This window comes from Ambystoma mexicanum, chromosome 1p (genome assembly GCF_040938575.1).
Source record: "Ambystoma mexicanum isolate Mex_15411 chromosome 1p, UKY_AmexF1_1, whole genome shotgun sequence".
NCBI lineage: Eukaryota > Metazoa > Chordata > Amphibia > Caudata > Ambystomatidae > Ambystoma > Ambystoma mexicanum.
In genome coordinates this window covers 1,429,060,394-1,429,132,482 of record NC_090921.1, presented here as the reverse complement: position 1 = coordinate 1,429,132,482, position 72,089 = coordinate 1,429,060,394, and positions in this window count along the sequence as shown.

Here is a 72,089-nt window from a genome sequence, read left to right as displayed (position 1 = left end):
ACTCCCCTGCATGCATGGGTGACCGAAAGACACATGTGACACCTGACAGTGGTTGCACAGAATGTCTATGCCTGCAATCAATAGCCCAACTTGTTCCTGCATCCCTGGGCTGACTGACACCTGTTTCCAGACTTCATGTGGTGCTGTGCTTGACATCTGCTTCACTGGCAGTGACTGCTCTGTCAATGAGTTTAGATGTTGTAGGAATGATTGTTGCTTATGCTGTGTTGTTTGTACTACGGGACATTGACACTAGGTGGTCTAAGGCCGTTGCCTTGTTCCATATGGGAGTTGTCAAGGCTGTCCAGTTCCTTTGCTTTAAGGCAATGCATGTCTTTGCAAGCTTAGAATGTTGTTTCAGGTGGAAGGCTGTGGATGTGAGACAGGTGTGTAGCTTGCGACAGTAAGTTTGAGGCACTCAGGGGGGCATAAATTGTGGTGTTGTTGGTGTCAGGGTGTCTGGCACTGTCTGCAGTGATTTATAATTGCTTTGGACTGAGGTGAGCAGGTCTGGCTTCATCAGTGTGCAGACACATGGTGATTGCTTGCAGTTTTTACATGTATCTCGCCTGCCACGCAGCATCCCATTCACTCAGATTTTCATGGCATGTCTGCCCACACTGGCGGTCCACTCCTGGCACTTTAGCCCCTTCTGGGGGTGCTGTCCCAGGAGAAGTCCCCAGACAGCACACCATTGCAGGACATTTGTGGGAGGCCATGTTCACCCTAGACACCAGGCACAGGTCATTGGCCTGGCATTGTTGTTTGCCATGGGGACATGTGCCATGCACAGTGCACCAGCAGATATTTTGCTACCTGTTGATGGATGCTCAGTGCATCTCAATGCTCCCTTCAGTTCCGGGCTAATTGGTCACCCTTTCAGTCTAGTCCCTCTGAACTTTGCCTTCCCTTCCTCTTGCCTGTTCCCTGCTCCCTTTTGTGTGCCAGTCTTCTTGACCTCTGTTTCTCATTCCATTTCTCTTGTCTGCTTGTCTCTTTTTTGCCAGTTACCTCTGTGCCCTGACTTCCTCTTTGACTGCTGCCTCTTTGCCCAGCTGTCTTCTGCCGGATCCTGTCTTCACTGCAATTGATGAGGAGTTTGCATTCCATCGTCTTGGACATTCCATCATCGACTCCCCTGCCAGGGTTTACTGCAGTGTCCTGATGCCACGTTAATTAGGGGTTGCAATTTCGTGGCATTGGGAGTGCTTCCAAGGGGATCCTGAGTTTCAACCTCTCAGTGACCTCTATTTGGGAATGCTCTCAGTGTCATTCTGACTCCAGCCAGATCTGAGTGTTCACAATGGCCCCTCACCAGAACAAGGGATAAGTGGTACCTGGTCCTTCACTGCATGGCACTCTGGGGGGAGGAGGATGTAGGTGTTGTGGGTGGGAAAGGTGTCACTGTGTCAGGTGTTTTAATTGATTTTATGAGGTGAGGTGGTCCGGCTGCATGGGTGCAGGGACACTTGGTGATGTGTGGCTGGAGGATTATTGCTTACATTTGTTGTATGGCACTCAGGGGGGCACATTTTGCAGTGTCATTGTGTGCATGGATGTGTTACCTGCTCTGACCTTGAGTTGTTTCTATATACTGAGGCATTCTGTGAGGAAATAGGGTTGATGATATTTTGGAGAACAGTGCTGTGGGATGCCTGCATGCAACACATCAGCAGAGTAGGCTGGTTTGTAAGCCTACAGAGTGGAGAAAGAATGCATTCCATGGTAAGGATGCAGCAGGCTCACAAGGGGAAATGTGTGGGGTAAGATGTGCCTCTTTCTTATAGTTAACCAGTAATTTTCTCATTCTGTATGTCTATTTTTATGTAGATGTGTTTTGTGGGCATAATTGTTGTGAGGGAATGGCAGTATATTGTTGTGAGTCACGCATGGGGTGGCCAGGGTGGTCCACAAAGGTGTTGGTTGTGGTTTTCATTTAGTGCTGTGCCTTCCCACTTGTTTTCCCCTCCCAGACCCACATTCTCGGGGTTGTTGTGGGCATGTAGGATTGGCTTAGAGGCATCATTGACTGGCACAAAGGATGTGGCTTTACTGTGTGTGCTCCACAGGGGCAGGTTTTTATGTGAAGTATGTTTGCATAAGTTGCATGCAGCCTCACTGTGTGCCCTTTTCCAACCAAGGGCAAGGGTGGTGCCTGTGGCTGAGGGTGATGAACCTTCTGCATATCAACTGGTATGCTACGACATGTGACAATATTGTGCAGTACACATGTGCCACAATAATTTTAGATACTACTGGTTGGGCATATAGCAATACCGCGCCACACTAGTCAAGGTAGCGGAAATGTGACATGCGCACCCCAAATGTGAGCTCTGCTATGCCCCCCGTGATTATATGTGCTGCATTGTACCTTACATCAGCTAGTGTGGCAGGATTCCTGAATGGTCTGAGCAGAAATCTTGATAGCGGGTAGGCACTGTCCCATGCAGATGTGTAGATGGTTCTTATTGCCATTTATTGTTATGGTCAGTTGATCACATGACTGCATGCATTTGTATGACAGCTGAAACTCACTTAGGATCCAACATGCTGGCTCCAATGATGGGGATCCCTTTGGAGTCGGCAAGGTTTATGCATTAGCTTAAAGCTGGCGGACCCCATAGCGATCCATTGTACACACTGCCTGTCATGCTTGCATGGCAGACAGGGCATACAATTAAACGCTTCCTACCATGCTCGCATGGCAGGCAGCCTGTACAAATTAAGACTGCATACCATGCTTGCATGGCAGGTAGCATTTGCAATTGAACTGTGCCTATCATGCTCACATGGTAGGCAGTGGTTCATTTTAATTATAAATGCTGCCTGCCTTGCTCACATGGTAGGCAGCGTTTACTCATTTACATGGTGAAGTGCAAATGGGCAGGGCAAAAGGCATCGTACACATGTGTATGCCACTTTTTGCCCTGTAGATTGGCACTCTGTCATGGAAATGACTGAAATTTGGCAGCAGGGAACCGTTACATATGGATGTACACGTAATCGGCTCCCTGCTGCCAAATTACGAATTGGAGCAAATTAAGCTCAAATGTCTTCTTTGGGGCCATTATTTGGCAAATCCAAATCAAATGTCAACATGAGCATGTACCTATAGTAAGCAGTACTGGGATTATTGAGGAAAGTCATAATGAGGGTTTACGTACAATAGTTGCTCTGTACTTATTGGCCAAATCCATCAGAAGGGTGCTCGCCTTATTTTGGTTTTGCAAATTTAGCAATTATGAGGGCCTACTTACAGTAGCAATACGCAAAGCCTGTGGTGCAGTTACAGTGACTGTACTTGCCTTATTGGACAAATCCATTCTGAATACATACTTTCAGTATAAGTTCTGCCTTTTTAGGACAAAGCCATAATGGGTACTTACATTCAGTAGCAAGACTGGTAGCATTGATCAAAACCATCATGGGTGTATACTTATAGCAGCAGTCCTATCTTTTTGGGCACAACAATCATGAGTTTGTACTTACAGAGCCAAAGCCGGCATATGTTGTTTGCACAGACATCATATAAATGCAGTGGAGAATGCTCCTCTATTGGGGTATATGTTCTTTTGTAGTAGTAATTTTCTTCAACAAAATTACTTCGATTTAAGGGGCAGTCCCCCATACCCTTCCGTCCCTGCCACTAATAACCTCATAACCAAACCCATCATCTCACCTATACCCTTGTCCTTAATATACATATATATTCACCCCCCCATGGAAGTAATTTTGTCGAAATAAATTACCACTTGTAATTTAATTTGGCAAAAGTCCAGGACACCATCTATTGGATTCTTTACGTGCGCTACCTACAGAACCATTTGAAAAATTAATACTTTAACTCCAATCTGTTTATGAAAATGTACTGTAACATGCACCATATTTACCATTTATTACAAAAAGTGTTCTTGGGGCACATCCCCTTGAAACCTCCTACACTTGTTTATGCTACGTCACTGACATCATTCCCCCATCAACACCGCAATCAACTCTTTGCGATCCATCCAAAGTGAAAATATAACATGATTTAAAGGAATGAAGCAGCAAAACCTATTCCAAGCAAAATGCGTATATAGTTATTTATTTTTATTTTTAATTAAATGTTTATGGTCACACATGACCTTTACACTAAACACAACAAATAAAACATTTCATCATAAAAAAAATTACCTAAAAGATAAAAGAAGTTAATCTGAGCCAATAACATTTCATTTTAGGCAAAGGAAAACATCACCATAATTAATAGCAACAGTAATTCATAGCATTTTTAAAACAGTCGATTTACCCAAACTAAAGGGCCAATAATGTTTTTAATATAAACGTTTATAAAATGGGCAGTCTTTTTCCCACATTTCGCCAAATGTGGAATGCAACGGCAGTCATGACCAGTGATTTTGACCCATAGATTGTACTCCAAAACGGGTCTGTTGTATAATCCGCACTCATGTGATACGCCTTCTCATAAATGGCATGAAGCACACCACAATGGGTAAGCAGATGCCTCACTGATTCAACAGCCGCATTACATATGCGGCATCAGCGCTCTTTTCTTTTGAGGTCAGACTGGGCCTCTGTATTTACGTAAACCGGTAATGTTTCAAGGTGCAAGGAAAGGATAAAATGGACTGATTGGGGGTGGGGGGGAGACCTTGAGTTACAAGAGGTACCTATATTCATTCCCAGAGTGGAGTAGAGATGGTAGTTCAGCTTATTTGCAAGATAATCAATTGATTGAATGTGATTGTAATCCTTTGATTTCCTATCTAAGTCTATCGCATATACCTCCCTGAAAGAATCCAGCAGTCCCTTCATGCCTATGTTCAATCAATGGTCAAGAACAGGTTCTGCATGTCAGTGAACCATACACTGTGCCCGCAGCATTGTCCATGGCGCTTAGTTAGGTCCAAGAGTCTTCCTCCCCCTCATTCCTGAAGAATATACTACCCCACAATTTACAAACAGCTAATAGCCAAAGTATGTGTAAGGAGGACAGCCCCAGTTCTAGTCACATAGCTTCAACTAGGACAGAGTTCGTGAGACTGAGCAAAGATCTTAAAAGCTTGCCCTCAAACTCTTGATCCTAGAGGCAGTGTTTCCAGAGCATACAGAATTTGCCTCCATTGATCTTCCTCCTTGTCTGTCGATCACGTTTTTCAATGTGAACCATTTTTTCCACACCAAGGAGGAGATCGCTTTCACATTGCACATAATGTCTAGTTTATGGGAAATGTGCATACCCAGATATTTATAGGTTTCAACTTGTCCTAGGCTAGAACCACGTAATCGCCAGGTAAACCGCTTCCCCTGATAGGCCCCCTTGCCTATAGTCATGATCTTAGTCTTTCCTACGATTATATGCAGACCATTTAGATAAGCATATTTCACCAAGGCGTCAAGTGAAAGCTGGAGGACCATTGGTTTCAATCAATTATGACAGTATCGTCCACGTAGGTGATACAATTTACCTTCTTACCCCCAAAGCTTGGTCGATGGTTATATGCAGCTTCCAGGGCGGAGGCAAAATCTGCCACATACAGATTGTATGGCAGTGGTGCAAGGACGCAGCCCTGCTTGAGACCAACATTGGTATGGAAAGGTCTCATGAGTATGCCATCCTTTGCTAGCTTCACCCTTACCATAGTATCGTCATGCAATAGCCTAATAAAATACAACATGGAAGAGTCCAATCCCCAGCCACTCAGTTTGTCCCACAATCTACGCCTGTCTACAGTGTCGAACGCAGAGCTGATGTTCACAAACCAAAAGTAAAGATTTGAACCCAGGGCACGTAAAGTGTCTGATATGAGTGTAAGTAGCACCCAGATGGCATGACTCTTGCTCTGCCTCTTCCTGAATCCCATCTGTGTACTATTTAGTATGGACTTTGAGCTTGACCGTGAGGAGAGCATCTCCAGCAACAGCTGCGAGAAAATCTTCGAGCTGCTGCCCAGCATTGCCAGTAATCAGTAGTTATTGGGGTCTGATCGTAGCCCTTTCTTATAAACTGATATCAAGATGGATTCCAGCCATGTGGATGGATAGCAGACACGATGGAACAATGTTTGCAATAATTTGGCCCGATGCAACAGGTAATTTTTAAGGAACAGATTGCAAAAACCATCAGGGCCCATGGCGCTAGATGATTTAGATTTCACAATTATCGATAATATATCTGCCTCCTTCACATAATGCCAAAACAATGAACCTACCTTAGAGATATTTGGCATGCGAGATGTGGGTTTAATATTTGACCAGCAAGTTTTCAAAATGTGGGTCGCTCAGGTATTTTCAGAGTTGCCACACACCGACCGTATGTAGTTATGCAAATGAGACACAGCAGCTTTCTGGACGATGCATGATAGGTGCTGTCAGAGAAGTTAAACCACAAATAAGACGACATGGTAGCAATTATGATGTGGAAACATTGAACATGCACTTTAAGGGGCAATCAACAATTATAAACATTGACAGAAACAATAGTTCTGACTTTGCAAAAGCAGAGAAAATGCCTCTTTTGTCATGTGAGGTCTTTATATAAAAAGTATGATTTGGCTTTGTCAATGCTTGTTTAAATGATCAATATGCCATTATGCCAGCATAGTTTTCCAAAATGTCCATTTAACTGTATAAGAAAAATTCGAAAAACTTAATGAAAATGCATAAAACAATCGCAAAAATAATTCACTTCATATTTAGATTTACAGCAGATAAATGCATATTCTGTTTTTGTTTCATTGGTTGAAAGAAAAATGTAACCTTTAACAATTTACATAGACAACAAGTTAAAATAGAACAAAAGAAGAAACACAACTTAGATAAGAACAAAATGAAAAAGAATACTTCAACATGAACTCATAATAATTATTCTGATAAAAAAATTCAAATAAGGAGAACAAGAAAAAAACCACCACACATTAAAATTGCTATCCATATTCAGAGCTCTAAAAAATGTCACAACTGCTGTAACCACAGATGTAGTAAATCCAAATTTACAGTAATGCCACATCAGCTCTGAGCTACTGCTATCAAACATATATTCAAGATTTCTATAAGCATTCTCTCTAAGTCCCTGGGCAGTGCTATAATGAACGAACACATATTTTATTGTTTCTCGCTGTTCCCTATCTTGACAGTACCTACAAAAGAGCCACTCCTCATTTGCCAGCCCATATCGAACCAAAATCTCCTTTGTGTGAAGTAAATTCCACCTGAACCTTATAAAGACGGTTCCATGTAATAATATCCCAGCAAAAATGTCTCCTGACAAAAAAGTCAGTTTTTTGCAGAGACATTATTACATTGAACATGCGGGGGACACCTCTGGAGCCCCATGATTATTTTACAATGGGAGCAGGGGACATCCTTGCAACCCGTCCCAATAATGCCACTGTATATAATGCAGCCAATGGCTTTTCCAGGCGACATTATGTATGGGGAGCTTATGTATCGGGGCATTATTACCTGATACCATAAAGAAATGGCGGGTACCCTTGTCAGGATAAATTGACAAGAAAGGCACCAGTATGCCTCATTTTTTTAATCCCCACTGAGGTGGCCCATCGAGGAGTATTGGTGGAATTCCTCTACAGTATGCACCCAGTCTAAATCATAAAGAGCACAATTTACCTTGCCCCGATTTCCCACTAATTCCACAAGGTCACAGCCATATTATGTCAACTAAACAGAGCACAGTTCCTCCAGTGTTCCTGAGCCCTTTTCCCAGCAATTTAAACTGAGGTCCTCAAATAACGTTTTTTCACTATGAGCCATTATTTTCCCATATAATGAGATATCGCCACTGGGCGCTGGCTTTCAGCAAAATTAGGCCCATGACATAGCGAATTACAGAATGTGGTAATGAGCGAAGAAGAAGTAGCAATTTCCTCCAGATCAATGCCTCCAAGCACAGTAAGTAGTCGATTGTTGACTGATCATAAACTTCAATCCCATATATTTTCCCTTCGTAAAAGCGGATGGCTGGTAAAAGGGAAAATGTACCGTATCTAGAGTCAACTCGGCACAACTGATTCGATAATTTGATTGCGCATGCAGGAAGTAAGACTGAAGTACTTTTTTACAATTTTTTTAAACAATCAAAAAACCCAGTTACATAATGGAATCCACAGTCTCCACTCGCTCTGCCTGGATCCTCCAGCTAAAGGACATAATTTTTTGGGAAATGGATAGTAGCTTCCCCTCAGTCTTAATTGGATTAATGGATAAAGAATGGATCTCCACAAAGCTAAGGAATCCATTGCGTAGACGCTGCAGACCTATCTATGGCCATGTTATCAAAAATTTAAAAGTCAGCGTAGCTGAACCACAATGGTCTTAAATTATGGAGATTTGGTGTTGATAGGGCCTTTGGATGAAAGTATTCTCCCATGTCTGCCATGTACAAGTTAAACAGACAGAGGGCCGAAACGCACCCCTACCTCGCCCCGCTAGATGAAGAAACTGAGTGGGACAACTATCCCTCTTGATTTAGGCAGACTTGATGGAATGCCCCATGCATGCAATTTGTACCACAGAAGATCTCAATCGCCAACGTTGAAAGCTGCTGTGAGGTTCACAGAGGCTAAATAGATGGGTTTACCTCCCTTTGACCAGGCCCCATGTTTCAGACATTTAATCAAAAGACCATTCAGCGAAGTGCCCATGTTCTTTCGAAAGCCTATTTGCCACTTCCAGATTCTCCCAGATTCGGCCGCCCATGACTCTAGATGCTGCAGCAATATGCAAGAAAAACCCTGCTTTTGGCATCCAGAATGGCTATGGGCCTATAATTACACGGGTTCCATCTTGCGCCTCTCTGATCACATATTTGTTGTTCCTGAAGAGACCTGTTATTGTACTAAAAAGGTAATATATACATTACCTGGATAAACTACAAGACTTAGAAGGCCCACACAAAGGCTATACTTCATTGAAAAAAACATAAAATAAACCCTAGCTGTAGAGGTGTCTTATACCAAGAGCAGAAATAATGTGAGCATTCCAATTTGATGGTGATATATGAATATTGTTCTATGTGTTTACTTCGACCACGGTTTGGTTGAATGTCATGGGTTTCCGAAAAGTTCACCTCCAGTTCAGAGCTACATAAGCAAGGCAGTGTATCCATGCTCATGTACAGATAGCTTATAATTGAATTGTTTTTTTTAAATTACACTTAATGCCATAGTCGAGCCTCTAAGCGCATGACCAGGTATCAAACCCATGCAGTTCAGCGTTGTTCTGAAGACAATCACGTTGCCCCTGAGCTACCCTCCCAGCCCCAAATCAAGCCAAGCCAAGACAGACATTTCTCCAGGCTGGATACAACGTTCACCCTTATTAAGGAACATCAGTGCATTATACTCTGACAGCCCTATAGTTGGCGCATAAGGGCACAGTTAGCAAACACCACCAGTCATGAAAAAAACATTTGACCTGAAATGTGAAAGTAGATTCATCAATTTGAGCCAAGTCACACATGCCACCGCGACACCCAAGTTCACCTCCATTTCACGACCCCAGCAATAAGGCATTGTATGTATGCAAATTAGCCCAAATGCCAACCCTTTGCTCCAGAAAACTCTTTTGTATTACAGAGAAGTGCTAGTTTATACATAGCTTAATCAGCTCAAGTGTGATCGGGTCAGGACCATGACAAAGGGGGGCGAGGGTCCTCTCTCAATCTGGGTCAGAAAGCTCATTAAAATAAAAGTTCAAATTAGCCCATCCCCAGATATGTGAAGTGGGAATTGGGGGTTCACTATTCCCTGGAAAATCCCCCACATGTGCTGAAAATGTCAACCCTGATACCACACTTTGTATCGCAGTGCCTCCCAAAACGGTTGCTGACCACGGTTCTCTCTTTCGTATTTCAGAGCTGCAACTTCCTGAATCCCACTCTAAAGCAGTTGAGAAGACCTGAACCGGAATCCACCAAAGGAACAACAGAACGACTGCCCAGATGAACCACAATAATTCCCCGCCTCCCAACAGGAGTGGGTAGTAGTAGTTAGTGTGAGAGGTAGGGAGTTTTAAGAGAAGGTGAAGCTTGTAAAGAAGGGTGTAGAAGTGGGGAGTAAGGCGAGTGGTTTACGAGAGAAGTGCAGAGGGGGTGAGAGTAGGGAGTTAGAGCAATAGCTGTCTGAGCAGTAGCAGTGTGAGCAGGGAGAGTAGCAGTGCACAGAAGGTAGAGGGGGTAGGAAGTAGGAAGTAGGGTAGTGGTAGTAGTGAGAGGACAGTAGTGGCAGTAGCAGGAGGAGAGTAGTGGCAGTATTGGTAGGAGTAGTTGTCATGTGGGAGGAGAAGGAGGAGTTGTGTGAGAGAAGAAGGAGACATGTTAACCTCGAAGGGCGGAGGCAGAGACAGAGAAGACAGACCTGGGAAGGAGAGAAGGTGGTTGGAGTTGTTAGGACCGAGGACAGTAGGTGGAGAAGGAGAGTAGTAAATAGTTAAAGGGGTGTGAGAACAAAGGTCACGTGTATATACAGCCTATTACAACTAACCATCAATATTATAGTGCCAGGTAGGAAGATTAGAGAGAGATTAGACAGTCAGCTTTCAGGGAGCACCCATTAGAAGAGGCAGTGGTAAACAGTAGGAGTTATCGAGCAGTAGCAATAACCAGGCATTACTGACAACTAGGATAGTGCACGAATTCCAGGAGAGGTGAATGAGAGGTATGGCCTTTTTCGTCAGTACCTCCGACGAATTAAATTGCCTGTCTGTCGTCTTTGTTCCAAGGAGCAGTCCCTACTTTTCGATCTATGTGGAATGAAACCTACACAACATGTTTAGGGGGGTCTACATATTATTAAGGCCATCTGTGACACAAGAGAGAGAAGAGAGACAAGAGAGCCATTTCTCAAGGCTGCAGACATCTGCATTCCAGTTTCATTCTTGTTCAGGAACCTCAGTGCAGTGTAGACTAACAAGCCTGTGGCTGGAGCATTGGGCATGTTTAGCAAACACCAGACATGTTATGAAAAAATCCCTTTCACCGGAAATGTGAAAGCATAATAAGCCATTTGAGCTAAGGCTCACAGTTTCACAAAGAAAGTACAGTGTGAAGTCAATAAACCACATTTGTGCCATTCAGTGATTTCGATATACCCCATGTGGTGAATACACATGGGATAAATAACCACCTGCAGCACTGTCTATGTCCCCCAAGTGGTAAATATCCTATGCGATCACAGCTCATATTTAAGTGGTCATTAAAAAACAAGTGTTAAGATACCATCGTTTTACCATGACCAGCATTCACACATAAGGCTCTTAATAATTGCTATGAGAATTAACTTTGTCCGGTAAGGGGTCAGTCTATTTTGGGTTTTAATCAGAATGGGAGCACATGCCTTTTGCCAGTCTCTCCAGCTCCCTGTTACACAAGGGACTTGTAGAACACATCCACTTCAACTGGCCTGCTAATTATAATTTGCATTTCTGTTTTATTAATGCACCAAGACCATGAGATTCTGATTGCCATTTTTCACTGAAATTTATATCTGAAGAATCTCTGAGATATAATTACCATTTAACTGAAATTAGCAGGTCATGTTTCAACTGCCTGAGTAAATGTAATAGGTTTGTATGTGAACTTGAATTGGTAATGTCTCCCGAAATAAGACATTGGCTTCGCGCACTACTGTGTATAAGAATTATATTTTTTTCTTTTTAGAAAAAATGCTGTCAAGACATGTTGGTTCCTGAGAGTGTTGCCAAGTGGAGAGTGCTAGATATAAAATAAACAAGATACTGTGGTGGCAATCTGTTTACAAACAAAGACCCTTTCAGCTGTTAATACGTCTTAGAAATAACCATGTTATGTCATACAGTGTCATGTTCTCTCATGGAATGCTGTGTAATTTCATAAAGTGCACCCACATTGCGTGCATGGACTTCTTGAGCTGGAAAATTGAAAAGGAATGGGATTTTGTGGCTGTATAGAGGCCACAAGTGGCATGCAAACGAATCAGAATGACGTAGCATACTAGGACATATATAGCCTTGGTGTGTGTTACATAGGGATGATGGCGTGGGACCAGCCTTCACTTTTATATTTCCTTTGCTTTATTTCAGTAATTGCCATACAAGATTGCAGGCATAACAAATAATGTACTATTACATCCTATCGAGCAATTATTAAAAGTTAAAATACCAATACAAATGACAAAAAAACATAAATACTATCTGGACAAAGATGTAACATTACACACAAAGGGTCTCACAATTACAAAGGTTTACAAATACAACTTAATGTGCAAATGCATTGCCTTAACTGCAAAGAGTACTTAAGTAAACAACACCAACAACGGAATCCCATGTACATATTCACTAACACGTTAGCATTTACTTTGTTTCAAAATGATCCCTTAAAAACAAACATAAATCAAACCCATGGAATAAAATCTCTATACCCTATTAAAAGATTTTTTCAAACATACAACATTGATAACCAACAGTCGTGATTTCTTAAATGATCCATAACAAAGTGCATATGTCATGTTACTGGTGCAACATCTGCATCGGGCAGATAAATAAAAGAATTATAATAAGACAGCTCACATGACACAATTATAGGCCCTATTTTATGTAATACAGCGGACTATTCCAGAAACACTCCTATTTTTTTTTTGATAGCCTGCCATTTCTTTTACTCTCTGAAAGCAGAGGCGTAACCCAACTAGTGTGTGTTACTGCAAGTACAACAGTAAGATGTTCAGTTCATCTGCAAACCCTCTCTGCTACAGCCAGGCTTCGCCCTACAGTTGCTAACAAAATGATCTTGACATTTTGGTTGCATATACTTCTATAAATAGGGCAAAAAAACAGAAAGTGTTACATTGTCTCTCGCAGGAGGGACCATTTGTAGATTGCCTAGGGTTCCACCTATTTTCAACTAACTCTGTTATAGAATGCGAGCATTTTAGAAAAACTGATCTTGTGCAAGATGGATAGATATTGTCTGAACATTTCTCACATTCCCCTGTAGATTTTACTACCAAAACAGTCAACTCTTCGAACTAGTAATCGATTTCCTGGGGAACTCAGACCAACTCATATTCTTAAGGGCAACTTGAATGTGTTGCTTGGCTTCTTTTGGGATGCTATCAGTGGAGGACAGAATCCAGTTTAAGGCTCTGACCTTGGCACAAAGGTGCCTACACGGAAAGCACCAGCTTACCTTAAAGAGAAGATTGTCCGCTACATGCCAGGTCGCCCTCTTATATCAGAAGCAAAGGGTCTAATTTAGACCGCCCCGTACAAGAAAACTAACAGACTTGGCAAAGCATTCCATATTAAGGTTGCCACTAAATGGAATGACCTTCCTACACCAATAAGGATTGAACCCATATACGCTGTCTTTTGCAAAAAACGTAAAACTCACCTTTTTAGGGGATGACTTCATTGAACTACAGTTACAACCCCCTTGACAGAATAATTGTTAGATATTTTGTCTTGTTCCAGTAAGTCGACTTGTCCTGTATGTTTGCGCCAAGATGCGTGCAGGTTTACGGCGTGATAGAAGCAAATCATTAAATAAATAAATAAATTCAGGGGTGGACGAAAAAGCAGGCAGTCACAGCTTCACCAAACAAGGTGTGTCGAGTGAAGCAATCACTAGACCTGTAGACACCTGGCATGTAGTAAAAACGACTGCATGTTAATACATGTGCTTCATTATTAAACAGTCAGTTCAATAGAAGAAATATGAAGTTCTCATAGTCCATAAGGTTGCAATCTTCTCTTTAATTTTCATAATCTGTGTGCAGAGACCCTTGCCGATACATTTCAGACATAACATCCTTCTTCAGGGCGGGTTCTGTAAATTCATGACATCATACACATTCATGAGTGTTGACCCCTTGTAACATTATTTCTGCTAATGAACTCAAGTGTCAAAAGTTTTAGAACTCAATGGTATGGTGTACTAAGTCCTACCTGTATCATGGACGAGAAGTGAGGGGTAGTCTAAGGGATGCCATCTATAAAGATAAGGCCTTTTGGTGGAAAGTGCTCTGGATATTGACCTAAGGTAATGTCACACAAAAAAAACAGAAACATAATACAGTGTGACTCAGGATTGTATTCATAGAGGTAGCTAATCATGATAAAATATATTTTATTTTAAGACTGTCGTATAGCACAGCATGCTCTTACCTATAAATCTGTTCTATAGAATTAAAAGTTGTCTGAAAGAGAAGAAAACACATGAAGAAAAAGAAATCCTAGGGACTGGGATGCGACCGATATGGGGTAACAGAGCAATATGGTCAGTAGAAAATATTCCTGAAATGTAAACACCCTACGCATCCACCAGCTGGCCAGTTGATCAATCCATTATTACATATTTTTTTGTGTGGTCTGGGCACAGCACACTACCACAATCCCCCTTTTTGCGCTTCCAGGGTAAACACATATTTCAGTTAAACATAACATAGCAAACATAAGAAAATAATTTTTTCTCGTCATTCAATTCTTGTCACAATAGCAAAGAACTCGAGGAGCTGAGCAAAATGACCTTTACTATCCCAAAGAAATGCCATCTCATTTTTACAAATGTATTCAACTTGTATTGCCATCAATTGCGGCAGTTCTTGTTAAGCAGGCAGGAATGTTCATACACATTGCAAAGTACAAGGATGCGAACAGGTCATCCTTTGAATTATAATTAGGGGATCTGGAGGGCGTGGCGTCTACTGCTATTTTCCCTTATTAGCAACAACTTCTACAACAGCACACAATGATACCTGCCAGGAGAACAAATAACAACTTTACACATACAGCTGTGGTGAGATAAGGCTGCTCAAAGACTTTGTTATTCCAGCGGAGTAAACAGTGGAGATCATTTGAGAGTCTCCACGTAATTCGGAGATAGGGACCTGTACGCATGCACTTTGTGGTGCACACGTCCCCACGATCGACGGTTTGGCAGAGTCCAAAGGTGCGAGGCAGAAGGCGACGTGATTTTAATCAACTGGTCAAATAATGCAGGTGTAGGTACCCTGGCCAACTCACCCTTTAGCTCCCCATTAAGGCCCCTCTGAAATATATAGAGTAAGACAAGCTTCTTCGAGCCAGGATGTTTCAAGAGCCAGTTGTTTGAATTTTGTTGTGTATTTAAACATGTCTAAAGTTTCTTGCTGGAAGTCCAGAAGATTGTTGTGAGCACTGTATGTCAATTCTGTCTTATCGAAGACCTACTTGAATGCCACCAAAATCCTGTTGTAATTATTTAATAGAAGGTCATCAGAAATGACTAGGTTGGTCGTCCAGGCATGATGTTACTGGTCAGGTGGGTAACCAAATACCCCACCTTGGACCTCTCAGTCGGAAATAAGGCTTGACAAAAAGAAAATGCCACTGTACAGGCATCTAAAAACTCCTCTAATCATTAGGGTCCCTCTGTTATTTGTCCACGGACAGACTGACCACAGGGAATACAATGAGTAAGGCCTTCTTAGTGAATGGTGTGTTCTGTTTTCAGGGACTGAACCTCTGCTGTCAGGGCCTGAACTGGGCTGACTAGTTCTTGTAACTGATCCATCTTTTCTTTATTCATGTGGCATCGCAATCTCTTAGCGACTTCCCTTACCTGAGATCATTCCTGGCATTTTTCTGGGAAGAGATAGGGTTGGTCCCCCCAGAAATCTGGGACAGTCTAAGTTGATGTGTTGGATCTACGTGATTTGTCCGCGGGTAAATTACCTGCAATGGAAATGTTCGCATGGGAAATGTAACAAAACAAAATGTTTGTACATTTCCCATGCAAGCATTTCCATTACAAAACCATACAAACATACACCCCCACCCACACCCACAACACACCCACAACACACCCTCACCCTCACCCCCCAACATATCCTCACCACCCTACTTACCTTTCCTTCGCACTGTGTTCCAGCGGCGCCGGTTCCCTTTCACTTCTGTGATCGGGAACCGGCGCCGCAGGGTCCTTTACTTTTTTGGGTAGGGGGTCAGTTGCAGAGGTTTGCCCCACAACCCCCAATCACTATAGTTTGTAGTGCCCACGCAGCCTTTTTTAATTTTTTTTATTTCAGACCGACCTCACCAAAAGACCTAAACGCATACCATGAAAAGTTTGAACTTTTGGTAGTTAGAACTTTTCTTGGTTTGTGTTTTAGGTCTTTTGGCGAGGTTGGTCATTTCGGGTTAGGTAATTTCATCCTAACCCGATGTGAAACTTAGGATGTGCAGCACAACAGGACTTAGACTGACTTCTCGCAGGGTGAGAACTGGTGACAGTACAAGGCGAGCCAGAACGGGTTTAGGAGAGGCAGTGTAAGGCAGGATGAACCAGAGGCAACCAGGTGAAAAGGGACACACACACACACACACACACATGCCCCAAAAAAGATCTTGCAGGTAAGTAAGCAGGGAATGCGGGAAATAACTTGCAACAAGAACACTAGATGTGATGCGCTCACTTACCGTGGGCGCATCTCATTATCCTCCTCCTGGTTTTCCTCTGCAGTTCCAGTGGTCATCTTGACAGAGTAACGTGGGTGACTTACATTGTGGCTGATCCACCATCCTTGTATGGGCTGAAATGGGACACAAGATCACCATCTTGGTGTGGGACCCATCATCCAATTCCATCAATGCCATTGGCAGGTGTGACACCAAGAGATAAATCCTGTCATTCTGCCTAAATGGCCCAAAGGACACTCCAAAGATTGGCCCTGACCCCAAGCCACAAATTGGCAAGGCAAGAGTTCAACATAATATACTGAAAGCCTGCTCTGTCTTTCTCACTTATTGTGTCATACTACACCAACTGTGGATATACCTGTGTGCTAGTGTGAAACTCTGCAACCTTAAAGGCCCGAGAATCCATAAGCTGTATTAAGGTTCATTTTCTATTCTCTTCATGAGAATTATACTGTCATATAGCATGAGTCACATTGACCATAGTGTCGCCACAGTGTTGTTGTTCCTGTAAATCATTGTTGTCCTTTGCTAGAACTTCACTTTGGTCTTCTGTGCTCCACTTGTCTGGGCCAACCAATCGATGAAAGTCTGCTGGAATGTCTACTATAGCATTGCTATCACTCTCATTTGAGCTCTATAGCCTTCCTCTCGCCACAGCCATTGAAACTGAATCATATCAACGCCATATTACAGTCTTCAATATCTGTTTGTTCCCTTTTTAGAGAGCAAAACAGGATAACAATATTATATTAGATTAGATCAGAGGGGACAGATTTCAGTCAGTCAACAGTATCATTATAAGTTAAAGCATCACCCTTTGGAACTTTTAGACAGGGCTTGGGGTCCCTGGACCTTTGGTCTTCTACTAGGGCATGAAAGTAGTCCTCATCGAACAACCAGTATGGGAGAGTTTAACAAAGATAAGGAATCTGGCCTGGTGCATGTGTAGCTTGTTGCAGAAGAAATCGCAATAACAAATCCACAACGCTCTGCCTACTGCCTAAAAACCCACTGTGGCCCCCTGACATCTAACAATATACCATTTCCGATACCAGGACTGACTCTGAGTTTCTGAGGTAGCTGTCACCTGTGAGAGATTAAATCCTTTCCCTGGTCCAAATTTAATGGGATAAACATACTGTAAACCATTTTGAGGGAAATAATTTGATAAATTGACAAACACGCAGGAGAACAAGAGAAACCGCAAACTCAGTACAAGATCCTTTTCAATGTATGCAGGAGCTACAGTCTTCTTGCATTGGGTGGTATGCACTCAGGTAGACCACTCCTTCACCTTCACTGCAGAGGTGGTCGTCAAGATAATCTGAAAGGATCACTGCCAATATCGAGCATGCTCTGGCTTTCACTGATAGGTCTTCATTATAACAAAGTCCCCCAGATGTAAGCTGTTGTAAGGTTCAGTCAGCTCTTTAGGCAGGGTAGCCTTAACCTGGCTAGAAATAGAGCTGACAGAAATAACTAGGCACCTCACATTATCAAGAAGTCTTTCATCATTGAGGAGCAGGTTAGCACCTGCAGACCTAATAGGTGGGGATGAAAGGAGCCCCATGGGATGCTTGTATAAACATTTGTACGGAATAAGCCCTGGCTTCCTCCTTGAGGTGCTTAAAATACTAGGCTAGCCCAGAGGAAGGGCATCCAGCCAGCTTAGTCCCCTTTCCAGACAGAGTTTTGTCATTTTATTTTGATACCCCATTTATCCTCTCTACACCTCCTACTGATTGTGGGTGGTGGAGACAGTGTAGATTGTTTTGTACATTTAGGCAGTTAAAAGTTCTATACCGCATTACTGATAAATGGGAACCTGTTCGCTTTTAATGCTAACAGGTATCACAGACCTTGTATAAAATCCCAAACTAGCCATTTGACAACAGCAATTGCATCAGCTCTTCAGCAAGTTAAGCATCCATCCAGCCAAAGAGCATACCTATTAATACAAGAAGATATTGCAATTACTGCAATAAAGAAGCTGCAGGAAATCAATTTGGAGATCACAAATGGACCATAAGGAGGTGGATGTGCCCTCTAGGCAGTGGGGACTTCCCATTCCACATTGTTTTGAATATTGGATGTAGCTTTGAAAGTAAATATGTATAGGGTTATCTGGGACAGCCTCAGGAACATCTGTGGCAATGAGTGTTCAGATACCGATGCCCTCTTAGAATTTGAGGTTCTTAAGGATAAACCATTTGTTATCTCAACCAGTGATACTACTAGGAAGAGAGCTTTAGTTAAATGTGGCTGGTATGACGCTTATTGCCGGAAGGTGAAAAAGAAGATTATTGATAGTGTAAAATGTGGCCCTAGCATGAACAGAGGACAATTAAAACTCCTAAAACAGTACTATAAAAAAAGATAATAGCCCAGAAAAAGAGAGGATTTGCTGGAAGTCAATGGAGCAAGCTACATAAAGCTAGTGCGACAAAGGATACAACTTTATTCTGGAAACAAGTCACAGGGAAGGACCTGCGGGGTGATCAAGATCTGGCAGTCACTCTTTGCAAGTTTATACAGCGAACAGGTATTAGGGAGTGGAACAGACGACCCATACGTTGAGAGGCAAGGTGGCCTGCCCAGACTATGTCCCGGTTTACTTGTATTTAGATGAAATTAGTATCTGGGCTCCTGTCCTGTGTAGGATCGTTAATGCTGTCATCAAACGGGAAAGGTTCCACCATCTTGGCAAGATGCCATGTTAGTTCCTATATATAAAAAGGGAGGAAGAGACTCGCCCCAGCACATCTGATCACATTTTTGCAACAACTTTACTCAGACAATCATCTGTGTATCATTTTGGTCTTGGTGGTGAATCAACTTCGGCATTTAATGTAGAGAAGGGCGCAAGGCAAGGCTCTGTGGTCTCTATTGTTCTCGTCTACATCCAAGAGGTAATAGACGCACTATTATAGGGGTGTCTGGACTGACTCAAGATGGTTAAAGTAAAATATCCAATCCTCTTTTATGCTGATAATAAGAGTGATCCTTGCAACCTCCCCCCAAGGCCTGAGAACCGTATTTCTAAGAAAGAGTAATGAATTATGGTTAGCTGTAAATATGGAAAAGATCAAGGTAACAGTTTTTCACACTAAACATAGGAGACCCCACTCTCTAACAATAGAGATAGATGGAACAAAAGTTGAGCAGGTAGTATTTTTTGATCACCTTGGGATACGTTTCCAGGCAAATGGTGAATAGTCAGCTCAGATAAAACAATCCAACATGAATCTTCATAAAAAATATTGCGGGGCTACACAATCCATTTATAATGAACTTAGGCGTGGTGCTTTATCCCCAGCATTGATTCTGTATAACAAGATGTGTTTTCCAGCCTCTAGTTATGGGGCTGAAATATAGTGGGGGCGTTGGGGATACAAGGTCCATTGATCGCACGGAACAGAACATGTGAAATCATCTTTTATTACTCCCTCACAGTGCTCCCTAAGCACCATTATATCTAGAATTAGATGTTACCTAAATAGGGGATTACATTGCTTTGAAACCCATACTTTACTGGGTGAGATTGAGGTGCATAAAAGGTCTTGGCGAAACATAGGAAAGGCCCAGACCATTTTATGTCATTGGAGAGTGGCAAAAGAATTGCTTGGATAAAACACATTGGGCCTCATTACGACCCAGGCGTTAAGGGTTAACGCCGTCGTTAACCCTTAACGCCTATTCTGATTTTAACGGCTGCTGTTAGCAGCCGTTAAAATCCATGGCGCTAACCTGCCATGATGCTAATTACGCCACCGTAATTTACGGTGGCGTAATTAGCGCCTTCCCCACTCCCATTATGCCCTATGGGGCAAAAATGGGAATGGGGAAGGGAAAATGGGAAATGGGGATTTACCGCCCCACTCACCTTGGAATGGGGCGGTAAATCCACCATCCACCATGGTGTAAACTATGTTTACACCATGGTGGTAAAGTTGGCGCAATTAGCGCCTGGGTCGTAATGACCCCCATTGAAATTAACTTATTGGAGCTGGTCGAAAGAGCTGTTTGGGAGAATCCCTAGTCAATGAACGGTCAAACCCACCGCAGGATAATTCAAACTGTGAATATACTATCAAATACACATATAGTACAGGCAGCAGCAGATTGAAACTGGGTCAGGAGTATTTACAATATAAAACAGTAATGGGCTTTGAATTTTATTTGAACATAATCATACCCCCGTACGAAAGAGCATTATATGTACGATTGATGCTGGGAGTGCTGCCCCTTTCCTCATTGTCCAATATACAGCGCACTAATGATATTGAAGACTGTCAGAAACGTATTTCTTTTTGATTTGTGTGAAACTCCTTACTCTGAGGAGTTATTATCTTTGACCAATTTTCAAAACAGAAGGGATACGATCAACAAGGGAAGCATTAGGCTACTGCAAAATTTCTGTTTTGCCCATGCAGTTTTTGCTATCACTCGTTATATACAGGTCCAGGAAATTGAGAGCAAAATGTATTAGGCATGATGACTGAAGAGTATTTTGTTCCTAGCATCTAATCGTTCAGGTTTTAGAGGATTGTTGTTGTACCTTTGTTTTAACTGATAGTCAATTTTGCACAGTTTTTACAGTTTTATGATATCTGAGGAGGAACTTTACGCAAAACGTGCATGTTTAATTAAATGTGCCCATTCGCTGAACTGTCGTATATATTTTGTACATTCTTCTTAAATTGGGATGTTAACTTTTATGACTTTTTAGTCAAAATAAAGTATTGATTGATTGATTGATTGATAGATTGAATTGTTTTGTAGGCACACAATTCATCTCTGACAATGTTCTTGTGCCATTTTTGCAAACTATACTGCAAACCTATGTTTTATTCATAGTCATCATCACTCCACTCTTTTGCAGGTGTGCTTGGCATGGAATATTTATCACAGGCGTGAAAAGCTGTTATAGTATTAAAAGGGACATTGACTCTGCCAAATTAATTTTGTCGAAAATGGATGTTCATTTTATTGGAAACACATTTTGCATATTAAAATCATTTGTTTTCTTGACTTTGTATTTACTTATTGTTGAAATTGAAATCAACTCAAACAAATGCACTTGTAGCATCCATTGGAATTTGTATTTGCATGGTAAATTGTGTAAAGAAATACATTACTTTCTATGAATATAATTATGCTTTTTATGCAGTATATTATTATTATTAACATTTATTTTGTTGGTAGTGTTTTAACTTTTTGGAGAAAGGGTATGCTTCAGATTGAGCGCAAAAGGTTTACATCAGAGTTCTGTCAACATGAATGTTAAGTGTAAGCATTTTAAATACTACTGCACTTCTTCCAAAAAAGTACAGGGCAATATCTGTCATTTCTGTATTTTTTTAAACATATCCTATTTGTGATTATGATCTGGCATTTATAACGCACCTGTACACAAGTGTTTCTAGGTGACAAGACAAGGAGGGGGAAACAAGGAAGGACAAAATAACGATCTTACTAGGCCTTGTGTCATTCAGATTGCACAAGTGCGGGGAAGAGGTAATGGGAGAAGTGGAAGGGGGAAGTGCAATTAACGCACAAGTAAAGCCAGCGGGTGGCTCACAAGTGCAGAGAGAAGGGACTGTAGGGTTGCAGATACAGATCCTTAAGTGCTGGGATCCCAGAGGCAGTGCCAGGGAAACTGGACATGCATGAGCTTGGCGCCCGAGTTCAGAGAGTGACCAGGTGACCAGTGCGCGCAGCCGTCAGGAGCATCAGCAGGGAAGACAAAGAGAGAAAGCGAAAAGGAAGGGCTTGAGTTGCTTCCGGAACCAGAGGTGGTTCTGCTCAAGTTTGAGAGAGGCAGGGCGGCTGTTGCAGAAGTCCCCAGACGAGGAGATAGATCTGCCCCAAACTCTCTGGTTGAAGAAGCGTCTGACCCTCAGAGAGCTGAGGTGAATGAGCGGAGCGCATGAGGAGGAAGAAGTTTTGGAAGAGAAAGTTGGAGGTAGAGCGGTCCCAGTCACCAGAAAGCCTTGTGGACAATGCATAGGGTCTTGAAGTTGATTCTTGCAGCCACAGGGAGCCAGTGAAGGGATTTCAGAGTTGGAGAGATACAATACCTGGGCTTGAGGCCAAGGACAAGTCTTGCAGTCCTGTACTGGATAAGTTGTAAAGGTTGAACAGTAGAGGCAAGAAGATTTAAAAAGTGGCTGTTGTATGTTCCAATATGGCTAGGCAAACCTTTCTTTGAAAACTTTACTCCATGGCGACCACTTTCATATGCAACGGTGAAGCCAATAGGCTGAAATGGGACAAACTAGTGGAACCCTATGAAATGGGGGACTTTTCCGCACCCGACTTCGAGCTGTATTATCAAGTGGCGCAGGCACAATACGCTAAATATTGGCAGGATGCCACAGATAGAACACTACATGTCCCCATCGAGCGACACTCGGTCCGCCCAACAGACCTGAGATCCATAATATTCACAAAATCTCACAAATATGATTGTAAATTTGACCCAGCATCCTGTACAATCGCAGCATGGGCTGCAATCGGTAAGCGGCTCCATATAGACACAACCTATGACTCACAGGCTCCGCTATGGAACTTCCCAGGCATCATGCCAACATACAACATCAGTATACAGAAGTCTTGGATCCCGGAATATGAAGTTAATATGAAAGCCATGTTTCCAAATGTTAGATTTGTAACGCTAGAGGATTTTGCGGATACAGTACTGAGAAACCAACTTGTCACTTTGCAATACCACCGTATGAAAGCAGCATTCAAGAAACAATGGCCAACATATCCAGTAGAACCGCCCAAACTTGCATGTTATCAATCATTGTATTCCCAAACAGGCACAGGGGTGTCCAAACTATACAACATAGTCCAAAACCACACAAAATCATTGAACAACATTAAGGCTTCATGGGAAAAGGGCATGGGCACAACAGTAAAAGAAGGGAAATTGTCCAGATACTGCCTCTTCACTAAGAAAGTCGTGCTGAATGCGGGTCTAAGACTTATACAGTTCAAAATACTGAACAAGCTACATCATACTCCAGTCAAAATGGCAAAATTTAACAATTCCCTATCTGCAAATTGTCGAAAATGCAACAGCCCTCGTGCTGACGCATTTCACATGTACTGGGCCTGCCCCCTGATAATCGGGTTCTGGCGTGAAGTGGCAAACATCTTGTAAGATATAACACAAATCCCAGCACAGCTCAATCCCCAAAAATACCTTTTCGGCGACATAGGAAAAATCCCAGAAAAAACTAGGAGACTGTTTAATGTTGCTTGCGCAGTAGCTAAGAAGTGCATTCTGCAAAATTGGAAGAGTAGCCATGCCCCACGCGCAGAACAATTCCTTACAGCCTTAACATATGTTAATGAATGCGAGGAAACCTATATAGGAATGGTGCCCCCTCCTTGCAGACCGAAAGACATTTGGACCTTGTTCAGAACATACCTGGGTGCCACCCCACCGGACACATACAACTCAGAGAGTGACTAAACCCACCACAAAGTCTGTCACGGAGACGTACACGGAGAACGGACATGGAGAACTCAGACAGTGACTGAACCCACCACAAAGTCTGTCAACCCGAAACCCTAATGTAACTAAAACAACGTATATGTGCAAACATGTATGATCATCGTATGGACTGGGAGAGGGAAAGGGAGAATCACTGTTAAAGTATATGTACCATAGCGTTGGAGGGAAGTTGAAGCGAATGTGATGTGATATGGAAACCAAAAATAAAGTTTTCAAAAAAGAAAGAGGCCGTTGCAATAGTCCAGCCTAGAGAGAACCAGAGCTCTGGAGACAGTGCACTTCTGGGGGAAAGTGAGAAAAGGAAGAATACCTCTGAGGAGGTGCAGCTGATAGTTTGACTACTTAGAGACATCAGAGATGTGAAGAGAGAAGAAGAGGGTGGAGTTGAAGATGACACCAAGGTTCTTAGCCTCACAGGAAGGAGAAGGAAGAGGGCCCAGAGTGGGCAGCCAAAGAGAGAGAGAGAGAGGAAAGGAGGGAGCAGGTGTCCCAATGAGGAGGATCTCAGTCTTACTGGCATTAAGGCAGAGGTCATTGGCGGCACACCATTCTTGAATTGCAGCCAGACTGTGTGGTATGAGAGAAGAAGTAGAGGTGGCTGAGGGATGCCTGAAAGAGAGCTGAGCTGCATAACATTGAAAATTGGAGCAGAAAGTAGTGATGCAGTGGGCAAGAGGTTCCAGGTTGTGGTTGACGAGCCATGGAGAGAGGTTAGAGCCCTGGGGAACACCACAAGTAGAGCTAGAGATAGAAGAGAGGAAAGACCCCAGTAGGACCTGAGAGAGTCAGTCGGCGAGAAAGGAAGAAAGGAGGTCAACCGGCCCAGGGCCTGATCAGTAATAGCAAGGTTGTCCCAGAGACGATTTAGCAGGATGGCATGGTTTACCATGACAAAAGCAGAGGATAGATCCAGGAGAATGAGGACAGAATGGAGATTAGAGTCAATATTGGAGTCTTTACGGGAATTCAGGAGAGCAGTTTCTGTCCTTCTAGTAGCCCTGAAGCCAGACTGGTCATTATGGAGGCAACCAACAGATTCAGTATATATTTTAAGCTGGGAGATGGCCAGCTTTTCAAAGCGTTTGCCCAGGAAGGGAGTGATGGAGATTGTGCGATAGTTAGCCACAGAGGAAGGATCAGCCGAGGGCTTCTTTAGAAGGGGGTGCACAAGAGAGTGCTTAAGGGGCAGGGGAAAGTTCCAATGGCAAAGGAGTGATTGCAGAAATCAGCCAAGGCTGGAGCAAGGGTGACTATGTGGTCCTTGATTGTTCTGGATGAACAGGGGAGAACCTGCTTTGATGAGACTTTCATAGATCAGACTTGTCTAGAAACATCGTCAGGGATGAACAGGAGAAAGGAGGAGGAGAGACAGCCTCAGATGGGCGTGGTAGAGGAGTAGGAATAGGAGGTAGAGGAAGAGAGGGTGAGTTTTAGTAGTGAAATGAGAGGCCAAGGCCGTGCAGAGGGTCCGGGAGGGAACAGGTGAGGTAGCGACTGCAGCAGGATTGGCCAGCTCCTTAAAGATTTTCAAAAGTTCGGCCGAGTTGTTAGATGCCACAGAGATGCAGGCATGGATGTAGGCTCTCTTCTTAGAGAGTACATAGAGTCTGTACTGCCTTTGGAGCAGGCGATAGGCTAGTTTGTCAGGGGGTGTGACCGAGGCCCTCCACTTACTCTCCTCCACCCTACACTTTGGTTTAAGGGCAGCGAGATTAGAATCGCACCAAGAGTTGCACTTGGATTTGGGCTTTAAAAGGATCCCTGTGACAAGGGCAAGGACATCCAGAGGGTTCATAGTGACTTTTTTTCGACAGTCACCTTTTTGACTGACAAAAGTGTCTAAAAGAAAAGTTCTGAATGTATTTTTTATTTTTTTATTTTATGGGGGTGGGGTCCCCCCCCCAAGCCCCTGTTTACTTTTGTAAAAACACTTATTTTAGTATACGAAATTAAAATAAACTCTTTAACACTAAAAAAATTACATTCAACACTTTTTTTTTCAGCACTTTTGTTTCAGAACTTTTGTCATTCGAAACAATTATTTCGAAACTTTGCCTGGACACCCATCCAGAGTGTTAGAGATGGAGAGGTGATGGTAAGAGAGGGCTGTGTCAGGGTGTGATTCAGCCTAAGGTGCTGGAGGAGGGGAGAAAGTAGCGCAAAAGGCTAAACTGACACACGCTTCATGGGTTGAATGGCCAAGAAGGTAGGTGGCAGTGCTGGAGTTGGCTTGACCTGCGGGGAGGGGAAAGAAGGGTGGAAAGAAAGGAGAAAGTGATCACTCCAAGGGAGAGGTGTGGTGAGAGCGTTAGAGAAGGGGAGGTCTCAGGAGAAAAGAACATCCAGGGTGTGCCCTGCACAGTGAGTCAGGCCAGAGTTAAGAATAGAGAGAGAGAGAAAGAGAGAGAGAGAGAGAGAGAGAGAGAGAGAGAGAGAGAGAAAGAGAATTGAAGAGGTTGTGAACGATTCCTGAAGTAGGGCTGGTAGCATTCAGGTGAATGTTCAAGTTTCCGAGGAGGAGGAGTTAGGAGGTAGAGGTAAGGAGTGAGGAGGAGGGGTTAGCCCACTTAGAGAGGAAGAGGGAGACCTGGCCAGGTGGCCTGTAGATAGTGCCCACAGTGAGAGAGACCCCAGGAGAGATGGAGAGCCTGCAGGCCAAGAATTCAAAGGAGGAGTAGTGCTGCATTGGAATGATAGAAGCAGGGATCCACTCTGGAAAAATCAAGGCTACATGCCCACTGGGACAGCTGGCTCTGAGTTCAGAGAGAATCTCGTAACCATCAGCAAGGAGAGTGTTGAAAACTTGTGACAGAGCTGGCCATGAAGCTAGTCTCAATGATACCGAGTACATCAAAATCAATCTCTTCCAGGAGATGGCAGATGTCAGAGAAGCATTTGACAGCTAAACGAGAGTTGAGAGTAGCGATGTGGAGTGGGTTGCCACATTTGAAGGACTTCTGTGGAGGGGTACAGGCCAAAGGTACATCCTGCAGAAGTGTTGGAGGTTCCCAAGGATGGGCAGAGGAGGAAGGCAGAGAAGGCAGGGTAGTCAGAGATGGAGAAGAGAGTGTCAGAGGGGTGGCAAAGGAGGGAGGCAACAGGATGGGCAGAGAAGCATCAGGGGGTTCCAAAGAGCCGGCAGAGGAAGGAGGTGGCAGAGGAGCCAGAGTGGGGTACGAAAGGATAGCATGAGTGGAAAAGAAGATGATAAGGCATGGGAAGCGTCTATCAAAGTGGAAGAGATTGGCCTGTGTGCCCTGGACCAAGACTGTGCCATTTAATTAGAAATTAATGATGGTTTTAGAAGCGTGGTAGGGGGCCAGGAGGGTCTCCCACCAGGTGCCACCATTAATGGGAGAAGAGGAAAAAGGAGAGAGAACAGAGACCACATGGGGGATCCATAGGCCTGGAGAGGGAAAGACAAAGAATATGTCGGTACGCGTCTGTCTGGAGAAAGCACTGGTGTAGGTATCAGCGATAAGGTAGCCTGGGTTGCAGACCAGGATGTCCCTTTTGAGCTTCCTCCTGCCAGACTTAGTGAAAGGGATAGGATAATCGAGAAAAGCAGTTAGAAAAGATAGGTGAGACAGAGAGCACCATAGGGGGTGCAGGAAGGAAAGAGGTGGTAGGGAGAAGGGAGCCCAGGCAGGGCAGGGGTGGTCACGCAGGGGGGGCAGACAGGAGGGAGGCACAGGGGGGACACGAAAGGGAGGTGGGCACATCAAAGAACAAGAACAACAGGCCTACAAATCAGATTCAGTACAGAACCATCAGAAAGAAAAGAGCACACCAGGGAACCTACAAGTAGAGAATGCAGAAGTAGTACAGAACCAAGGCAAAGCACAAATCACAACAGGGACCTGGAAGTAAAGAAAGCAGATGCAATACAGGATCAAAATCAAAACACAGAGGTCAGCAGGGAACCTAGAAGTTTAGAATGCAGGCAATTGCAATGTGATGCCACAAACCGTGGATAGCAACACAATATCAAGAAGCGTAGAGAGCAAACACCAAGTCAATACAGTCAACAAGGCACAGAACACAACAGGAACCTAGAAGATGAATACAGGCAATGCAAAGTAATTCCAGAAAAACAGCGGAGCACGAGACAGTGTCAGAATAGTACACAGTAGATGAAAGAGGGAAGGGCTGAGATGCGGGTGGAAGGGAAACACAGGAGGGGGGAATGGAACAGGATGGAAGGACCTACGAAGCGAGGGAGCACACACAGCCAGGTTAATGGCTAAGTATTTGAGCACAGCACAATACAACACACACAGATTCAACTTTCACAAAAGGGGGACAAGGCTATGTTTTTTTTTAGCACAGCACAATACAAATACCTAGATTCGACTTACCTGATCGCAGCGGGTCGATGGCTGCAGGCTATGTGCTACCACGGCAGACAGCGGCAGACAACACTGGAGTTGTCTTAAGCCTCTGGTCCTTGGCCGAGGGGGCTGGCACTGAAGGGGTAACTTGGGTGGTCAATTTAAAGGGCCTGCCAACCAATGGGAGCGTGGTGGGAGGGAGGGACGGAGAGGGCCAACAAACAAGGTAGCAATCGGGACAAAGGTAGGGGGAGCCAGCACATGCGCTGCGGCACACGAATAAAACATTTACAAATGCACAACTCACTGTGCCACAGAGCACATGTCCTCACCCCAGCTCCAGAGAAGTTTACGTTGGTGTTGCGTGATGCTGGTGGGGATGGCCTCTGGATCCTCCTGGTCCAAACAGGAATTGCCCTTTTTTCGTCTGCCCTTCACTTTGGATGACCGGTCGAGAACCACCCTTCATCTAAGAGTTAAGAGCAGAAAGGAAGAGGCAGGGCTAAGAAAGTGGGTGATCCTTTAGAAAGTCTATCAGGCTATTGATAACATCCCCATTGTTCTAACTGTGACTGCATTCTGGATAAGAGGCATCTCTTCATCCATCAGTTTAGACATGTTTAAAGCTTAAGTCTTCAAGTTATGCTTTTCTTCTGATTATTGAAGAACATATTTGTTATTGAACACAACAGTATGTGTTCCACTAGTTAGGAAATAATAAAATGTAGAAGCTAAGCTTTTACCATCTCTACAATGTTGTAATGTATCTATCCTACTGCATTATTTGTTTTTTGCAGTGAATTAGGACTTTGTAATACAGTCTGTGACTGCGTTTTGCTGTGTGTGCATTCTGCATGTTGGTCAAGGAAATATTGTTAGGGTATTTTCAGGAACTCTAAGATGATGCATTCCTTTGTTCTGGTTTGCACAAGCTTTAATAGCATGATAGTCTGTGGCCTTTATTTTAGGGTAGGCTAGTTCTGATTTTTGTAGCAGACAATGGAGGTCCATAATGCATGCTCTACTCGCTCAATTGTTTAAATGATGTACTTACTTCCTGTGCAAAAAAAGAGATTGGTGTTCTTGAAGTAGTGTCAGTAGCTGATTCAGGTTTCAGACTCAGGACTCTGTTGAAAGCAGGAAGAAAATATCCTATTGCAAATGTGAAGTACGTGTGACATGTATTATATTTATGTGTGTTTGAGGCATACAAATGTTATGTAAGTAGCAGTGACTGAATTACATATGTTTTACTTTAAATACGTTACAGGGGTAGGTAGCATCTTGCTATGTGCTTTCTATAATTGTTAGTTTTCTTAAGGGAATTCCTTTTTGTATTACTATATTTTAAAGCGTATTGTCTTTTTATTTACATGATGCCCTTTGAAATGTGCATACATGTACATGATTGTTTAAATGTAAAATGGTGTGAGAAGGGTATTTGAATGTATGCATATATAATGTGTGCATTGACATGCTCATTGGTAGTTACGTTATATTTTTGCTGGTAAGTAACTACTGTATGTAAACGATCTACTGTTTTCACCATTTGAATATATTGGAATTGTTATTGCACCCTTTAATCTAAATTCGTGAACATTTTTCACTTGCAGTAGCATATATTATCACTTAATCCAAATGCTAATGGCCATGAAAGTATGCAGATGATCTACATATGCTCACAGGTTGTGCCACCTCTGCCACAGAACCTTTCCATGGTACCACAGGAATTGTTGTGGGTATATCACTGCCCACACAATCAAGGTGTCTCCAGCAGGTCTTACACTGCAGACGAGCATTGCCACACACGCTGCAGACAAGGCAGATAGTGTCCAGGAGTTTTATGCAGTTGCACACTTTCCCCCGGGTTCTGGGAGCCATCAACTGCACCCATGTAGCACTGTAACCCCCTGGCACCCAGGATCACACTGAACACATAAATCACAACAGGAAACATTGGCATTGCATAAATGTGCAGTGATCTGTAGTACCAAGGGACACATCATGCAGGTGAATGCCAATTACCCAGGATGCACGCATGATATCTACATCTTGTGTCATTCCCCTGTACTAGATAAACCAAAAAAAGGTCAGAAGGTAAATGTCACTGTTATTATCCTCATCAATCTCTTGGGGGAGCCTTGTAGAAATAATAGCCCTACCCAGTGTCAACAATTTCATGTAAAACAAAATCTCAATTTGATTGCACAATTAATAAAAACACATTTATTTTACGCACAACAACACAGTAAATACAATACTAAAAATATCGATGCATACAATCTTACATCAATACAAATTGTATAAAACAGATTACACAATTGTACACATAACACATGATTCATTATCTCACAAGTCACTGTGACCTGGTTACCAATAGCGTGGGTCCACTAAATACATTTTGTGAAGGTGCAAGTGTGCACGGAGGAAGTTAAAGAATGTGCCAGTGGGCACAAGAAGGAGAGGAAGGTGCAAGTGTGCACGGAGGAAGTTAAAGAATGTGCCAGTGGGCACAAGAAGGAGAGGAAGGTGCAAGTGTGCTGGAGAAAGAAAGAAAGGTGCCAGTGGGCACGAGAACAAAGTCAAGAAAACAGCAGGGAACAAGAAGGGGGTGCAGAAAACCCCTGAACGCAAAAGGTTAGAGAAGGAAGAGCAGAAAATAAAGTAGAGGGGTTAAAGCTCAGAGTGGTCGCGCTTAGGAGGAGCAAAGAACCTGGATTCTAAAGTCTCTGATGCTACCCCTTAAACGAATTGTGTATGAAAGAAAGGTACATCCTGACAAACTGAACTCATGTTTTGGAACTCAAGAGAGGTGAGAGGCCTAACAGCTGAACTTGTATTTGAACTTGGAAGAGGCCTAACCTTGGGGAATGTGAACCCTAAAAGGCCTATCAAAGTGGAATCTTCATTATTTTGTGTTACTGAAGGAATTGAAGCAGGGGAAGGCACCCCCAAGACGCTTAAAGAAGAACAGTGTTTTTTTGGTTGTGTTTTGAACTTGAAAGGACTAAAGCTTGGGGAAGGGCACCCCAAGGCATTACGGACACTGACATTGTATGAACTAAGGAGAGGATCCTATGAACAGTCCCTTTTGGTTGAATTCATTCTTTTGAAGCTGGCCACCCTACACCTGGTGAGAAGACCACCTGAAACCAATTCTGGTTTTGAATTTCTGTTAACATTTTTTCAAAGAATGAGGGAAAGCATAGGTTTGGACACAGACTGAGTTTTATTTTGGATTTCCAGTCTTCGATTCCCCTTAGAAACACCAGTTATGGAAACCATCCCTTTAGTTTTAGGGCCAGTTAGGTATTACACCAACCCAAAATTAAGAGTACACAGACCCAAAAGGGCCTGGCACAAATGTATTTATTTATTTATTTATTTATTACATTTGTTATACGCCCAGACCCAAAGGTATCACGGCGTAGTTACTGACAGTGGGCAAATGCAACTTTATAATACTTTTTATAACCAAGCATAGGAATACAAATAACAATAGTATATTTACTAACAGTGTATATACAGATAGCAGGAGGTGGTCTATTCAAAAAAGGGAGGGGAAGCATCAGCTAAGGTAAGTATTGGTTGAATAGCCAAGTTTTCAGTGATTTTTTGAATAGTGGGAAGGATATTTCAGTCTTGATATTGGTGGGCAGTGAGTTCCAGTGTCTAGGCGCAAGTACTCTCAACCCGCTGCCCCCCGCTTTCTCACTTTTATATCGTGGGATTTCGAGGTGAAAGTTGTTATTAGATCTAAAAAGTCTTGTCTGGGGTTTCTTCGTGACTGTTGATAAGGTATTTGGGCGCTTTATTGGCAATACATTTATGCATGATACTTAGGGTTTTGAACAGTATCCTGGCTTGGATGGGGAGCCAGTGATTGTCTCTCCTAATGCTGGATTTGTGTTCAGATTTTTTTAATTCCTAGGGCAGCTTGGAGAGCTTTATTCTGCATGAGCTGGAGTTTGGCTATGTTTGTTTTAGAGGTGTGAAGGAAGAGTATGTTACAATAGTCGAGCTTGGAGAGTAGAAGTGCTCTTGCTAATGTAACGCAGTTGTTGGGTGAGAGGAATTTACGGCTTAGAGAGATGAGTTCAGATGTATAGGCAGTGGAGGAGGCTAGTGTATTTACTTGCTTTGACAAGGTTAAGGTAGGGTCTAGATAGACACCTAGAGTCTTGACTTGTTTAAGTACTGTGATAGGGGTGCCATCGATGATAAATGATTCATGAGTAGTCTGAAGTGATTCAATTTTGGAGGGTGAGTCTACTATGAGTAGCTCTGTTTTGTCATCATTGAGGCAAAGGCTATTGTTTGCCATCCAATTTTGAATAAGTGAGTATATTTGGTTGCTGAGCAGTGAGTCTTGCTCGTGGTTGCCTGTTAGTGGTATTAGGATCTGGGTGTCGTGAGCAAAGTTGGTGTAGATGACACCCATGGAATCCAGAGCTGCAAAGAGCAACTTAGTATAGGCATTGTACAATGTGGGGCATAGGCATGATCCTTGTGGGACGCCTATGGGAACTGGTATAGGGTCAGCTGGTTCTTTGCCGATGGATACTCTTGATGTTCTGTCTGTTAAAAAGGATTTGATCCATTTAGTAGCATCCTTAAACATATTGAAGTTGTTAGCCAATGTATTACAGAGTTTATCGTGGTCCACCAAGTCGAGCGCCGCCGAGAGATCCAGGAGCATTAGTAGGCACCGTTTACCTGCTTCTCTGGTGGCATCCATTTGGATTTTTAGATCTAGTAGGGCTGTCTCAGTACTGTGGTTAGGGCGGAATCCTGACTGTTGGTCCCCCAGAAGTTGGTGCTGTTCTAGGTGGTTTTGGTTCTGGGAGTACGCTATTTTGTCTATTATTTTCAGGAGGAATGGTACCGTTGTGATAGGTTGATAATTAATGGTGATAGATGGATCTAGGACGGGGGTTACCCATGCTTTTTTAATGCTGGTTGGGACTGTATTGGTGTGAAATGAAGCATTGACAAATTTAGTGTAAGGGTGGGGGCACAAAGTTTGACTAGTTGTAAGGGGAATTGATCTTCTTTACAGTTAGATGCTTTAAGTTTCGCTATGGTATCTAGCACTTCTTTGTCTGAGACTTGCGAGAAGTTCCAGGGGTGGGGTTGGATTGGTTCAGAGTAATGGTGGGTAGTGTTTTTTCCGCCAGGAGTGTCTTTTTACTATCAATTTTCTTTTGTAACAGTATAATTCTGGATGCTAACACATCTTGAATAGTGGTGCACCATGCTTTGCTGGCATTGATGGGTACACTAACTTGACACAGATTTTCCAGCTCTCTAAGGATTGTGAAAACAGTTCTTTGCAACCTGAAGAGGCGATGGTGATGTGAAGGTTAAAGGCATTAGCTTTATGCGTATTATAGCTGATTTGTATTTTTTGTTGGCTATATCAAAGTTTTGAGCTGACTCTGGGGTGTTAGTTTTTCTGTGGAGCTGTTCGAGTGATCTTTTTATACGTTTTAGGGAAACTAGTTCTTCGTTGAACCAGAAACAAGATCCTTTATCTGGCCTTCGAGTTTTGGTAGTGATTGGAGCAAGTAGGTCGATGGTATGGGTGAGGCTTTGCTGGTAGCGCTCTGCAAGGTAGGCGTGGTTGTTCATATCCGGGGTCAAGTTGGCTAAGGCTTTGATCAGGGCAGGGGAAAGGTTGTCTGCTATGAGCTCTTTTATGTTTCTAGTTTCAAAGGTATCAGATTTTTTGGAGATCGTGTGGGCTATGATATTATAGTTCAGTGTAAAATTCATGATGAAATGGTCTGACCAATTTACGCGGAGGATGGAATCGATGGTGACTTGAGAGTTAAGAGTGAGGAGCCAATCCAGTGTTCTTCCTTTGGAATGGGTGGTTTCATTAATCAGCTGTACGAGGTTCATCTCTAACATAGCTGTGTGGAGGGCTGATGCTTCAGGATCTATGGAATCATTAAAGCCTAAGTTCATATCGCAGAGGATGATACATTTAGTTTTGGGCTTGATGAAGGGAGTTAGTAGGAGTGGGATATCGAGGTTAGGGTACGTGTTTTTGTTTGGTGACCTATACACTACTAGGAAGTTGGTAGTGGTTTTAGGGTCGGATGTGAGTTTTACTAGTTGTAGTTTGTAGCCTTGTATTTGTTCCATTGGGCAAGCTCTGATTTGCAAGGGTGTTCTGGCTATTACGACGACTCCACCTCCTGGGGTGTTGGTCCGATCCGTTCTGAGGATGCTGAATTCTGGGGCGATAGCGATGGCTAGGAGGGAGCCTGCAGCAGGGTGTAGCCAAGTTTCGGTGACTACCAAGATGTCAGTTGTTGTCCAATAATGAGGTTGTGGATTTCTATAGCATGAGCTGAGAGGGAGAGTGCGTTAATGAGCGCGCCTTTAAGAGTGGTTGCGGGGGTTGTGTGTGCCAGTGCTTTACTTGGAGAGGTAACTAGGTTGGGGGTATGACTATTAGTTTTGGGGTTGGTTCTAGGTTTGGTGGCTTTTTAGGATTTTACTTTATATTGGCAGTTGTTGAGTGTGATATCTGATTTGGTAGGAGTGTTTGAGGATGTATTGAGAGTGGTGGCTCAGTAGTTAGTGCATCAAACATTGAAACTTGACATTCTGTAATGTGGAATGCAAAGGGGCTAACAATCAATGCCCTGTGCAAATGTATCAGGGCACATTTGGTTCTGCATCAAGCCATGGATTGGAGGATTAGGTGACCATAAATACAGACAAGCATGTATGAGAGTGGAAGATGTAACAGAAGACAGATGGAGTTCTGTCATTCATTGCTGAGCCTATTCCTTACTTCATGCATGCATAGACTCAACGTGTGCAAGTATCAAGTTTCCTTCTTCTGACAAAACAAGCATACAGGATTTTGTATTGCAAACATTCCCATCACCTCCATTGCCATATTGGCTAAAGCCAGAATAGTATTTAAACACACTCACGTGCATCTTTACCATATGTGAGGAGACTACAACATGGGCATAACCAGTGTGCCCTTGCATGACCACTGAATAATTGACTGTCCAAATGTGGACTGAACATCACTTTATCAAATATCTTTTAGCCAACCACTGTAACTTCTGTCTAGAGCACACGCTCATGCAACTTCTCCCTGACATTGTTGCTCATCCACGTCGATTGGCCGCAAAAGCCAGTGAATGGATTACTCTGACGACATCATCCATTGCCTAGTGTTATTCCATGTGAGGCATAATCTGTGTTCACAATGCACTATCCACAAGCATGACACTGTGGTGGTGTCCAAGGACATGTGCCTTGCAGCCCATTGGCACTATTGGCCTTGCTAAAGTGTTCTGTATACAGTAATGTGTGCCTTAAGATCAATTTCAACTGCAAACATAGATCAAGCATCCACCCTGTAAGATGCCCAATATGTAAGGCAAGTGGCCTTAGATGCATTACTGTAGGTCTCATGGATATGAAGGACCCAACTGTACTGCAACATTTGATAGCATGTTATGTACTGAAGAAAGCATTTCTATCATGCACACATGGCACTCGCCTAATGTGGCTGCATAGGTGCCCATGCCTTCCACGCCAATCACCTGCTTACTGGTGATGAGGCCACTGGCAACCTCTTCACAACATATGGTGATCCAACTCCAGTAGCCTGGGCACAGGCCACATTGCAGCACCGCTTCTTCTTTGTATGCCGAGTGAGGTCACCCAACCTCTTGTAGACCTCTTCTGCAGTGTGTCTCTCCATCCCGCAGGCATTTATGAGAACTATGACCTCCTGCCACATCCTCCACCACAGGGTCACATGTAGGGTACCGCCAGCCCAAGGGTACAGGTCGACATAGTGTTCAACCACATAATGCGTGAGGATTGTTAGCTCCTCATTGGTGAAGCTCTTCTTCCTTGATAGCTCTGTCTCCCTAACATGTGCCTCTTTGTGGGGTGATGCCTGTGCCTGCTCTGCATGCTGGCCCTTTTAGCCCTTGCGGTCCTTGGTGGCACTAGGGCAGCTGTAGTATCACTACCACATTTTAAAGGTGGACACTTATTCTGCCTTTGTCCACGTCCTCATACTGTCTGTGCAGCCCTCCCACTCACAGTGCAATGGGATGGGATGGTTAAGTTCCCCAAAGCACTATGTAAGCCGCATTTACAGAAAGGTACCCCCAAATATTGCTATGTCCACGAAAACTAGGAATTCTGCGTGGTACCCCCAAACATTGTTGTGTCAGTGCACACCGCAAATTCAACTATGTACCCCCAAATATCACAGCCTCTGCGAATAACAGCTTAAGGACATACAGGTTGGAGGCATGTGAAAGAATCTTATTTGCAGTGTTACGCGCATATGCGTGTGCTGCATGCAGCATGGAAATTAGATGCAAAGGGTAATTCCACTAATTTTGTCACTGCTGCCTCGTGGATCTAGTAGAGACACTTCTTCCTTGTTGTTCCTCCTGCCCTTTGACATTTTTTGCCTCCAGCAGCCATATTTTGCCTCATAACACGTCACCCTAAGTTACTAGGGCATTCCAGACGTGGAACCCTTGCTCATTGTTCTTATAGAGGCACAGCTCCACCTCAAAACATCACATAATTTTATCTCCACAATATCTTGCTTCTCTGACAGTAGCAGAGAAACTCCCAGAACCCCCCTTGTTTTTGCATATTAAGTAGCTTTGGGTTTTCACCCTAAGTTACTGGGTAATCCAGACGTGGAACCCTTGCTCACTGTTCTTAGAGAGGCACAGCTCCACCTCACTGACAAGGCCCAACCAGGCCCGAAACACGTGTCTGGGGTTGCTGTTGGTACTCTTGCTCAGAAGAGAATTGCCTGGCATTTCGGTGCTGGACTGCCCTTGGGTAGGACAAAGAATGATACATAGTGGAAATGTCTCTTCCCTGAAAGGGTGGCGAGCTAAAGACTCTGGTTGAGACTCAAACCTGGGATATAGGCCGGTAGAGAGAAACACCCAGAACCCCCCTTACTTATGCCTCAAAACATGTGCTAGCGGCTGCTAACCATTTACACTGCCTTGGAGTACCTGGTATTCTCCATGGCCTGTTCTCGTGTGGGTCTCCTGTAAGGCTCTGTGACCATCTCCTCTGCCATATACGGACTTCCAATCCTCCATATCACCATCACAGCTCCAAAGTATAGTCAGAGCCCAGGTACACCCCAACAACCGTAGGTACACCATGTCAGCTACATCAACCAGCACCCCCAAGGTGACGAGGCTGAGGACTGTCGACTTCTCTGCTTCTGAGGTTGGCATCCTGGGTGGGTCCTGGCGCATTATGATGCCCTCTTCAATGTGCAGAAGCAGCTTGGTACGTGTGGGTGTCATAGGATCTGGATGGCCATCACGGCTGCCATCAATGCGGAGGGGTGGCAGTCCGTACAGTGGACAATGCCAATGAGCACTGGGATGACCTGAGGTTCTGGAGCCAGACGAAGGCCAAAGTAGCACTTGAGGTAGGTGCGTCTGTGGAGTTGCACTCTTTTGTTGGCCTTGTTGGGCCTCATCAGTGAGGAGTAGCTCGGGTCTCTAGGCCCAGCATGTGCGGAACCCACGTCTGGGCATTCCCGTCCCACTCGGGGTCACTACAGCAAAACAAAATACCTCTTTTGGGGTGGGACCAAGCCTGATTTGCATATGTCCTTCCCCTTTTGTAATGGTTTGGCAGGAGAAGAATGAGGTCTGGAGGGTTGCCCAGAGCAATGCCAGAGGTTAGGATTAACTCCAATCCTTCCAGCCATCATATCTTTTGTGGAAAGAGATGTGAATACGATGCTATGGACACATGTTGCAGGGCACTGCCTGCAGGAAACACTTGGGTCACTGGTTCATTGTTATTGGGATGCGTAATGAGTTGTTGTCATGTGAATATGGCCATATGTCAATGTGCTATGTTCACATGTGCATGTCTCATCATTGTGACTTGTCATTTTCCTTTCACTTGTGTGACTGGATTCATTAAGATTTCCAAGCATGGACCTGTGTGTCTGATGTAGTTGCTTGTTGACTTATGATGCCTGCTGCTCCTGATACTATTGAGGTGACTACACATGCATTGGCAAATATTCATGATTCCTATGTTGTTTCTTCCCTTTTCCACAGTTGCGACAGATGAAGAAAAGGGTATAACCTATGCTGTGGAGGTGTATACCAGGGCCAAGCCTCCAGACACAAGTGCAGACCCCAGGCACGCCCAATTACATCCACCTCCTTGGCGGGAGAGGTACTAGGGGGGCATCACATTCTGATGGCACTGCTACTGAGGAGGAGCCCCTGGATTCCATCATTGTAGTGGACAACTCAGCAGCAGAGGGACAGGGTGGCGGGGACTTGCCCACACAGGGGCCCAAAGGCATGGATACCTCAATGGAGGTGTCAGGGTTGATGGAGGAGAAGTAGGAGGGGTCATTGCAGGTCTGCCCGCATTGTCAGGTTGAGGTACCAAGGAAGATGTCAGGCTGCACACATGGCCCTGAGAGAGGAGGCTGAGTAGTCCACCATGGAGGGGTCAGCATATCCTCCTGTCCTAGGGCCATCCGTTGCAGCACTACTCACATTCGCTGATGCCTTCACCCAGACAGATTCCGCACTTCTGCCCGATGAGGCCATCCATGATGGAGTGCTACCACTGCCGGTGGGTGGCTTAAGGCAGCAGGTGTCTCTCTGTGATGCTGTTCATGCAACTCATGAGCTGCTTGCACAGCATCGAGGTCAGATGGGCCCCCTCTTGTCACAACTGGCTAAAGCACTGCTCAGCAGTGGGCTCTCTGGACAGGCCACTGCAATGGTCTACTACTCCTCCTCATCTGTGCCAGAGTTAACCTCCATTGATGCCTCTGTGTCAGCCAACACCATGGCTTCCTGTGCGCTTGTGCTGCTGTTGGAGAGTCTGGATGTTTCTGTGTCCCTGGTAGAGGTGGAAGTCTGTACAGTGGCAGGTGATCACAGTGCCTGCCCAGAAACAAACAGGGTGACAGGTTGCAGATGAAGCCTAGTCAAGTATCAGGAGAGTACAGGTGCAGTACTCTCCCGATGCAGAATGTCATCAAACCAGAAGGAGATGTGCCAGAGACACATTGCCAGGCAGCAGATGTTGTTGCTCAGGAGGCAAATCCATGACAGAATAGCTGCCAGGAGAAGGCAATAAGGTGCACATGTGGTACATTTAAGGCAGGAGGAAAGATGGCGGGTACATTCCCTTGTGTCTTTCCAGGTGGCATACCTGAGACACCATGGTGAGAATAGGTAGGGGCACATGAGGCTGCAATTGCCAGTGCCAGGGCCAAGTCTGCAGTGAGGTTTGAACGGGCTGCCATTCTGGTGCAGTCTTGCATGGCAGCAGGGGATATAGAGTCATGCATGAGGGAGGTCAAGCAAGCCCTCCAGGAAACAACAGAGGCCTGCTTGCAAGAGGTGGATGGTGAGGGGGAATTGGCCTTGGCACAGGCATTGTCCGAATTTTCAATGGACTAGCCTGCTGGCTCCTGTACATAGTTCTGTAGCTGTATTTTAACTTTTCTTCTATTTATTTTTGTGCATAAAACTATTTCTCATTCCTTATTTGTTATGTTAATGTTAATGTTAAAGGATATTTTTACTGCGAACTATCACCACCGGAGTGGTCCCCTGTCGCTCTGGCTGCTCTTAAAAAGGGAAGGAGGGGGGCGAGTTAGTGGGAGTGAGCTGGAAAAGTGCAAGAGAGCAGTGATGTGCTGTTGGCGGCCTCAGCCCGGTGGTCCGTTGGCTGGGCTTGGGATGCTTTCCGTTCGGTAGCCGTTGTGTACTGTTGTGCGAGTCTATATGTGTTTTGTTTTGTTGTCGCAGTGTAGTGACGTTTGTGCGGTTTGTTGTGCTATAGAGTTGTGGTTGTGTTTGTTTAGAGTTTGAGAGGTGTATGCAGTGGAAAAAATTGTTAGTGAGTTGGTTATTGATTCATGATTGTACGCTTGGTCGAGGCTCGGCAGGTGAATCGTATGTCAATCATTGAATCACATTTCTATCTAGAAGTGGCGCAGACTAAACTTAGGAATTCCATCTAAGTTTGGCACATCCAACATCCACAATTCTATCCAGACGTGACGCATGCTAAATTTAAGAATTCCATCTAAGTGTGGCACATGCTAACATTTATAATTCTATCTGGACGCGACGCAGACTAAACTTAAGAAATTGTATTTAAGTGTGGCATATGCTAATAATCATATTTCTATCTAGATGTGATGCAGACTAAACGTAAGACATTCCATTCATTTGTGGCATATGCTAATAATCATATTTCTATCTATGTGACGCAGGCTAAACTTAAGAATTCCATCGAAAGTGTGGCACATGCTAACATTTACAATTCTATCTGGACGCGACACAGGCTAAACTTAAGGATTCCATCTAAGTGTGGCACATGCTAACATGTATAATTCTATCTGGACGCGAGGCAGACTAAACTTGAGAAATTCCATTTAAGTGTGGCATGTGCTAATAAGCATATTTCTATCTAGATGCGATGCAGGCTAAACTTAAGAATTCCATCTGCGTGTGGCACATGCTAACATTTACAATTCTATCTAGACGCGACGCAGGCTAAACTTAAGAATTCCATCCATCTAAGTGTGGCATATGCTAATGATCATATTTCTATCTGGACACTATGTAGGCTAAACTTAAGAAATTCTATTTAAGTGTAGCATATGCTAATAATCATATTTCTATCTAGATGTGACGCAGACTAAACGTAAGAAATTCCATTCAATTGTGGCATATGCTAATAATCATATTTCTATCTAGATGCGATGCAGGCTAAACTTAAGAATTCCATCGAAAGTGTAGCACATGCTAACATTTACAATTCTATCTGGATGTGGCGCAGGCTAAACCTAGGAATTCCATCTAAGTTTGGCACATGCTAACATTTACAATTCTATCTAGAAGTGGCGCAGACTAAACTTGAGAAATTCCATTTAAGTGTGGCATGTGCTAATAATCATATTTCTATCTAGATGCGATGCAGGCTAAACTTAAGAATCCCATCTGCGTGTGGCACATGCTAACATTTACAATTCTATCTAGACGCGACGCAGGCTAAATTTAAGAATTCCATCCATCTAAGTGTGGCATATGCTAATGATCATATTTCTATCTGGAACTATGTAGGCTAAACTTAAGAAATTCTATTTAAGTGTGGCATATGCTAATAATCATATTTCTATCTAGATGTGACGCAGACTAAACGTAAGAAATTCCATTCAATTGTGGCTTATGCTAATAATCATATTTCTATCTAGATGCGATGCAGGCTAAACTTAAGAATTCCATCGAAAGTGTGGCACATGCTAACATTTACAATTCTATCTGGATGTGGCGCAGGCTAAACCTAGGAATTCCATCTAAGTGTGGCACATGCTAACATTTACAATTCAATAAGGACGCGACACAGACTAAACTTGAGAAATTCCATTTAAGTGTGGCATGTGCTAATAAACATATTTCTATCTAGATGCGACGCAGGCTAAACCTTGGAATACCATCTGAGTGTGGCACATGCTAACATTTACAATTCTATCCAGAAGTCGCGCAGACTAAACTTGAGAAATTCCATTTAAGTGTGGCATGTGCTAATAATCATATTTCTATCTAGATGCGACGCAGGCTAAACTTAAGAATTCCATCCATCTAAGTGTGGCATATGCTAATGATCATATTTCTATCTGGACGTGATGCAGGCTAAACTTAAGAAATTCTATTTAAGTGTGGCATATGCTAATAATCATATTTCTATCTAGATGCGACGCAGTTTAACTAAAGAATTCCATCTAAGTGTGGCACATGCTAACATTTACAATTCTATCAGGACGCGATGCAGGCTAAACTTAATAATTCCATCTAAGTGTGGCACATGCTAACATTTATAATTCTATCTGGACGCGACGCAGACTAAACTTAAGAAATTGTATTTTAAGTGTGGCATATGCTAATAATCATATTTCTATCTAGATGTGATGCAGACTAAACGTAAGACATTCCATTCATTTGTGGCATATGCTAATAATCATATTTCTATCTATGTGACGCAGGCTAAACTTAAGAATTCCATCGAAAGTGTGGCACATGCTAACATTTACAATTCTATCTGGACGCGACACAGGCTAAACTTAAGGATTCCATCTAAGTGTGGCACATGCTAACATGTATAATTCTATCTGGACGCGAGGCAGACTAAACTTAAGAAATTGTATTTAAGTGGGGCATATGCTAATAATCATATTGCTCTCTAGATGTGACGCAGACTAAACGTAAGACATTCCATTCCTTTGTGGCATATGCTAATAATCATATTTCTATCTAGATGTGACGCAGGCTAAACTTAGGAATTCCATCGAAAGTGTGGCACATGCTAACATTTACAATTTTATTTGGACGCGACGCAGACTAAACTTGAGAAATTCCATTTAAGTGTGGCATGTGCTAATAAGCATATTTCTATCTAGATGCGATGCAGGCTAAACTTAAGAATTCCATCTGAGTGTGGCACATGCTAACATTTACAATTCTATCTAGAAGTGCTGCAGACTAAACTTGAGAAATTCCATTTAAGTGTGGCATGTGCTAATAATCATATTTCTATCTAGATGCGATGCAGGCTAAACTTAAGAATTCCATCTGCGTGTGGCACATGCTAACATTTACAATTCTATCTAGACGCGACGGAGGCTAAACTTAAGAATTCCATCCATCTAAGTGTGGCATATGCTAATGATCATATTTCTATCTGGACACTATGTAGGCTAAACTTAAGACATTCTATTTAAGTGTGGCATATGCTAATAATCATATTTCTATCTAGATGTGACGCAGACTAAACGTAAGAAATTCCATTCAATTGTGGCATATGCTAATAATCATATTTCTATCTAGATGCGATGCAGGCTAAACTTAAGAATTCCATCGAAAGTGTGGCACATGCTAACATTTACAATTCTATCTGGATGTGGCGCAGGCTAAACCTAGGAATTCCATCTAAGTGTGGCACATGCTAACATTTACAATTCTATAAGGACGCGACACAGACTAAACTTGAGAAATTCCATTTAAGTGTGGCATGTGCTAATAAACATATTTCTATCTAGATGCGACGCAGGCTAAACCTAGGAATTCCATCTGAGTTTGGCACATGCTAACATTTACAATTCTATCTAGAAGTCGCGCAGACTAAACTTGAGAAATTCCATTTAAGTGTGGCATGTGCTAATAATCATATTTCTATCTAGATGCGACGCAGGCTAAACTTAAGAATTCCATCCATCTAAGTGTGGCATATGCTAATGATCATATTTCTATCTGGACGTGATGCAGGCTAAACTTAAGAAATTCTATTTAAGTGTGGCATATGCTAATAATCATATTTCTATCTAAATGCGACGCAGTTTAACTAAAGAATTCCATCTAAGTGTGGCACATGCTAACATTTACAATTCTATCAGGACGCGATGCAGGCTAAACTTAATAATTCCATCTAAGTGTGGCACATGCTAACATTTATAATTCTATCTGGACGCGACGCAGACTAAACTTAAGAAATTGTATTTAAGTGTGGCATATGCTAATAATCATATTTCTATCTAGATGTGATGCAGACTAAACGTAAGACATTCCATTCATTTGTGGCATATGCTAATAATCATATTTCTATCTATGTGACGCAGGCTAAACTTAAGAATTCCATCGAAAGTGTGGCACATGCTAACATTTACAATTCTATCTGGACGCGACACAGGCTAAACTTAAGGATTCCATCTAAGTGTGGCACATGCTAACATGTATAATTCTATCTGGACGCGAGGCAGACTAAACTTAAGAAATTGTATTTAAGTGTGGCATATGCTAATAATCATATTGCTCTCTAGATGTGACGCAGACTAAACGTAAGACATTCCATTCCTTTGTGGCATATGCTAATAATCATATTTCTATCTAGATGTGACGCAGGCTAAACTTAGGAATTCCATCGAAAGTGTGGCACATGCTAACATTTACAATTTTATTTGGACGCGACGCAGACTAAACTTGAGAAATTCCATTTAAGTGTGGCATGTGCTAATAAGCATATTTCTATCTAGATGCGATGCAGGCTAAACTTAAGAATTCCATCTGAGTGTGGCACATGCTAACATTTACAATTCTATCTAGAAGTGCCGCAGACTAAACTTGAGAAATTCCATTTAAGTGTGGCATGTGCTAATAATCATATTTCTATCTAGATGCGATGCAGGCTAAACTTAAGAATTCCATCTGCGTGTGGCACATGCTAACATTTACAATTCTATCTAGACGCGACGGAGGCTTAACTTAAGAATTCCATCCATCTAAGTGTGGCATATGCTAATGATCATATTTCTATCTGGACACTATGTAGGCTAAACTTAAGACATTCTATTTAAGTGTGGCATATGCCGATAATCATATTTCTATCTAGATGTGACGCAGACTAAACGTAAGAAATTCCATTCAATTGTGGCATATGCTAATAATCATATTTCTATCTAGATGTGATGCAGACTAAACGTAAGACATTCCATTCATTTGTGGCATATGCTAATAATCATATTTCTATCTATGTGAGGCAGGCTAAACTTAAGAATTCCATCGAAAGTGTGGCACATGCTAACATTTACAATTCTATCTGGACGCGACACAGGCTAAACTTAAGGATTCCATCTAAGTGTGGCACATGCTAACATGTATAATTCTATCTGGACGCGAGGCAGACTAAACTTAAGAAATTGTATTTAAGTGGGGCATATGCTAATAATCATATTGCTCTCTAGATGTGACGCAGACTAAACGTAAGACATTCCATTCCTTTGTGGCATATGCTAATAATCATATTTCTATCTAGATGTGACGCAGGCTAAACTTAGGAATTCCATCGAAAGTGTGGCACATGCTAACATTTACAATTTTATTTGGACGCGACGCAGACTAAACTTGAGAAATTCCATTTAAGTGTGGCATGTGCTAATAAGCATATTTCTATCTAGATGCGATGCAGGCTAAACTTAAGAATTCCATCTGAGTGTGGCACATGCTAACATTTACAATTCTATCTAGAAGTGCTGCAGACTAAACTTGAGAAATTCCATTTAAGTGTGGCATGTGCTAATAATCATATTTCTATCTAGATGCGATGCAGGCTAAACTTAAGAATTCCATCTGCGTGTGGCACATGCTAACATTTACAATTCTATCTAGACGCGACGGAGGCTAAACTTAGGAATTCCATCCATCTAAGTGTGGCATATGCTAATGATCATATTTCTATCTGGACACTATGTAGGCTAAACTTAAGACATTCTATTTAAGTGTGGCATATGCTAATAATCATATTTCTATCTAGATGTGACGCAGACTAAACGTAAGAAATTCCATTCAATTGTGGCATATGCTAATAATCATATTTCTATCTAGATGCGATGCAGGCTAAACTTAAGAATTCCATCGAAAGTGTGGCACATGCTAACATTTACAATTCTATCTGGATGTGGCGCAGGCTAAACCTAGGAATTCCATCTAAGTGTGGCACATGCTAACATTTACAATTCTATAAGGACGCGACACAGACTAAACTTGAGAAATTCCATTTAAGTGTGGCATGTGCTAATAAACATATTTCTATCTAGATGCGACGCAGGCTAAACCTAGGAATTCCATCTGAGTTTGGCACATGCTAACATTTACAATTCTATCTAGAAGTCGCGCAGACTAAACTTGAGAAATTCCATTTAAGTGTGGCATGTGCTAATAATCATTTTTCTATCTAGATGCGACGCAGGCTAAACTTAAGAATTCCATCCATCTAAGTGTGGCATATGCTAATGATCATATTTCTATCTGGACGTGATGCAGGCTAAACTTAAGAAATTCTATTTAAGTGTGGCATATGCTAATAATCATATTTCTATCTAAATGCGACGCAGTTTAACTAAAGAATTCCATCTAAGTGTGGCACATGCTAACATTTACAATTCTATCAGGACGCGATGCAGGCTAAACTTAATAATTCCATCTAAGTGTGGCACATGCTAACATTTATAATTCTATCTGGACGCGACGCAGACTAAACTTAAGAAATTGTATTTAAGTGTGGCATATGCTAATAATCATATTTCTATCTAGATGTGATGCAGACTAAACGTAAGACATTCCATTCATTTGTGGCATATGCTAATAATCATATTTCTATCTATGTGACGCAGGCTAAACTTAAGAATTCCATCGAAAGTGTGGCACATGCTAACATTTACAATTCTATCTGGACGCGGCACAGGCTAAACTTAAGGATTCCATCTAAGTGTGGCACATGCTAACATGTATAATTCTATCTGGACGCGAGGCAGACTAAACTTAAGAAATTGTATTTAAGTGTGGCATATGCTAATAATCATATTGCTCTCTAGATGTGACGCAGACTAAACGTAAGACATTCCATTCCTTTGTGGCATATGCTAATAATCATATTTCTATCTAGATGTGACGCAGGCTAAACTTAGGAATTCCATCGAAAGTGTGGCACATGCTAACATTTACAATTTTATTTGGACGCGACGCAGACTAAACTTGAGAAATTCCATTTAAGTGTGGCATGTGCTAATAAGCATATTTCTATCTAGATGCGATGCAGGCTAAACTTAAGAATTCCATCTGAGTGTGGCACATGCTAACATTTACAATTCTATCTAGAAGTGCCGCAGACTAAACTTGAGAAATTCCATTTAAGTGTGGCATGTGCTAATAATCATATTTCTATCTAGATGCGATGCAGGCTAAACTTAAGAATTCCATCTGCGTGTGGCACATGCTAACATTTACAATTCTATCTAGACGCGACGGAGGCTTAACTTAAGAATTCCATCCATCTAAGTGTGGCATATGCTAATGATCATATTTCTATCTGGACACTATGTAGGCTAAACTTAAGACATTCTATTTAAGTGTGGCACATGCCGATAATCATATTTCTATCTAGATGTGACGCAGACTAAACGTAAGAAATTCCATTCAATTGTGGCATATGCTAATAATCATATTTCTATCTAGATGCGATGCAGGCTAAACTTAAGAATTCCATCGAAAGTGTGGCACATGCTAACATTTACAATTCTATCTGGATGTGGCGCAGGCTAAACCTAGGAATTCCATCTAAGTGTGGCACATGCTAACATTTACAATTCTATAAGGACGCGACACAGACTAAACTTGAGAAATTCCATTTAAGTGTGGCATGTGCTAATAAACATATTTCTATCTAGATGCGACGCAGGCTAAACCTAGGAACTCCATCTGAGTTTGGCACATGCTAACATTTACAATTCTATCTAGAAGTGGCGCAGACTAAACTTGAGAAATTCCATTTAAGTGTGGCATGTGCTAATAATCATATTTCTATCTAGATGCGATGCAGGCTAAACTTAAGAATCCCATCTGCATGTGGCATATGCTAACATTTACAATTCTATCTAGACGCGACGCAGGCTAAACTTAAGAATTCCATCCATCTAAGTGTGGCATATGCTAATGATCATATTTCTATCTGGACGCTATGTAGGCTAAACTTAAGAAATTCTATTTAAGTGTGGCATATGCTAATAATCATATTTCTATCTAGATGTGACGCAGACTAAACGTAAGAAATTCCATTCAATTGTGGCTTATGCTAATAATCATATTTCTATCTAGATGCGATGCAGGCTAAACTTAAGAATTCCATCGAAAGTGTGGCACATGCTAACATTTACAATTCTATCTGGAAGTGGCGCAGGCTAAACCTAGGAATTCCATCTAAGTGTGGCACATGCTAACATTTACAATTCAATAAGGACGCGACACAGACTAAACTTGAGAAATTCCATTTAAGTGTGGCATGTGCTAATAAACATATTTCTATCTAGATGCAACGCAGGCTAAACCTAGGAATTCCATCTGAGTGTGGCACATGCTAACATTTACAATTCTATCTAGAAGTCGCGCAGACTAAACTTGAGAAATTCCATTTAAGTGTGGCATGTGCTAATAATCATATTTCTATCTAGATGCGACGCAGGCTAAACTTAAGAATTCCATCCATCTAAGTGTGGCATATGCTAATGATCATATTTCTATCTGGACGTGATGCAGGCTAAACTTAAGAAATTCTATTTAAGTGTGGCATATGCTAATAATCATATTTCTATCTAGATGCGACGCAGTTTAACTAAAGAATTCCATCTAAGTGTGGCACATGCTAACATTTACAATTCTATCAGGACGCGATGCAGGCTAAACTTAATAATTCCATCTAAGTGTGGCACATACTAACATTTACAATTCTATCTGGAAGCGATGCATGCTAAACTTAAGAATTCCATCTAAGTGTGGCACATGCTAACATTTACAATTCTGTTCTCTCTAAGACTGCATAGTGTAAGTCTAGGTTATGTAAAGGTAAGTTAGAGTGGCAGGAGCTTTCCCGGAGTAGAGTAATTGCTCTACTCCCACCCATGCCACACTTACAGTTTTGTCGGTGTCTCTTGACTACTGGCTTCATTGGCTTCCCCTGCGGACACCTGCAGACAAGGCTTGGAGGCGCCAGTCTGGGAGCCACCCATTGCTTTGAGGGCCCTTAGCCACAAGGCTGCCCGGCAGGGGGCTGCCCAGGTCTGTTCTATGATAAAGTGTTTCTGGCCAAAAGCGGCCCGGGAGAGGTCTTGGGAGGTAGGACCAGGAGGGGAAGCGGCAACTCGCCAGCAAGGGTCCCACGGCACTAGGCGGCCCGAGGATGGTACAGCAGGGGTGCAGGGGGTCCAAACACACGCCACTCCCCTGATGCCTGCTGGGGAAATGGCACAGGGAGCGCTTGTACCGAGGGATAGGCTCTCTCCATACACAGTGTTTCTGGCAAATATAGCGGCCCGGGGGAGGTCTTGGCAGGCGGGACTAGGAGGGGAAGTGGCAACTCGCCAGCGAGGGTCCCGCGGCACTAGGCGGCCCGAGGATGGTACAAACACATGCCACTCACCTGATGCCTGCTGGGGAAATGGCACAGGGAGCGCGTGTGCCGAGGGATAGGCCCTCTCCATCACAGGGCCTCATCATGAGTTGGGCGGAATTAGCCCTACCGCCAAACCCCCGGCGCTATTAGCGCCGGAACACAGGTTTAGCAGAGCGGTTAGTGCCCATTCCCCAATGGGCCTATTCGGGAGTTTCTCATTCACCACTGGTCCCAATGGGGAAAGTTTGCGCTATTACCGCCAGCGGATTTCCCGCCGGCAGTAATAGCACCGGAAATCTGCAATTTTGCTGCGGATTTCCCCCCAGCTCAGAGCTGGGGGGAAATCCACCAATTACCGCCGCATTTAAGGGTTACCGCCAAACTCGTGATGAGGCCCACAGTGTTTCTGGCTAATATTAGTTTACCATTTATACATAAATATTTTATCATTTGCCATCTCTGTGCCATGTGCATCATGTCTTAGCTTGCTGCTGTATCTGTGAGTTTGTGGTTCTTTGGCAATGAGCACCTTTCGTTATCACATGATCTCCAACTAAGTGTGCCCTGTGGCAGTCGGATGATTTTAGGGCACATTCTGTGGCTCATAATGGTAATTGCCTATTTCCTGGTGGGCATGTGTGCATGCCTCGGGGGGGTGATGTTTATTATGATGCCTTCACGACCATTGTGCATATGCAGGCTACGGTTCATATAGCTAGGTGAAAAGTTTGTAGTGACATGAGTTTTACGTGTTTAGGCAACACATCTGTTGCTTGGCAACATCTGTGGTTAGGCATACAGGCATGTTGTTCATTAATATACATGGTGTGCCTTGGTGTGTCAACCATTTATTCTGTGGTTGGCATGACAATTCATTTGTTAATGTTTTCATGCGTGTTGCTTCATGTTGGGGGTTACTTGAGGTAGACATGGTGGTATTACTTAGACTGACTTTCGCCGATGGCCATGTGGACATGTGTTTTACCAGTAAGGTAAGGAGCATCTCAAGGGCTTAGGTAGCACGCTATTGTTAACTGATGCAATTTATGGTTGCGGGGGGTTGCAGGTTTGCTTTCAGTGTATTGGTGGTGGTAGGGTACGATTTGAATTATGTGTCTACTTGTGGCAATGTGGTCTGAATATTTGTGAAATGGGATATTTTCTGAAGATGTTTTGGGTCTCTTATTGGGGTTGTGTACACATCTGTTCAGATGTCTGGCCAGAGAAGTTCTCCAGGGCAGGGATATATTAGGAATCTGGAGACAGCTCATTCACTGCTGCTCTTCTACGTAGTGTTTCTTTATGCTGCCAGGAAATGTGTGAAATTCAATCACTCTTCCAGTCGCTCCATTAACTAGACCAATTCCTACATTGAAGTCCCTCTTTAACATTACTCATGCATTGATGCAGTTTCAAAACTGCTTCTAGACCTGCTGTTTTGAATTCTCTAATTGACCTAATCGAGCGTTTTCTCTCGTATCAAACTCTAAAGGCATAACTTGATCATCCAAAACATCACACAATTTTATCTCCACAATATTTTGCTTCTCTGACAGTAGCAGAGAAACTCCCAGAACCCCCCTTGTTTTTGTATATTAAGTAGCTTTGGGTTTTCACCCTAAGTTACTAGGGTAATAAAGACGTGGAACCCTTGCTCCCTGTTCTTAGAGAGGCACAGCTTCACCTCACTGACAAGGCCCAACCAGGCCGAAACACGTGTCTGGGGTTGCTGTTGGTACTCTCGTTCAGAAGAGAATTGCCAGGCATTTCGGTGCTGGACTGTCCTTGGGCAGGACAAAGACTGATATGTAGTGGACATTTCTCTTCTGTGAAAGGATGGTGAGCTAAAGACTCTGGTTGAGACTCTAACCCGGGATATAGGGCGGTATTAGAGAAACTCCCAGAACCCCCCTTGTTTTTGAATATAGCCGGACTACACCTTCCAATTCCAGAAGAGTAGGGCACATTTCTCATCAGCTAAAGCCAGGCTTCGCAAAGCGGACCTGAAATATATGTTGATGTACCCAGCCCAGCTGAAGGTCCTTCACAAAAATTGAGCCCTGTCTTTCGAGCTCCCTGAAGAAGCACATGCGTGGATGGACAGAGAAACAATTAGCCCCTTCACAGAGGGCAAAGGCACTCCAACATAACATAGCAATATTTCCTCAAGAATAGCAGACAGTTCCAAGAAACAGCATGTCAGCAACCACTCTCCAACAAGTTTGAATGGAACCACCCTGGTGCCAGCTGGGAACCACATGACAAGCGAGTTACCAAATAGGCAGACCACCTCTCTAGATGGCAGACACTACTTAGCTCATTAATACGGCAGAACCAACTTTAAGTACATGAACATCGCATACAAGGGAAGGTATTCCACTCCAAGCTGCTACCAAACCGCCCTCAGAGTTTTCTTGCTTAAGATGCTTGTTTCTGGGCCCTACCGCTGCATGCAAGCCTCCGGACCAGACACTGGGAGCATCAGCGATAAGCGGAAGCGCCTGAGCATGGGTAAGTTTGCTAGGCAATTGTTTTTAGTTAAGAAAGTTGGGGAAGTTAGTGGGAGTTCGGTTTTGCCTGCACCAGGGGCCGCAATACAACACGGTACAAGATTCTTGGCTTTACCCCCAGGGAATAATACTAGAGGACTGTCTGTTGGGTGGAAATACTGGGCCCGATTACAACATACCCCGACCAAAATGTATAGATTATCATGGCTACGGAACTGAAATTGCTCACCTGGAATGTCACAGGCTTAAACAGTTACGTGAAATGGAACCGCTTATATGCATACCTGTGAAGACATAAAATAGATATTCCCCTATCACAAGAAACCCACCTCACAGCAAACAAACAAGTGTTGATCGCTAGTAAGTGGGGCGGGTGAACCATTGTCTCCCCATACTCAGCATATGCCAGTATTAACTTGGATAGCCCCCACAGTGCCCTTTAAATCGACCCTGGTTAAAACCGATAATGAAGGCAGAATGGTGCTAGTGCAAGGGCATCTGGAGAATTCAGACAACTGCTTAGTCAACACCTGTTCCCCCAATCACAACACTGCTGCTTTTTTCCAGACACTATATCCACGTATTGGGCCATATAGAGAGAGCAAGATCATATGGGCAGGGGACTTCAACTATGTTATAAATCCACAATTGGATAGGTGAGACAACAAACTCCAAAGACTGACCCCTCAAGCACGGTCCCTGATAACGCTCCTGACATCCTTAGAGCTGGTAGATATATGGAGAACAAAACACCCGAACTCTAGGCATTACTCTTCTACACCACATTCAATCCACACCAGACTCAACCATTTGTTTGTCGGAAAAGACTTGGCTAAAGACATCGTAGGTGCTGAATATAAGAGCGTGGACCTATCGGACCATGCCCCCTTATTGCTGAAGTAGCAATACATACCCCCAAAAGCCCCCATTCCCACATGGAGACTCAGATGTGAGGCGCTGTAAGACCCCCCTTCTGAGACCATGTCCGAGAGAACATCAAAGAATACTTCATACATGACGTTGATCCATCCTCGGTGCTGGCACTCTCTGGGAGGCGCTCAAGGTGGTCATTAGGGGCACTGCAATTACCAAAGCTGGTGGCATACATGCCATACTAAATAGGGAACTTACCTCAAGTGAGGAGGCACTACAAATGTTTGCACAGTCAAACTCGAGACAAGGAAAAAGGGACATAGACGAGTGAGCATTATGACTAAAATGCATAGAATGTTGGGAAAGACTAGGCAGGCACAGTTACTCTAAATACATTGAGAAACAACATGCGGAAGGCGAGAAGCCGAGCCGACTGCTTGCTTGGCAATAGAAAAAAGAGCAGCGTGAACCCATTTACTCCATACACACACAACAAGGCACTACATGCACCACACAAAAGGGGACTAATAAGGTTTTCCAGTTGTACTAACAGAATCTATACAGTGAGGAGCCCACAGCCCCACGCGCACATTTCAAAGAGGTGCTAAACGAGATACGGCTCCCCCAACTCAATACGGTGGCCACCAACAGCCTAGACGCACCCATCTCGCTAGAAGAACTAACAGACATAAGAAGTAAATTGCCATCAGGGAAGACTCCGGGTTCAGACGGTCTACCTAGTGAGTTCTATAAAGAATTCATAGAGGTACTCCTCACCTCCGCAATACACTAACAGAGGTGTATGATATAGGCATTCTTCCTCGCAGCCTTAGGGAATCAATAATAGTATCCCATCTCAAGCCGCACAAATTGCTACTAGAATGCAAATCGTACAGGCCCCTCTCCATGCTTAATCAGGATAGCAAAGTCCTGACAGCACTGCTGGCCAATAGATTTTAAAAAGTGATTCACACCTTAGTGCACTCCGATCAAACGGGGTATGTATCAGACATATGTCTTGGAACCTAAGGGGCCAGCACCATGTTATTGACAGCACTGATTCTTGGGACACACCCTGAGTGGTAGCTGCATGTATTGTAGCTGCTGTATTGGACTGCTGAGGCCAGCATGTTGCACTCTGCGCACTATCCTCTTGGGTTTTACATCTGTCATATTTGACCTGATGCCTCCCTGCCTACAGGCCTTCCAAGATGGCTGTACCTCGCTGTATTATAAATGTGTGTTCCTAACCATGGGCCAGCCCCTGCCCATGTCCCCATTGGTTGCCATGGCCCCTGAAGACAATTGCTGCAACCGGGAGGCGGGAGCGGCCACTACCATCTAAGGCCCAGAAGAGGGCCCGCCCCCACTGAAGTCCATTCTTCTCCCTCATCTTCTTCTCGACTGAGCCCTTTCCCTCTGCACCCCAGCACCCTCCACCGTGCCAGACTTCCACCTGATGTTGCGCTTTGCTGGGGGTAAGGCTGGCAATTTCTGGGACATTTTCCCTATGATGGCGTGGTTCATTTTGGGCTACAAATACTTTTAAATGCCTTCCAAGATGGCCGTACCTTGCTGTATTAGAAATGTGTGTTCCTAACTTTGGGCCAGCCTCTGCCCCCCTCTCCCATTGGTTGCCTTGGCCCCTTAAACCAATTGCTGCAACCGGGAGGCGGGAGACGGCCACTACCATCTAAGGCCCACAACGGGCCCCTAACTGCTCCCTGTGTTATCTCGCCCCTCTTGTATGCATGCGAAGCCTGCCTGTGTTATCTCGCCCCCGTATGCATGTGAAGCCTGCCTGTGTTATCTCGCCCCCCATATGCATGTGAAGCCTGTCTGTGTTATCTTGCCCCCGTGTATGCATGTGAAGCCTGCTTGTGTTATCTCGCCCCCCCATATGCATGAGAAGTCTGCCTGTGTTATCCCGCCCACCATGTATGCATGTGAAGCCTGCCTGTGTTATCTAGCCCCCCATGTATACATGTGAAGGCTGCTTGTGTTATCTCAGCCCCCTGTATGCATGTGAATCCTGCCTGTTTTATCTCGCCCCACCATTGTATGCATGTGACGTCTGTAGGAGTTATCTCACCCCCCTGTATGCATGTGAAGCCTGCCTGTGTTATCTCACCCCCCATGTATGCATGTGAAGCCTGCCTGTGTTATCTCGCCCCTCTTGTATGCATTTGAAGCCTGTCTGTGTTATCTCTCCCCCATGTATGCATGTGAAGCCTGCCTATGTTATCTCGCCCCATGTATGCATGAGAAGCCTGCCTGTGTTATTTCGCCGCCCGTGTATGCATGTGAAGCCTTCCTGTGTCATCTCGCCCCCCTGTATGCATGTGAAGCCTGCCTATGTTATCTCGCCCCATGTATGCATTTGAAGCCTGTCTGTGTTATCTCATCCCCCCGTATGCATGTGAAACCTGTCGGTGTTATCTCGCCCATATGTATGCATTTGAAGCCTGTCTGTGTTATCTAACCTGCCCCCGTATGCATGTGCAGCCTGTCTGTGTTATCTCGTCCCCCTTGTATGCATTTGAAGCCTGTCTGTGTTATCTCACCCCCGTATGCATGTGAAGCCTGTCTGAGTTATCTCACCCCCCCCCTGTATGCATGTGAAGGCTGCCTGGGTCATCTCGCCCCCGTATGCATGTGAAGCCTGCCTGTGTCATCTCGCCCCCCCTGTATCCATGTGAAGCCTGCCTGTGTTATCTCGCCCCCCCGTATGCATGAGAAGCCTGCCTGTGTCATCTCGCCCACCCTGTATGCATGTGAAGCCTGCCTGTGTTATCTAGCCCCCCCGTATGCATGTGAAGCCTGCCTGTGTTATCTCGCCCCCCCGTATGCATGAGAAGCCTGCCTGTGTAATCTCGCCCCCCTGTATGCATGTGAAGCCTGCCTGTGTTATCTAGCCCCCCCGTATACATGTGAAGGCTGCTTGTGTTATCTCAGTCCCCTGTATGCATGTGAATCCTGCCTGTTTTATCTCGCCCCACCATTGTATGCATGTGAAGCCTGTCTGAGTTATCTCACCCCCCTGTATGCATGTGAAGGCTGCCTGTGTTATCTCACCCCCCATGTATGCATGTGAAGCCTGCTTGTGTTATCTCGCCCCCCGTATGCATGTGAAGCCTGCCTGTGTCATCTCGCCCCCCCTGTATGCATGTGAAGCCTGCCTGTGTTATCTAGCCCCCCGTATGCATGTGAAGCCTGCTTGTGTTATCCCGCCCACCATGTATGCATGTGAAGCCTGCCTGTGTTATCCCGCCCACCATGTATGCATGTGAAGCCTGCCTGTGTTATCTCGTCCCCCCATGTATACATGTGAAGGCTGCTTGAGTTATCTCAGCCCCCCTGTATGCATGCGAAGCCTGCCTGTGTTATCTCGCCCCACCATTGTATGCATGTGAAGCCTGCCTGTGTTATCTCGCCCCACCATTGTATGCATGTGAAGCCTGCCTGTGTTATCTCACTCTTCCTGTATGCATGTGAAGCCTTCCTGTGTCATCTCGCCCCCCATGTATACATGTGAAGCCTGTCTGAGTTATTTCATCCCCCTGTATGCATGTGAAGGCTGCCTGTGTTATCTCACAACCCATGTATGCATGTGACGCCTGCCTGTGTTATCTCGCCCCCGTATGCATGTGAAGCCTGCCTGTGTCATCTCGCCCCCCCCCGTGTCCATGTGAAGCCTGCCTGTGTTATCTCACCGCCCCTTATGCATGTGAAGCCTGCCTGTGTTATCTCGCCCCATGTATGCATTTGAAGCCTGTCTGTGTTATCTCGCCCCCCCCGTATGCATGTGAAGCCTGCCTGTGTTATCTTGCCCCCATGTATACATGTGAAGCCTGCTTGCGTTATCTCACCCCCCCCCCCTGTGAAGCACAGCCTGTGTTATCTCGGCCCCCCTGTATGCATGTGAAGCCTGCCTGTTATCTCGCCCGCATGTATGCATGTGAAGCCTGCATGTGTTATCGCACCCTCTTGTATGCATGTGAAGCCTGTCTGTGTTATCTCTCCCCCATGTATGCATGTGAAGCCTGTCTGTGTTATCTCGCCCCTCCATGTATGCATGTGAAGCCTGTCTGTGTTATCTCGCCCCCCCTATGCATGTGAAGTCTGCCTGTTTTATCATGCCCCCCCATGTATGCATGTGAAGCCTGCTTGTGTTATCTCGCCCCCCGTATGCATGTGAAGCCTGCCTGTGTCATCTCGCCCCCCCTGTATGCATGTGAAGCCTGCCTGTGTTATCTAGCCCCCCGTATGCATGTGAAGCCTGCTTGTGTTATCCCGCCCACCATGTATGCATGTGAAGCCTGCCTGTGTTATCCCGCCCACCATGTATGCATGTGAAGCCTGCCTGTGTTATCTCGTCCCCCCATGTATACATGTGAAGGCTGCTTGAGTTATCTCAGCCCCCCTGTATGCATGCGAAGCCTGCCTGTGTTATCTCGCCCCACCATTGTATGCATGTGAAGCCTGCCTGTGTTATCTCGCCCCACCATTGTATGCATGTGAAGCCTGCCTGTGTTATCTCACTCTTCCTGTATGCATGTGAAGCCTTCCTGTGTCATCTCGCCCCCCATGTATACATGTGAAGCCTGTCTGAGTTATTTCATCCCCCTGTATGCATGTGAAGGCTGCCTGTGTTATCTCACAACCCATGTATGCATGTGACGCCTGCCTGTGTTATCTCGCCCCCGTATGCATGTGAAGCCTGCCTGTGTCATCTCGCCCCCCCCCCGTGTCCATGTGAAGCCTGCCTGTGTTATCTCACCGCCCCTTATGCATGTGAAGCCTGCCTGTGTTATCTCGCCCCATGTATGCATTTGAAGCCTGTCTGTGTTATCTCGCCCCCCGTATGCATGTGAAGCCTGCCTGTGTTATCTTGCCCCCATGTATACATGTGAAGCCTGCTTGCGTTATCTCACCCCCCCCCCCCCCTGTGAAGCACAGCCTGTGTTATCTCGGCCCCCCTGTATGCATGTGAAGCCTGCCTGTGTTATCTCGCCCGCATGTATGCATGTGAAGCCTGCATGTGTTATCGCACCCTCTTGTATGCATGTGAAGCCTGTCTGTGTTATCTCTCCCCCATGTATGCATGTGAAGCCTGTCTGTGTTATCTCGCCCCTCCATGTATGCATGTGAAGCCTGTCTGTGTTATCTCGCCCCCACTATGCATGTGAAGTCTGCCTGTGTTATCATGCCCCCCCATGTATGCATGTGAAGCCTGTCTGTGTTATCTAGCCCCCCACATGAACCTTTCAACATATGACACCGAATCAGATGAAGATCTTGATGACGAGACTCCCAGACACTCTTCTCAAAAAGTCATTTGCATAGAGTCTGAAGATGACATGGCTCTTTTGCAAAACGAAGATGAGCAGGAACAGACAGAGTCTGTGCCTTTAATAGTATGTAGGTGCGTAACAAACCCCATCTAAAATGTTGCAGTGAAGTTGGAACCGATGATCGTATAGAAGAACCGCATTGCTTTCTAACAATTGATGAAAGGTGGGCGCAGATTGAAGTGACAAAGATGAATAACACTAAAAAAAGCAATCCCCTCGATCTCCTTTCCATTTAATCGAACTGATCTGGAAAATAATCAATCACACGTGAATGAACGAGAAGACATTTCTGCCTCAAAGACCTGGGAGACAAAAAAGAAAAGGGTGTATCAAGAAATCACTGTAATGAGTATGGAGGGTCGACCAACGAAAGACCCCGAAACAATCCTCAATAACCAAGGTAAAAAACAAAAAATAGGTTCAAACTATTGCTTACTTTTGGAACACATGATACCATCTGAGGATGGTTTAATTTTAAGTAGAAAAAATGTGTTATGTTTACTTCACTATGGCCCTCACTTGAAATGGATTTCAAGCAGGGACATAAAAACAGTGGGATTTATTGACGAAACAACGTGTGATCATGTCCTTTTGCATGTTCAATCAAGGACAGTGTGCGATGCCATTCTAAATGCGTTGCCTGACATTAATCCACTTGGTTTTGACATAATGGAAATTAATGTATCAGATAATGTCCCAGAAAAACCAAAAACACTGCTGAGTTGGAAAGTCTCCAATGAAAGTGCTCAAGAGCAAAAGGCGCTAAAATTTCAAAAAGACTCCTTGTCTCAAAATAACCATGCTAATAAGAAAGTAGATTCAGTGGTTAACATTAAAGAAACAAAACCTAGCTCTAAAGATGAAATTGTAAGCACACCGAAACAAATGAAAATTACATTCACATGAAACCACAAAGAAGAAACAAAGAAGTCTAAGCAACAAGATCAAAATAAAATCATAGAAGAGTGAGACAAGTGGAGCTGGATTGGTGGGGCATTGAACAATGCGCATGGTCGCTAATGCCAATCGTCTTCATTAAAAACTTGGGCACAGATGGGCTCATGGAACACACGGGGTTCGCTCACCTGTTCCAAAAATCATTGCACTTCTTAAAATCCTTGGACATATTGTGCTTACAGGAAACATGGATCTACACACTGCTGTGTGTTGAAGGATATGAAATTGCCATCAATCCTGCCATCAAGAAAACAAAAGGGCGCCCAATGGTTGGCTTGATTACACTAATTAAGAAAGACAGCGGCTATCGGATAGCAAACTCTATTAATCCTTCTTCCTACACTCAAGTGACCACCGTTGAAGCGCCAGCCGGCACGAGGTCCATAGAACAAAAGCTACATATTTTAAATGTATACTGGCAACATTGTGCAGCAGGTGTTCATTCCTTTATAAATGCAATATGTGACATAATTGATGAGCTCATGACCTCAGAATTGAATCCAAACATCATTCTATGTGGGGATCTGAATATGCAGTGCGTAAAATTAGCGTCTGCAAAATTGACTTCCAAAATAAGAGCTCAATACTCTATTAAAGATGTTTGGAATGAAGAAATGGAATTGAGAAACATTGCTCTTTTAAATGGAAACATTATTGGTGATATTGTGCCAAGAGCAACTTGGAGACGTGGTAATCAAGAGTCAGTTCTCCATTATTTCTTCGTATCAGAAAAAATGGCAGAGAGAGTGACTAAGCTTCAAGTTGATGACATGAAACAAAGCGACCACAACCTGGTGAAAATTACATTCTCAAAAGCATCTGTGACAGGCTTGGCACCTTGGACGCATGCAGTAAGCATAGAACCTGGTAGAAATAGGTTGAGAATGGATGCATGTAAGATCAAAGAAATCGCGAGATCCTTAGAGAATGAGATCAATATGAACAGTTGCAGCAAATTTGTTTATTTCACTCTTTTGGATCAATACACAGAAGTTGTGAGTGACAGGAATAACATATGATTCAAAAAGCACCATGTGTGTGGCATTGATATTGTGAGAAAAAAACAGGAACTCAGAAAAACGATTAGAAACCTGATGAAGACCTCAAATGAAAATCGATTTGCAGAACAAAAAAGCCAAAATGAGATATAATAATTGGTTAACATCACACAAAGCCATAATGGAACAGAGGATGCTGAATTGATCTTGAACAGCTTGTCTAGGAAAATCTTTGGGAGTTTTGATCAATCCTAAACAAAACAGAGTCCCTGCAACAATCGGTACTGTGCAATATGGCGACTGAAGCACAGTGGACTGACCACTATACTTCCCTATTTATGAAAGCTGGTTCAAGAAACGACCCACTGTTCCCACAATTGGCCGCCTGGGTCATATCCACCACTAAAGAGGACATTCTGATTAACATTGAACAAATCAGTCCCTCTTGTGTTCCTGGGCCAGACGTTCTGACAAATAAGATGCTAAAACAAGATCCTGAAGTGTGGGCAAAGTTCTGCAAAATACTGTTTAGAATGATTGTAAAGGATCGAGAGATACCAACATCATGAAAGAAAGACATTGTCATGTCCATATTTAAAAAAGGCATAAGAACAGACCCTAAGAACTATTGTCTGATAGCTCTCTTGGATGTGGTAGGAAAAGTCTTTGCCACCCAGCTGCAACGCCATCTGGCAGACTGGACAAAAAAATCCCTGAAGTTCAATCCAAGACAAACAGGATTCGTGAAGAGTGCAGGTTGTGGGCTAAACCTATTAATGATTAATCTTCTTAAAATGAAGGCAATTAAACAACGAACCAAAATCTACCTCACCTTCATTGACTTGTCCCACACCTTTGATAGTGTGGACAGAGAGCTATTGTGGACGAAATTAGCTATCTGGAAGTGTCCTAAAAGAACTTCATACTGGAACAGAGATCCAAATTCGATTGGACAAGAGGGGAAGTTTCTCAACTCCAATAGTACACTCCAAGGTGTAAATCAGGGATGCCCGTTGGCGGCGATATTGTTCAACCTTTTCATATCCGATATGAATGATTTTGCTCCAAAAATAAACGGGAGCCACCTAAATTGGATGCTTTATGCAGACAACTTAGTTCTGCTGGATAGTACGCCCATTGGACTACAACAAAGATTTAATGCGTTGGAGCAATATGGGGATCGGAGTGCGCTGACGATGAACCCTGCCAAATCGGAAATTCTGATTCTCCAGAGATTGAAAGGAAAAATATCCAGGGGCAAAAAAAACATCAATGGAAGATTAAAAAGCAAATCCTAATCTGCATTAACCAGACGCAGTATTTAGGCATGACAATTAACTCCAACATCAAAGATGCACCTGCAGTCCTGAAGATCAAGACCAAATGTAAACAGCTAGCTGCACAGGCTTCTATGTTAAATAAAACATTTGGGAAGTTATCCCTGAAACCAGTGGTCGAATTCTATAAAACTAACGCCGTGCCAGCTTTCATTCATGGGGCTTAAGCTGCTTTGGGTCGCTCGCATTTAACATGGTCTATGTGCGACAATGTGTTTGGCGAAAAACACTACAATTACCAAAGGGAACTCCTACAGCATGTATAGGGTATGAGCTAGGATTAATATCAATAAATGTGACACCTGGAATATGCTGAATCTCTATCAGAAAATTATCTTCACAGATACACCTCCACAGTTTAACGTCTTGAAGTGCCGGGAGGGGCGCATGAACAACTGTCAGGTGTACTGGACTTCTTAGCAATGAAATCCTCCAGATCTGTTAAATCCCCCTCCTCCTTCTCCTCATCTGATCCTTCTGATGTAAATTTGACCCTCTTTTCTATTTTTCCTCTGCAGGTCTTCTTTTTCTGGTAGAGATACGGCCGTCCTCGGAATGAAGCCAATGTGTCACCGGACAATGACGGAGAACACAGGACCCCTTTCCGAAAATGCCAGTAGCAAGAATAAAAAAGCCAGCAGCTAAAAAGAAAACTCTTGTATGAAGACCGTTGTAGTACCGTTGTGGATCACGGTGGAATCGAAGTGAAAACAACAGGACCTTCCTGGCACAGGCGAGGAATGCAAGTAACAGCAGAAGAGCTAAACAAGGTAAGTGTCCGGAAAAAACCCAGAACAACTGGGGAACAGAAGGGCGGAGCGCCGTAAGGTACGGAGCACAAAGCACAAGGCAAAGAATGAAGAAGCACAGGAGGGTAAGGCACGAAGACAGAAACCAGAAGCTACCGAGGATGAACGGCGGAAAGCGAAACAAAAAGAGCAATGGACCGTAACAAGGTAGGCGACAGGAAAGAAAAACAGAGAAGGGTGAGGGCCAGGCACCAAAAAGGGCAGAAGGGTAAGAAAGGAATGAAAGTGCCAGAAAGAAGGCAGCAGCAGCTACAAGTGGAAAATTAAGGAGCGTTAACCCAAAGCAAAAGTGAACTCTAGGGGTTGCAACACGCAGTGGAAAGAAAGGGCAGAGCTAAAGTAGGAAGTAAACAGAAAGCGAACAGAAAACTAGACCGTCAAGTGGACGGCAAGGAAAAAAAAACGTGCCGGGTAACTCTCAATGGTGGCGCAAACGCCATGAAGACCACAATTGCCAGGATGGCAGGCGCGTGACAACAACTCAATAATATGTAAATGGTTGAACTCTGTGAAGAGACCATATCTCAGCTGAACACTGATAACATCACTCTCCAGTGTAATCCAAACCTAGTCAAGAAGAACCTGTGGCAGATAGACTGGATCGAAACCGTTGGGAGAAGAGCCGCACATAGATGCATGTGAAATGCAGCTTGGAAGTTAAGACCTATGATACTTTAGCTAAATGCCTGGAAAAGTTTCCTGACAAATTCCACATGCCGATCGTCATGAAGTTCCCACTAAATCTATTTGAAACCAAGGAAAATCAAATACTGCACCGGTGAATTTAGGATGCAGATTCTGTGACTCTGCTAACAAAACCCTAAAACATCTAACTTTGTTTTGTGAAGGGCTGAGAGCTTTAAGAATGGTGGATGTTGATGTCGGATGGAAGCAATAAAAAAACTGCCATTTGCTCTTACCAGATATCTGGAGGAAGTGAATAAACTGCTCCAGAGGGGTGAAAACCAAACCTAAGAATGGTGGAAGGACTTTATTAATGACCTCTCTATTGATCAGAAACGAATAAGTCAAAGTTGTCTAAACTGTGTTGTTACTATTTTTATAAAGTTTGTAAACAAACTATAATAATTTTTTTAAAAAAGTAAAACTCAATAAAGCATGTTTAAACATTTCGAAAAAAAAGGTTGTACGTGTCTTTCCTTTTTCTTGCCGGGGGTATTTTGACACCCTATTTTCATTTCTTGGGGGTATTTGATGATATTTAGGGAGATAAAGTGGATACTATACCCCTTCGGTGTAGGGTTAATAGCACAAAACATTAATTTATAGAGCATTGGGTTCAGGCACCTTTAGATGACATCAGCAATGATTCCCATCTCTCATTGGTGCTCTTGAATTAGTAGGGTGGGCACCGATCTGTTCCTTATGTTCTCTGTTTCTTTATCTCTGCCACTAGACCAACTCCCACAACCTTGTTCTTGTAGTCGCTAATGTAGTGGGAGTCCTCTACATGAAGTCCAATTCTCTGAGCAGACTCATTTACACCCTAATTCAAATGGACCCCAAGACAAATTATGACATTTATATATTTACGGACATGTGTTTGGCACAGTCCTTAATCGTTAGAGGATATTTTCAAATTGTTCCACAAGGATGCTTTTTCTTTGACATATTTTTTTCTGCATATTATATCTATCTTGGACCTAAGAATTCTGCAGATATTTCCATCAATTGACTTGTGTTTGAAGACCATAATATTATTCTATGGCATTGGCACCATTAAAAGAAGGCTGACTTATGTGATGTCACCTAACATGTGACATGCAGACCCCATTTTGAGCTTAGCTGTATAAACAGAGGTTAGTTAAAGTAAGAGACTGCATGTACTTGGCGTCTTCAGCTGGATGTTCTACTTTAGTTATTAGTAACCGGTTTCAGATTTTTCTTTTAAATGCATTACTAAAAAGCACGCCCTCAATTTGCAGGGTCACATGCAACCTAAAGATCCCAGAACAAATTACCCAGGTATGCCCTTGAGAAACGATATTTAGAGACAGATCTGCCACTATTGGCACTAAGCTCTCAGTAAAAGGCACTTTGTTATTCTTACCGTGCAGCCCTACTTCGAATTACATTCAAAGCCCCAAAGAAGACTCACCTAATGTGCATGGAGTGGAAACATTAGGTTTCATGACCTACTATGTGTTAAAACTATGAATCTTTTTAAAGAACTAATCATAACACACTTGTGAGTTTGTGAGAGACTTTGTGTTATCCATAGAATGGACTTATTGGCTACACAAATTCATATATTGTTATAAGATCACTTAATATGGTTGATTCCTCTGAGGGTGTATCACCTTTGGACCATTGGATTCAAAACCTTGCATTGTCATTTGAAATTGAATGTGTGTTATTTTTGTGTTCTTGTATTTTATATACCTATTCTCAAATGTAATAAGCTAGAGTAGGGCTCTGTCTGTATTCACGTGTGTTTATATGTGCAAATTCATAAAAATGTCAGTTAGATCAAATAATTAATATTTTTCTGAATCGTTACATACATGCTGTAGGAAAGCATTTTGTTAACATCTACTCTATAGCTATTATATTTCCCTCTTTTAGAGGCCTGCCTACTTTGTAGATTCCACTGTAAGAAAAAACTGCCATATTGGCTGCACCAATGTAGAACCATATGGGTATTTAAGAACACTCATCATGTTGGTTTTTCCCCATAATACCAGTACAAATGCTATCCCCACTGTCAGAAAACATGTACCTGCACCAATTAACTTCCCCTAAACAAGAACACTAATTGTGTTGGCTTTGCCCATAATAGCAGTAATGTCATGCCACTGTAAGAAAGCATGTCAACACTGGCTGCATCAATGTAGGCCAGTTTGGCCATGAAAGAACGCTCATGTTGGCTTTGTTCAAACTGCCAACTATGTATGTCACTGTGACCATGTTCATGCTGCTTGCACCAATGTAGACATCTCGCCCACACATAAGAAGACTCATCATGTTGGCTTTGCACACAATGCCAATAAACATGTATGCCAGTATATGAAAATGTGTTGATACTGGCTCTATAAGCATAGGCCAGTCTCCCCATGTAAAAACATTCACAATGGCTTTGCCCATATTGCCAATAATATTGTCATGCCACATTAAAAAAATGTTTCATGCAGGCTGTGCAAACATATGCCATAATCTCAGGTAAGAATGATTACAGTGTATTTGTCCTTAATGTCTTTAATATATATCTATCAGGCCATTCATCTACCTCCCCAAAAATGCCTTGTACTGGCCCCTCTCTTCACAATCCCTGCCAACGGTTCTCTCTGTGCAACAGAACGCACGCAATACAACATCACCACACAGTATTACCATCATTTCAGCATGCATACATACATGCGCTCACACATAAACATACACAATGCAGCATCACCCGTTTCTTCTCCCTTCCAACACTTCGACACACATGCACACATAAACACACACAAATCCAAATGTCATCATAATCATCATGAAATCACTCCCTAGAACATAGATGGCAGACCAACCGAACTCCCCAAAATAAATCAGCATACGCCCATCAACATCATATCTACAAAGCTGAAATCCGTAAGGCCAAAAAGTCCTTTAACAAGAATAGAATTACCAACTCCTGTTACAATAACAAGTAACTTCTCAAGATCATCACAGAATGTATGCCCGCCCTGCACTTCTCCCTTATCACATGTCTCCGAAACCCTCTGTGATACCCTCCTGGACCATTTCCACCACACAGTGCTAGAAAGAACACACACCATCAACACGAAACAGAGTTTGGGTTCCAGCATTGGGCAGTCACTGTGGGCCTAACAGGTTACATGCTTCGGTAGGACACAATGCAGTGTGGATCTGGTTTAGATGTAGTGCAATAGTTTGGCTGGTTGGAGCAATGCAGACACCAGCACCCGCACCTTCCCTAATGTTCAGGATGTGGCGAACGTGTAGTGCCCAGTTTGGTGTGATAGAACAGGGAGCCTCGGCTGGTCTGGCCCTCCAGCTGCTGTGAGGCCTTTGCAAAGGACTCGAGGACAAGATGCTTCCATTCAGAATCTGCCCCCCTAGCTTTAGGAGATTTGTTGCAGAATGGATGGTCCTGGCAATAGAACCAGGAGTGGGTAGGGGACAAATCTTCCTTCTGTCTTGGACGGCTCCTTCTTCACCTCAGGCTAAGGGCTTTGGACAGTACAACTGTCCCAAATGAAGCCCAAATGAGAATCTTCCAAATGTCTCTTTGGCCTTAAAGGATCCTTGAGAAACTCAGAGAATTCTGCTGAGGGGGTGAGAGACTTCTTCTTTTAAAGGCACAAGTCCTCAGGGGATTGGTTTAAAGTTAGTCTGTTTCAGGGGACCAATCCCTGCTCCTGTATGGAGTGGACTTCAACCTGCTGATGTCACACCCAAAGTGCTTTATTCCAGAAGAAGTGGAAGAGACAGGAAAGGGACAGAGTGACAGCAAGAAACAAGATGGTGGAAGGCTTCTCCCAGTGTCTACAGCACTCCTGCCTATCCCACTCCTTGCCCCTTCCTTTCTACTGAAAGCAAAGACCTTTAGACATGCAGCACCCTGATGTAAGGCTACTCCTCCTGAATGGGAGTGCTCCTTTGATTCCTGGGCGCAGGACAGCTGTCTGCTATGTGGCTCTCTGTAAGGGAGAGGTTTACCGGCCCTCACAAAGAGAATCAAACAGAGTTCAAGTTCTCTGGGTTCCTGTCCTGCCGTGTGGCAGTATCCACCCGTCTGACCCCAATGTGCATTCCCTTCCACAGCAGAGGAAACTCACAGGAGCTGAGACATGTGCAATTTCAACTGGGATGTGGCAGCCCTTGATCATAAGTAGATTCCGTCATAGCTTATACTTAGAGATTACCCTGCCACCAGCATGGGGTACTCATGAGCATAGCAGTTTGGGTATAGGGGGCTTATCTTAAATGTTGCTCCTGTGCTGCAGTAATTTTGCAGTCACTGCAGCCGTCCAGTGGGCATCTTGTGACCTTGGAACCTGTTCTGTGCCATGATGAGAGCAGTTGCTCTAGATCAGGCTACTGATACAGCAGGGCACAAGTACACTATGCTTTTGGCATGGAGTTCCAACAATGGGATCTGGTTACCAGATTACCCCTTTGGATAAAGAATCACCCACATCATTTTATGTACTAAGAAAAAGAAAAAAAAGCCATGGCTTTTCACCTTTGCCAGATCCCAATTCTTCACAGCAGTGCCATTTATGACCCCGTTATCATTTTTTTTCAAATGTGACAGCTGCGGTTCAAATTGCGGCTATCACACTTGCATTGCCATCCCCAAACAGCGAAGGAAATTATGTTTTTATGAGCATTTCATGAAGACACACTCTTTAATGGCTTGATAGTGAAATGCATTAGGGGCTGGACAGCACATCTTTGTCCCATTGTCCATCCTCTCCTGAAATGAGCAGGTCACCCTTCAGAATAAGGTGACCTGTGTATTTCAACAATGAGTGCAAATGAAAAAAATTACATTCTCAGTGCATTTTTCCTTTGAGCAAATATTTGGGAATCTGGGCCTATGTAGCTCAATGCAGCACAGAATAGCATCAAGTATTTGAGTAGGTATCCTCCTAAAAGCAGGCCCCTGCAATGTCATGGGAAAGTGCCAGATTGTCCTGGACTTGTCCCAATGCAAAGAGGTGCAGCACAATTAGAATTTTTTTCAGGGGATATAGGCACTACTAATCTCCTGGTTTTTCAAGTTCATAATGGAGGTTGCCTTAGACTGAGTGGGTAGTAATTTGCAGGTGGTTCCAGAGTTACTGCACACTGTAAGAATTTGTCTATCGCGACTACACTTTTTAGTCCGAAATCCTTGGTTAAATATCAACAAGGCTTAGTAGCATGCCAGGCAGCACATTTGCAAAGCTTGGTATCATGAAAAGCAGTAAACAAACCCACTCACACCTTTTTCAGAAACCAAAATACATTTAGAGGCATTGATAACCAGTACACCCTTTCTTACATTCAGGGTTTTTGTTATATTATGTTTCATCAAAAACAGCTAACATGTAAGTACTACTTATCACACATGGGCGGACATGTGAACCAAATTTTAAAAAGGAAAGAAAAAAAACATATAAACACAGCTTTGCAGAAACAAAGCTTTCAAAATGTATAATTACATTTATATTTACATGTTTTCACCATGCTTTTAAACTCCATTAAAAACCCTGACACAATAACAGTGATTTCTCTTTATCTTGAGAGAACCTAGCTTGTACTCATTAGCAAACTTGGAAGAAGACTTTAGAAAAACTTGGCAGGTTTTGAGCACTCCTGTATGACAGAACACAACGTCCCCCTTTCTGAACAATTCACAATTTACACCCGGGCTAACCCAGTTGTCTTTCGGTACCTCAAAGACAAATGACTTCTTACCCTTTTATGTACTAAACCTACCCGCCCTTCCTGTTTACAGATCCGCCAGAGCGCCTGGGGACCAATTCCGTTGGTGACGGTGCGCTATACAAGTACCTTTAACATAACATAACATACAGTTTGACACTTCATTAATTAGACAATGGGCAGCTCCTTAGTTAATTATCTGTTTTTTTACCTATACTCACCAATATTTCATGATCAGTAGTCTCTGCCTGCTTTGTCATTCATCGCACTGGAGCTCACCCTCCCTTCTCATCTACTGTCTCTCTGTGCCAAGATCTGATGTATCCAGGGTCAGAACGAGCCCAGCACACTGCCTGGCTCCCACCTATGCAGCTCTCGTCCCCCAACAGCCTGCAATGTCACGCCTCAGCCAGCCAGCCAGCAACACTGATAAGACTTCCTTAAATTTCATGTTTCTCCTTCGTCTTCTCTCTCTGTTCTTGCTTTTTGCGTGTCCAGCCCATTTCTTTCTCTTCTCTTCACCTTTTAAGCTCATTTTTGTTTGCCTCCCCTCAATCTTTTTTAATTTATGGATCCTTTACTGTTTCTCCTCCTATTCCCAGATACCACGATGATGTATGCCTCTGGTCAATCATCACCCCCTTTTAGACACCAGGGGATTCTTGCCCAGCCTCTGTCATTAAGGATGCGGTGAGCATACTCTGTCCCTTTATCACTTTGCTTATTAATGCTTCCTTCCGCACATGCACGATACAGAATAACTTGAGGAATTAATGGGTGCTTCTTTTGTTACAAAAAAACATCACTCGACCCCAATATACCCACACAATTTAGACCCATCACCACTGTCCCTTTCTTGTTGAGGATTATAGACAAAGCAGCCTATAAATAAATACAAAACTTCCTGGAATCCAACAAACTACTAGATCTCTGTCAATCAGGCTTCAGGCCACAACACAGCACTGAAACAGCATTGATTGACCTTAAAATACAAATTGACAACCTTAAAGATAAAGGAAAATCAGCCCTCTTGCTCCTACTGGGCCTATCGGCTGCCTTGGATTTGGTTGACCACAAGATCCTATGCAAACACCTCGCCGCAACAGTGCATTTCTCACCAGAAGCTACAGCATGGATCAAGTCCTTCTTAAGTAATAGGTCAATGAGAGTGTTATCTGCATCTGCCGCAGCAAACCCTATCCCCATTTCATGTGGAGTCCCTCAGGGATCGTGTCTATCACCCACTATGTACAATGCCTTTACCAAACCATTGGTTGATGACCTGGATCATCTGGGTGTCACCTACATGAACTATGCAGATGACACCCAGCTCCTTATCCTACTGACAGGTGACTATGACAAGGACTTAGCCCTGATAAACAGAATCTACCTTATCATTCAGGCATGGAGGGCCATACATGGTCCCAGCCTCAAATACGAGAAAACTGAGCTTCTCCTCCTAGCCACCCCATCAACATTACCAAACTGGGGGACCAATACCAATCTTTTAATATCGATGGAAACATCATTAAAGTCCCAGCGAGGTAAAAACTTTGGGCTTTTACCTAGATTCCTCATTAAACATGTGCAAACAGGTCAGCGCAACAGCTTCCGCAACTGTATACACGTGTAAACTCATCAGAGCCTGTAAACCCTTCCTTTCCTCTAAAAGTTGCATTACTCTGGCCAGAGCCTTAGTCTTATCCAAAATTGACTGCTGCAATGCACTCTACGTAGGGGCCAATAAACACGTCACTAAGAAACTGCAGATCTGCAATAGCGCTCTCAGGACAACCTTGAGCATTCCTCGCAGACAACACATCAAAACACTGTGCCTGACTCACCAGATCAGTCAATTCAGGATGCCTACAAATCCGAAGATATAAACTTATAAAAGCAGGCGGTAGTAGCTTCCCGGTCTTAGCTGCCCAACTTTGGAACTCTCTCCCCTCTACTTTCAGAACCCACCAATCCTTCGACAGCTTTAGAAAAAATATGAAGAACTGGCTCATCACTAATGACGCCCCTCACTAGCTTCTCCAGCCCTCCTCCCTATGAACTTCTTTCAGCATCTCCGAATACCTCACATATCTTGTTTCCCCCTACCTGTACAATGTAGCATCTGTTATAAATTCTCAGAACTACCCCTACATGTAAATAACTACATTACTCTGTTCATTCCCAACAGTATATTGTGTATATATGTTATATATTCTGTAATGCCTATTTTATTGTCGGTCTGTGTAACTATGAAACTGCATTTTCTTGCATTGCGCCCAGATACCTAAGGGTGAGGCGGGCACCATAAATGAAATAAACAAACACACAAACCCACAGTAACTCTCTAGCCTTTTCTCATGTTTTCTATGATGACCTCTGCATAGCGGTTTTGCCCAACATGCCTCCGAACCCGGATGAATGTGAAACAAAACTTTGTTTTGCTCCCTGGCTTACACCGGCCTGAACAATGAAATTGTTATTTCCAGGGTGCATTCTGCAGTCTCACTGCACTCTGAATCCACCATCTGAATAGGGCCTTCACTCTACCCTGAAACCCTACCACATAGCAACATCACCTACACTAGAAGAATACTGTGTTTTGTTAGCCTGTGCCACGCTGGAATAGTGCTGTGACATATGTGAGCGTATTTAAATTGCATTGTGAAACCTAGGCCTTTCTCCCACTTTACAGGACTCTCAGGCCTGGGTGTGTTTTTATTTAATTGCATTGTGAAAGTATTTAAATTGCATTGTGAAACCTAGGCCTTTCCCCCACTTATGGGACTCTCAGACCTAGGTGTGTTTGTATTTAACTGCATTGTGAAAGTATTTAAATTACATTGTGAAACCTAGGCTGTTTTCCCACTATACAGGACTCTCAGACCTAGGTGTGATTTTATTTAATTGCATTGTGAAAGTATTTAAATTACATTGTGAAACCTAGGCCTTTCTCCCACTATACAGGACTCTTAGACCTAGGTGTGCTGTCTCCTTTGTTAAACTACATTGTGAAAATAGTGCTGTCTTTGGTTCTTACCTTCCTAGCAAATAGTTCACCTAGAAAACTGTTCTTCTACTGTCTGAGCCTTTGTCATTTTGTTCAATTGTCTACTATTGTCTCGTCTGCTTGCACCCCTCCCTGCGTCCTTCCCTAGTGCTCTCCCTGCCTCTACCCCCCCTTCCTCTGCTCTCCTCTCCCTACCTACTCTATGGTGCTCTCTGTCTCTCCTATCTTTTCTAACTGCTTCTCTACCGACTATCCAAGCCTCCCTTTCGCTAATACCTATACCAGTGCCTCCTCCAGGCAAACCCTCACTGACATCTCCTTTGTTGTTCCCTCGCCAGACTTGTTGACTCTTCATATGGTCTCTGTGCTTTCTCCTTTCTCTTCTTCGCCCATTAATGGTGGCACCCGGCCGGAGGCCCTCCTGGCCTCATTCGACTCCTCTAAGGTCATCATTAATGTTTATCTGAATGGTACCATCCTGGTCCAAGGCCCTCAGGCCAATCTTCCCCTCTATGA